The sequence below is a fragment of the Fundulus heteroclitus genome, chromosome 16 (genome assembly GCF_011125445.2).
Source record: "Fundulus heteroclitus isolate FHET01 chromosome 16, MU-UCD_Fhet_4.1, whole genome shotgun sequence".
NCBI lineage: Eukaryota > Metazoa > Chordata > Actinopteri > Cyprinodontiformes > Fundulidae > Fundulus > Fundulus heteroclitus.
The window spans coordinates 22,539,069-22,611,157 of record NC_046376.1 but is presented as its reverse complement, the minus strand read 5'-3'; the positions used below and the strand labels follow the sequence as shown (position 1 = coordinate 22,611,157).

The following is a 72,089-nucleotide window of genomic DNA, read 5'->3' as shown; positions in this document are numbered from 1 at the left end:
TGCTATGCAAGAAGCACAGCAAACTGGTAAAAGAAAGGGCTTTGGTCAGATTGGTCCAAAGATTTGGTCAAATTCGGAGTTTGGGACTCTCAATGCCAAAAGCCAAGTGTGAAAAATAACACTACACATCACTCTGAACACAAAATTGAGACCAGGAAGCAAAGTGGTGGCACCAGACTGCTGCAGGGAGGCTTTCCATAAGCAGATACAGAGAAAAAATGGTCAGAGTTGAAGGAATGATGGATGGGGTTAAATACAGGGCAATACTCGAACAAAACCTGTTAGAAGCCTTAAAAGACTTGAGAGAGTGGCGGGTGCCTACTGCCCCTGAGGACAACCACCTTAAACATTAAGTTTTAGCTACGCCTTTGTGGCTTAGATTAAAGCAGGAGTCCCCAACATGGGCACCAAGTAGCCCTCGAGGACCACATGTGGTGCCCACGAACCTGTACAATCCACCAGTGAGCTGCATCTAAAACTTTATTTTATTCTGTTACTCTTACTGTTTGTTCACACTTGCATTTATGTAGAATTAAAAATGACAATATGTATATTGAAGCATGAAAAATGTGTTTATTTTACATAAACTTAAGGTGAACTCTGACTCTTTTAGTACAAAGGTTAGTACTGGTAGCCCTTTGTTTGACACAACACCAACGGAGTAGCTCTCAGTTTTAAAAAGGTTGGTGACCCCTGGATTAAAGCATATGCACATGTTAGAATAGCTCAGTCAAAGTAAAGACCTAAATAATTTTCTAAATCTCTGCCATGACTTGAAAATTTATTTTCACAGACACCCTCTATCCAGTTCAACAATTTGAGCTAATCTGCAGCTGTAATGTAATGTAGCTGTATATTGCAGCTACATAAGGTTCTACAGGTTTTCACAGCAGCTCTCAATGACTTAATGCAAGACTCTGACTCAGCACTACTGAGTCAGCACTTAGATTAAAGGGGGCAGAATTAAATGGCTCATCACACATTTCTGAAAAAATATATTTTCTCTTCTTACAAATATTCTCCAATGTGTGTTGCCCTGTTACATGAAAATTAAAAACAATAAAATATGTGGCTGAATTGGGACAAAACATGAAAAAAATCAAGGTGTGAGTAATACGTTTTCAAGACACTGACTTAGATGTTTTGGCCTTAATCAAGAGTCTTCCTTGTCATTAGGTGTTACCATAATTAGATTTTACATGAAATAGACACCTGTGTGCATCCTAACACAGGTTACACATAACACACAGACACAAGACATAATCTTTCCAAACCTTTATGTATCCGTTTCTCTTTTTTAATCAAGGTGTTAGAAGCTTAATGTATGAAATCAGCAACATTTAAAAAAAAAAAGACAAATTGTTCAAAAATGGGCTTTCTGATTTTGGGCTACAGATACAGCTACAGCCACAGATATAAATAGTCTTGTTCAAAACATCAGGAAACATTCTCTTTGATTTCTACTCTTTTTAGAAGGAGATTAAAGATCGATGACATCATAATACAGGAGAAACTGCGCAGCCAGCACTGAAATCCTCAAATAACTATTGACTGGTGCACAAGGTGACCCAACACTTATGAGACCATATATTTATCATTCATAAGTTCCTTCTTTCTTTAAAAAAAAATGTCTAAACTTACCCTGATTCATTCCAGGAGTAGAAAAAGGAAGCAGCTTTAAAGACTGACCTTTAAACGTGGAGCAAAGTTCCCTCACATCTGTAGATTAAGGGTAGAAATAGCTCAAAATAGCCCCAAACACAAGGTGAGGTTGAGTGAGTTTACCAACTTTCTGGTTATCGTGGCATAAACAAGTTTTACACTGACAGGCTGTAGCTTTATGATTAGCGACAGGCCTCACCCCAGCCATCAATAAGCAATTATTCTAATGCAATTAAACATGACTCTTCGTCTCTTCTTACAATCAATACCGGTCATTTCCTATAATCACAGGAAATGTGCCACTGAGGTCCAGCGGGGGTGTCTATCCTGTAATTAAGCGTCAGTGCACCTCATTGTGAAAACCATGGAGCAAAACGGGCCACTCACTCCCACTCCTTAACCTCATCCTTCCTTGGCAGAGACCGGTCCTATCTAATTATGGGCTTCCAGGATGAAAAGTCATGGCCAAGCACAACAAGGGACATGCCATCACACGCACACACTCGCTGGCCCTGTAATGCAAAAAGAAATGCCTGTCTGTCACATCTTTTTATGTCTGAATCTTAGTGCCAAAGTGAATGCCCTGCAATGACCTGTGTGTCAACAAGCGAGTGGGAGCAGAGCAGTAACAGGATGTGGCCCACGACGGATTACTGTAGTGTTACGCCAGACTCTTGAGCAACACACTGCCTGCTAAAGTCATGGGGAGGAGGCTAAAGTCTGTAGCTAGCCTGTTGTTCACAGACTGAACTGCAAATACACAAATCAGTGAGTAGAGTGCCACATCAGCACACAAGCTGTTCTTCTGGACGAACATCATCAAAATGTCAGTATAACCGTGCACTGCAGGTTGAACCTTCAACGAGGCATTTCATCACAATATGAGGCAGAGCAGACTGTCCTCACCTTTAAAATGTCAAAAATTACAGAGGTCATTCCTAGGTAGATTAGAAACTCAATGGTGAACACTTTAGCCCAATGCGATTAATACTCACCAGCAAACGTTTTTAGCAAAAGTTTATTTTAAAGTTTAATTAAGTTCTTCTCCTTGCATTAGTTACCATAGGGATTATGTATGCCCCATCTGCAAGGATTGGATTAGTTTCATGGGCTTGTTGTAAATGGACATTGTTGATTAACAGCCGTTGGGATCGATGTGGCCGTCCCGAGTGGGAAACATCAGGAAAAAAAGAATGGAAATACCAAGGGAGAAATACCAAGGGCTCAGGGAAGAACTAGAAAGAGCCTGGAAGATGAAGACAACAGTGGTGCCCGTGGTCATTGGAGCACTCGGAGCAGTAACCCCCACTCTGAAGAAGTGTCTCCAATAGATACCTGGAGAAATATCAAACATCTCAGTATATATATATATATATATATATATATATATATATATATATATATATATATATATATATATATATATATATATATATATACACATACATACATGCATATATATGCATGTATGTATGTAGTAAAGGCTGATCCACGTCCATGCTTGTGTTTTTCTTGCATACGTCACACTAGAATGCACATCACTAATTTTATTACTTTTTTTATGGCAGCATGTCTTTCTTCATCATCATTTTTTGGGGTATTTTAATGTTTAAATTTTTTCTGAGTGTTTTTACAAACCAGATGAATGAATAGCATGTAGTTGCTAGTTTTACGATACCAAACAGTCCAGGTCTCATTTTTAAGCAAATGTTCAGTGTGTTCCTTACCTCTCCCCTGCCTGGTGTCAACTCAGTTAGTGAGTTATTTTGTCACAGTCTGTTTATATCATTGTTAGGTTCTGTTTTCCTCCCTTTCTCCTGTCATCGCATTGCTCTCTTTCTCTGCACCTGTGCTAACTACATTTATTTGCCTTCCCCTCTCCTGTTTATACTGACGTTTTCCCCTCACTCCTCGTCAGATCCTCTGTTATGCTTGCCCTGTGTCCGGTTTGCCTCTTTTTTAAGTTCCTGGCCCTTGTCTTTGCCAACCCCGGCTATAAGTTTGTTATTCAATTACATAAAGTTTCAGCCCAGCATGCAACTCCTTAACCCTTGTCTGTGTTTCTACTACAACCTCAATAAGTCTGACAGTATCATGTTTCAGTCTTGACCAATAAAAGCCAACAGTTTCTGCACATTTCATTTTTCTCATGTATTTGGTTCCAGAGCTGAACCAATACTCTAAATAATTTTGACAAATATTTAGAAAAGTGAACTAGATCTTTCAATTAAACCAAAGGTTATGTGTTCTTCTAACATGTTCTAAGACATGGCCTGGTATAAAATTCTCACATTATGGTAACCTTCAATGAAACATAAATATAAAACTAAATGTATATTATTGAGCAGCAGTATTGTACTGTACCTTTGGATTGATGAACTCTTTATAGAATATTAAAGCTCAAAAGAATCTCATCGAGCCTGCAGTGGGTGGCTCTACACACATGCTGCCCATAGCTATATGCTTACTTTAATAAGAGTGATTGGTAACATTCCTTCAGTTTCCAGATTACCACTGTCTATTTTTTTGGTTACTGAAGATTTTCTCAAACTGTTGAAATTGCTCTCTTTCAGCCAGCTGACAGGCAGTGTCCAGCAGTGCTGCTTTAATCTACTCTCAACACTGTCAGAGAGAACACCGGTGACTCTGGTACTTTCTCCAGGACCTCATAAGATGGACTTTAAACCACCCATGTGATGTAACTAAATTGGGCTCTTGAAAGAGTAACTTTTAATAACTTTAGAATATATTGATAGCAGGAACTGGCCCAGGCCATGTGTGGATGCTGTGATCTCGCTGACCACAGAATTAAATAAGAGATATTCATCTATATACAGAATTTGAGGCGTGACAAAGTCACTCAAGGAAAACAAAAAAAATCCCATGCTTTTTATTCAGTTTCCACTGATCTTGACCTCAACTTGTTTGATACTGATTTTTAGAAGGTGAGAGGAAAAACATAGACAACAGAAATATATCATTTGGCCTTTGCTCGTGCTCTGAATTGGGACCTTGGGTAACAATAAGGTGTCAGCTATAGTGTCAGCTGAACAGTGGATGATGGACAGAAAGGGGTTCAGCGTCCGAGCCCTGTGATGAAGGACTGGTCAGCAGCGGTAGTAACTGTCAGGTCTCTGGGAACATGCACCCGGTCTTACAGATCACACACAGCAACACTCACCTTAAGGTCACGGCCTGCTGTCCCCTCGTTTCCTTTATCTTACTTTTCTTTGTGAGGGCTTGAAATACACAGATCAGCACCACAGCACCCATCTTGTTCTGTTTCTAGCCATGACTGGCAAATTATCTAAATAAAACAAAGGAAGAGCTCTTAAATTATATTCTTTAAAAGTAGAATGACCTACGCTACCAGTCAAAGGTTTGGACACACTTTCTCATTCGATAATTTTTCTATATTTTTGTTGCTACCTCCGGGAACTCCATCAAGACTGTTCAAAATACACTGCAGATGATTACCTCATGAATCTCATAGAGAGAATGCCAGGAGTGTCAGTCATGGTGCTGGAGTGTGTTTTGCTGGATGTGGTTGTGTTATCTCTCCATAAGTACCCAGGTGGTAGCCTTGGCTGACTGGCATCAACTAATCAAGCTCATGATACTTAAGGAGCTCTTTGACAACCCTTTGGTGCCCGATGGTGCCTCCCTGAGTCGAGACAAGTCAAACCAAGTTAAGTTTTCCTTCAGAATCCTTGTTTTCTACTCGTGTTTTTTGTTACTCTTCACTTTACAGATCAGGGCAAACGCTTGCCTGCCCAAACCTCCTCCAGTAATTGCCTTTCCAGCTTACACAGCTTCCGTCATCAGTTTCCCGGTTTGAGCCAGACTCTCACCCTTATTAAACTCCTCTGGAACATTCGGCTCTTTTACCCTCAAGTTGTCTGCCTGCCCGCTTTCCAACTCACCACCAGTACTTCCTGGAACCCTCATCCTCTGGAGCGTGGCAAGCACATCCTCTCCAGGCTGGACTGAAGCTTTAACTCCTCAGAGCAACCTTCGCCTCCAAAGACAAGACTTGGGAAGTCAAAAATGACTTCCCAAGATTATAACCAACCTTTCCAGTAGTGACCCATGTTATTCCTATTCCAGAAGCCATTAATTCGCAGGTGTGTCCAAACTTTTGACTGATTGTGTGTACATACTATAGAGTAATTTTGTCACATTAATACCACAAACCTCAATGTATTTTATTCTGATTTTATATGCTAGACCGCATAGTAAGTATAAAGTTAAAGGGAAGTTAAATGTGGAAATTGCATTTTCTATCAATTTGTATTGAGATTGTTTCAATCTGATACCCCTAAATAATAATAAGTGCAAGCAATTTCCTCTAAAGGGTGCTTAATTGTCAGTTGTGTGCAACTCTTTTAGAAATACAGCTGCTCTGTGAAGACCTCAGCACTATGTAATGAAACAAATATCTTGAGCACAAAGTTACACACCTGATGGATCAGTGATGAGACCAAATTGAAAAATGGTTGCCTATATGCGCTGTTCCCTCGAAGTTGCGCGCATGCACAATCGCGCACTTGCATCTGGATTCGGCGCTCACAGCAAATCTATGCTGCGCAGAAAATTAAATCCAAGCTGAACTGTGAACAAAATTAGAACAAACCAAGTTATTTTGCACCATTTTGCAATTCTAATGAGATGGTGTTCTACGGTGCCACTCTGTGCACCAGGTGCTGATCGGAGCGCACCACTGAGTGACGGGTGGGGCAGACGGCGTTAAATTTGGGCTGCATGCCAGCTGTTTGTGTGCCTGTGTTTTTGGGATCTGCTTATGTGAGATCATAAGTGCTGTTTTTCTACCAAACTGTGATTTGGTGCTTCATAAATTTGGTTGGTTTTGGAGCGCTAGACCTGCTGTTTGTTTCTGGAACGCTGTTGCTGCGCTGTCGTTACCAGCTGCAGTTGGTGTCCTTTGCAGTGCACGGCCTCTGCTTGTTTCTGACCAGCCTACTTGTTCTACCTCCGTTTTTAAAAAGCAACCCTGTTTATACGTTTCTATATTAGTGCATACCTGAGTACTACGGATGTCTTGTTCTGATACAGCGCTTTATGAAATCTGACAAACCCGACGCACTTTACACTGGTCAGTCGTTCACCCATTCACACACATATTCACACCGTGACAGTGGTGAGCTACATTGTAGCCCTGGAGCAGACTGACAGATGTGAGGCTCCACAGAACCACATTTTTGTGCTAAGTCTCATTGCACAAAATGTATATAATTCAATGGCATTTTTTTATTAAGTCATGTAACTTGTTATAATCTCAGGTTTTGGACAGGCATAATGTAGTCTGAGTGTGCACGTGCGATGTTGCTCACAGAGGTCCAGTGAATGCTCAGGGAGTTTGTGTGTATGCTCAGACACAAAAGATTAGGGGAAATCTTGCCTATATGCATACTGCAATTCCTAAAATGAATACTGCAGATCACAGAGCACATGCTTTCCCCATAGTGACACATGGTGGTGGTGGTAGCATCGTGCTTTATATGTTTAAATGTTTTTTTATCTCAGACAGGAAGGGGAAGTTGGTCGAAGTTGATATGAAGATGGACGGAGCTACATACAAGATGATTCTGGGTGAAAAAAAAGCTGTTTGAGGCTGCAAAAACTTAACACTGAGGCAGAGAATCACCTTCCACCAGCCCTAAACACACATCCAACTCTACAATAACATGGTTTCAATCAAAGGAAATGGATATGTTTGAATGGCCTAGTCAAGGTTTTAGACCTAAATTCCATCAACAAAATGTGTGGTTGGACATTAAAACTGATGCTCTTCATCGAGTCTGACTGAGCCCCGACTGAGCCATTTTGCAAAGCTGAATGAGTATCTGTAGATGTGAAAAGCTGTTGGGAGACATACCTCCAAAAGATTTGCAGACATATTTGCAGGGAAACATTGTTGTACAAAGTATCGACTCGGGGGTGGGTGGAAAACAAATGCATGCCTCACTCTTCAGATTTATATTTGTGAAAAGGTGGAAAATTGTGGGTTGTTATCCATCAACTTCACAATATGACTGTACTTTGTGTTGATCTTTTACATAAAATCCCTTATGAAAACGTTACAGTTTGTGATTGGAATGTGGAGAAATATGAAAGTATTAAACATATATGAAAGTTTCATGCCCTGTAAGACTGATTAATTATTCATTTTATATTTGATATCCTTGAGTTGAAACTTAAAGTTTGTGAACAAAGCTGAATTTATTGCAACAATTAAAGCTCCAATCCATAGAAATAAAAACCTGTTTTATCGACAAAACAGATTTTACAGAGTTAGAAGATAACTTTTTCTAGACTAAAACCGATACATTACTGTCAATGATGGCCTCCTTTTACACAATGTCCCTTGCAGGTCCCCAAAGAAGTCCATTTCCAGCTTGTTCTCAGTCAAGTGAATAAATGTGTCACTGCTCAGCACCAACCCTCACACTCATTTCCCATCTCTCCATTTCACTCTGCAGCTCAAAGTCCCTCAGCCACCCTTTCTTTTCTTTCATCAGCCTGTAATACCCAACAACGAGCCATTTCAGAACATTTTCATTGCTTTACGGCCTGAGATTAGTCCCCAATTATGCCTAGAAAATTTACACGCCCATTTATCTTTCATCTTGAAATGATCTGTTTACAAATCATCACACTCATATAACTGCCAGCCAGAGCTTGAACTGATGGAGTTTTTATCCTTTTATAGAAGACAGTCATAAAATGTCTTTTTTTCACCATTGCTCCCTTAGGAGATGTGTGTATGTCTGATTCCCTGGATCAGACCTGTGTTTTGCCTTCTTCTACAGACGGAGTCATTGGTTTACATTATTTTATAGCTTTGCTCTTGTATCTTCATCCCTAAAGTCTGGGAAATCAAGTTGAACTTTGAATAGCCTTGCTGCCTTCCTCAGAAACAGACAAGCCCTCAGGTCAAACTTTCAGCAACGGGGACAGACACAAACACATTTCTCTGTGAATTCCAATGGGCAAAATAAGACCTGCATCCAGAGTGTCTGCTGATTTTGTTTTGGTACTAGGTTTAAGTTTTCTCCTCCTTTTAAAATATAAAGCAGTTCAATCAAATTCTGATAAATTCTGTTTATTTGTAATGCACCAGTTCACAAAAAAAATTAATTTTGCAGCACCTTATGAAGACCCACAGATCGAATTGAAATACAAAAATATCAAAACAACCCAAGCAAAGACAGAGATAATGATAAAGTTAGTGGCAGTAATAAATGCAGAGTAGTAGGAGTAAATAGCAGAGTCAGGAAAAGTGCTGAGCATAACCTCCAGCAATGTATAGCAGCAGAACTACAGAGATAGCCCCAGATAACCTAAATCCCTCTAGCTAACAGCTTTATTACCACAAAGGAAAGTTTTAAGCCTTGTTTTGAAAAGTAGACCAGTCTGCCTCATAGTCATCTCCACAGGAGAGGATTCAGATAACTGAAACATCTGCCTCTGATTCTACTTTTAGAAACTCTAGGAGCCAGCAGTAAATCTGCAGTCTGAGAGCAAAGCAGCCTGTTACTGGAATATCCAAAACTCTTACAGTTATGTGAAGAAAATGGGACCATCCTTTCAATATTAATTTCTTACTAAATACATTTTTGCATTTCAAAGTAATATTTTAGACTTCTAAATGCTATCTTTGGGAAAAAAAAGTATTTTAATTAAACTCTAAGAAACATTAGGTTTTACTCGTTAAAGAAAGGATACTGTCGCTACAAAAATGTGTATTCTGAGTAAAAAATAATGACACCCCTAAAACCTTGCTTTCTTGTGCCAATCTACCAGTTTCTGACATCAGTCATTGAAAAGTTTGCTTAGTTCCTAATTATCATCTACTACTTTTTATAATTTATTTATTTATTGCATTCACTGCCCCTTTCAAATCATTCCACAACATCTCAATGATTGAAAGATTCACATAAGCACCACTTACGTAAAAGTCTATATGCCCTGTCTGGATAACACATCTTTTTCCCTTCAGATACAAGTCAAAGATGAGCAATCTATTCTGTCCAGTTGAAACACAAGCTGCATGAGCAAACATGTATTTTCTCAACAAGTCTTCCAGGAGAAAAATGCACATCTGTTTTTTAAGATGAATTTTGTTGAGATAAGAGGAAATTCAGTATGTACCTGCCCTACTGAAAGACACCAGAGAAGCAGACATGATATTAATCTGCTCTCTGCACACTGGCAACACATTCTGATATTGTGTGCCAAAAGCAACTGGTTTCCACTTGCATCTCCAAATGATACAAAACCCCTCATATGTTTCTCTTTCTTCTTTCATCAGTGGCTGCAAATTAATTTTGGCATTCACAGCATTCAGGCAAGTCTGTGCATATAATTTTAGATGGGGGGGGGGGGGGGGGTTGCGAGATATGCATCAGGAAGCCAAGGTGCAATAGGGAGAGCTTTTTATTGGCTTGTTAACTTTCAGATCCTGCTTTATTTGGGTGAACAAATCTAACTGTGGCTACACACTCCAGCTCAACACCTTTGGGAGGACAGGCAGAAGCCAAAAGAAACTCTTCCAGCTTGGCCCACACTGTGAGTCGTGCAAAGCGAGCACAAACAAGCCAAGGAAATATGCATAACTCGCTCAGATTTCTGCACTTTATGTGATTTGACTGAGCAAAAAAGCAAAATGGTTAAATAGACTTTTGCTATTTCTTTCTGGCAGGCAGAAGCTTGCATTTGGCAAACTGAAACGTCAAGGCTTTAAAGTGCTGGTCATTTAGTCCAAGTTAGACAGAAATCTAGCCCAGCCCAGTCCCAAGTGCCAAATACAGTAATTGCTTTCAATGTGTTGTTTTCCTCTAGTTCACATGAAAACAGTTTCCACTTTATCAGGAAATGGACAAATAACTTCTAGAGCCGCAGGTGGGTGTATTGTGACTGCAAAATGTCCAAAACAGTGGAATAATAATTTTGTGAGGAATGTAATTAACTGATTAGAAACCCTTTGATTAAAATTATATTCATTACATTAGTGCCTGACAGAGGTTTCTGTTTGATATAATTAAAATAAATGGTAGGGTGTGAGCCGAAAACACTCCAGCCTTTTTGGGTTTTCTATTTTCTTGATTGTGAAAATACTTTTGCTTTCAAAGGTGTTACAAACCCCAGATTCAGAACAAAGAGAAATGTTTTCTTACCGAAGATTTCAAAGTTGTATCTGATGTGGGCCTTGCACACACAGGTTTGATCAAACAGCTCAGGAATCCTAACAATCTGGGCCAAGCCGGGACATTAGCAGAAGTTTTACTACAGACGAAGCATTTCAGTCAAAAATATGTTCCTTGTCAGTCTAAGCAATGAAACTTTATTATGACATGTTCCACCCTTGTAGCTGAAGAACTTGCAGGCTTTCTGAGTCAGAGAAAACATTCCTAATATTACTGACAGAACAGCAAAGAACTTAGTTTTTAGGCAAAAATGCTATACAATATAAATATAGTAGTTTTGTGGAGAAAGACAGAAATAATGAAATAAAACTGTATCTCCACTTGTTCCTGAGATGCATCAGCTACAGCGATGGAGAGAACTAACTAACCCTTTTTTTGTTTTGGTATTTATGTTACATACCAATACAATACTAGCAATTTATGGAAATCCAACACAACAATCTCAGAGTCATCCCTTGTTGCTGATAAACCCAAGTTACTGCTTGCACTGCAGCACAGCTAGTTCCCGCAGGATACTAGAAAGGTAGCAGGTGCAACTCCAGGGAATCTTTGCTTAAAAAGGCATCGTATTTTTGAGAATGTTGTGAATCTGTTCAGTAATTTTCAACACCGACCTGGATAAGGATGTTGCCTTTTTAGACAGTTAATAGACACATGATAAAAGTTCCACATGCAATAAGTCCCATCCTGCCATAGTTGCAGGAGAGAAAGGATGAGTATAAACACAGACACTAATGTATGAAATAAATCGTGATCATATATTTTAGTTTGGAATGATGCTTTCGAGGTTACTGACACCTCTGGTAAAAATGTAGTTTCACTGCTGTTTCATAATCTTTTACTGAACTTAGAAAAATTCAACCTTTGAGTGGATTTACTTAATGGGGCACCCATACTTTTTTTTTCCATCATTGAAAAAACATTTATTTAACTAGTATTCTATGAATCACGTTCCCTAGAGTACGTTAATCAAGGCTTCATTATTACTTGATGAATTGGAAGAGTTTCTTTTGGCTTCTGTCTGCCAAAGGTTTAATCTTTATATATGCATATTTTAAAATATAAATGTTTATGTTTGAAATAAAAATGTTTTTGCGTGTTGCTTCTTCAATGAACCTCCTCTGTTTCATTGACATTCTTCCAGCCTTTTGTTCTCCTTGCAGGGAGACTAGTTTCATCTGGTCTGGAAAACAGACTGTACAGCACAGTCTGTTGTTATCCACAGAGCATGTGAGCCATCTGTGTCACCTTTAGTATTAGACGCTTCCTGTGGAGAAAGACTGCTAACACATAGTGTTTGAAATATTACAGCACTGAGCCTTATCCAGACACCTTCTTGCCATCTTCTTGTTATCCTTTGTGCTAAAACATCATGACTATGATTAAAGAAGTGAAACCAAAACCAATTATGGACTGCTAATATTAACTCTATCCTCAATAAGTTTTGTATGTGTAACTTTGAATAAAAAAATAATCCTGATGTATTTATTAAATTTTCTATAATATTATTCTTAGGTTAATGCAACCAAAAAGATAGTATAAATTGAATATGAAAAATGTAAACAATATGCAACCAGAGCAGGCTTCACAGTGGCTAAAAAAAGAGCCCGGTACTTTCTCCTAGGCATTGTTGCTTTGCGGCAAGAAGGTCCTTGGTTCAATCCCCGGTTTTTGCCTGTGTGTTATTTGCACAGAGTTTGCATGTTCCACCTGTGCATGCATGGGTTCACTTTTGGGTACACCGGCATCCTCCCGCCGGCTTCCTGCCTTTACTTGCTGTTCAGGATCAATGAGTGTAACTGTTTGGTCAATGAACCAAGCCGTCGGCGGCCTTCGACTGGACAGCTTCTGTAGACTTCTCTAGAATGTTAAGTATGGTGGACGATCTGTGATTTGAGCCATTTTCATTTTCCAAGGCCCTGGGAATCTTGCTAGACTGCATGGCATCATGTACTTCTTAAAATGGCAGGATATTCTAAATAAGGACCTAGTGGTCTCTTCTGGTAAATAAAAAGGGGTAATTATTTGGAATTTTACAGCAGAATTACCTAAAAAAATACAACCAAATCAACACAGAAATGGTTGAAATGGTAAATCAATCCCCAAGCTTAAGTCCTTTAGAAAACGTGTAGGGAGAACTAGTGAAACTGTGTCAACAAATGTGTTATGGATTATTTTGCTAAAAACCATTCGGTTCTAATAAAAAAAACAACTTTATTAATGCCAACAGGAAAATACATATTGTTGTGACTCAAAATTATGCAGGTTTCGTCATAGACTTGTTTAAGATGCAAATGGAAATGGGCAAGAAGCATCTTCTGTAGCAGATCTGAAGAATACTATTCAGTCTGGTGAAGAGGATGCTCAGGATTTCTCATAACGTTCTTCATTTTATAAAGAATCCTCCTTTGCACAATCATCTCCAGCGGTTTTAGAGGAGTCCCTAAAACAAAGCCAGCCTTCTTCACCAGCTGCTACCCCAAAAGATGAAGGTAGAAGAGATTACGCTCTCCCTAACAGACTTGCAGAAGAAAAACACTGAAGGACCTCAGCTTCCTGCTAGTGTTCCCTGCCCCTTGTCGTAGACGCTTTCACTTGCATCTCCTGCCCAGTCTGTTGTGCAGATAAACACTGAGGTATTTACACTCTTTGACCGCCTCCGCTTCTTCTCCCATGATGGAGATAGTGTTTGACTTATTCCAGTTTCTCCTGAAATCTACAACCACCCCCTTTGTTTTATTCACATTCAAGATGAGATTGTTATTATTTCCACACCATGCCACAAAGCGGTCAACTTTCTTATTTGATGTTGGATTTTTTTTATTCTATTTTATTCTTTTTTATTTCCATTTTTCAGTTTGAGATTATGCTACTTTAATAAAAAAGGCAAAACTGTCTCAAAGCTTTATACATCTTTAATGTGCAAGCAATATAATAGAAATTATAGTACAGTAATTCATTATTTTATATTAAAAGCCCTTGAGCCATGCATATGTACCATTCAGGGTCCACAACCAGCAGGTTTTACCTGTAAGAGCGTCTATACAAGGTTTATGCATTTGGAGCTCCGGAAGTTTCGGGTTGCGCCAACGCCCTCTAGCCGCACACCAGAGAGTAGCAGCCTCTCAGCTCCCAGAGCGTTTCATCCCTAAAGCTCGCCTTTCATGCCACAGTGGTGCTGCTTGTATGTGCGGGGACGCAGCCAATCTCTCCTTCGTGACGCCACCGAGGCTGGGCTCAGATGTCTAAGACTGAACAGACCCACCCTGGACGAGCACTTGGAGGGGGGAGGACGAGGCGGTGCTGAGGGGACAAAATCACGACCTGGATCGCAGCACCTGCCAGGGCGACTCTCACTTCAGCGACGCTCGCAGTAAGGAAAATAAGTGGGGCAGCATCAGAGCATCTCGCCCGATAACCTGCTCTCTCTTTTTTTTTTCTTTCTTTTTTGCGGATTTTTTCCTCAATTCCTATGAATTAATATCAGACATCATTGGAAAGCTTTATTCCAGCGGACTTCAAAGCTACCTCTGTTGTGACTTCTATGTTTTTAAACAGAAAGCAGTTATGGCTCGTTTGATGTCTCTCTCCGCGCAGGGAAGCAGGTTAAAGGAAGAGCATCGATGCGTTTAACGGGACCCCGCTCCCCTTTGTTACATCCTCTGAAACATTTATTCACCCCGCCGTCCTCCTGACACCACATCCAGCTCAAGAAAGCGATCCACGAAGAGCACTTTCAAATCCCAAGTCCACCTGTCAGGACGTGAAGATTTTTGGACCATAAGAAATGATACAAGACTCCTAAATATGATGGGATTTTCTGCGCCTATTCCAAGTAAAATTGTTATAGAAGACCAACGTAGTTGTATGGCTTCTTTCTCATAGCCGGATCCAAAAGCTTGCTCTATTTAAAGGAAAGACATTGACCGTAAATAACCATGATATTGTTTCGTAAATTCAGAGTGTTGATCCTCATGGTGTTTCTAGTTGCGTGCACTCTGCACATCATGATAGACTTGCTGCCAAAGCTGGAGAAGAGAGCTGCGGGAGCGGACGGCGAGGAGGGCGGCTGCCAGTGCGCGCAGCACCCGGGCAGGGAGGCGCAGGGCTGGGGGAAGCAGCGCGCCAGGTCGGCCGCCGAGGCGGGCTGGCCTAACAAGCACACGCTGAGGATCTTGCAGGATTTCAGCAACGAGCCCAGCTCCAACCTCACGTCCCACTCGCTGGAAAAGAGCACGGCCGGCGGGGACAGAGCCGGGGACCCCCGCGGGCGGACGGGACCGTCGGCGAAGGAGCGCAAGGCGCTGATCGGGGACGCGAGCGGGGCTCGCACCGCCTCTGCCCAGGCACTCTCCCGGTTGTCGGCTTTGTTTGAGCATCCCTTATACAAGGTTGACCTTCCTCCTCTCACGGATGATGATACTTTGTTTAACGTCAACAATGACATCAGGTTTTACCCAAGAGCCACAGGCAACCAGGGATGGTAAGCTGATTATGTTTGGGTTAACAGTGGGGAAGTGATCACTTTATATATGTCTGTTTTACTCTTAATGTTGTGAATGTGGTGGTAAGGGACAAAAATACTATCTTATTTTTTTAAAGTATCTATCTATCTATCTATCTATCTATCTATCTATCTATCTATCTATCTAATGTAATTCTGGCACAAAACCTTTAAATCTTCATCTAAATTTATGTAAAAAAAAATGTTTTACCTCTATAAGTTCCAGGATAGTCTTAAGATTTAGCTCTACACATCAATACATCAATAAACCTATAGCACAACAAACTCTAGTTATATCTTACACTATACTTTTCCCACCTTTGAACCTTGTTTTTTATCCCCCAGGCATAACGAGGAGGGAGCCGAGGACGAGGATGAGTTTTCTCCAACGGCTGAGGCAACAGCAGAGTCCTACCCCAACTGGCTGCGTTTCCACATCGGGATCAACCGATATGAGCTGTACCCCAGGCACAGCCCCGTGCTGGACTCCCTGCTGAAGGACCTGGTCACTCAGAGGATCACCAGTGTGGGTGAGTCAGTGCCATGGGGGACGGTGACACACAGTCAAGTTAGGCTGAGGCGGTGAACTTAAATAGATCTTTTTTATATAACGGTATATTTGCGGAGTTCCTATACGCCGTGTGGAAATTTATGGAATTTGTTAAATCTTGTCCACCTCCAGACAGTATGGAGAGAAAAAAACAGTGTGTAGAAAATTTTTTGTTTTTTCCAGACTTTATATATTTACTGTCATATTTTACTTGAAGGATTGCCATGTCTAGTTTTATTCCAATCAACTCCGACCAGTTTTTTCCACATCCTGATGCTGCCACCACCATGTTTTGACATGGGGCGGTGCATTTAGGATGATGTGCATGCGGTGTCGGTTGTCTAGCCATCCAGCCATGCGGTTCTGTGGTTTTTGGATGTTAGTCATTTAAAACCTGATCGCTGAAGAAATATTTCAAATAAATTTGTTTTGAACTTTCCTATTTATTAGTTTAAAATGGGCAAACAAATGAATTAAGGACTCTGGGCAAGCTCTGTGTTTAGTAACTGATAAGCAGTAGTAGGCAGCAGATCAAAGTAAAGCAATTTAGTGAAAATATGATCACTTATATGGAAAGGAACGGCATAGGAGCAGTTTAATCCCCAAGAAACTCCAATATTTTCTTTCAAGCTGTTTTTATCTAGCTTTTCACTGTCCTTCTAAATTAAGGTAATAAAAATTCTAATTGGGGACTTTTCGTGCAATCTCTGCATAAAATCTTCTCCACAGAAGGACAACAATAGTACAATGATTTTCTTTTCCTTTGGTATATTTTTGGTTTGTTATTGTTTGTCCGTAAACTACATTTTCTTCTCCCCAAACTTAATTTGCTATGATATATTGGAAGGCTCATGTAAGGTTTGTTGCTGTACGCAATTTATATTTAGTTGGAATCCAGGCACAGTGACTCCTCTGTAAGGATATTGTAAAGGTTTTGTAGCAGAAATGTTCTACCTTAATGGCGATGAGTTCTTGCCCTTGATGAGGCACCGACTGAACAAAAAGTCAAAATTCATACAGAGGTTTGATTTTTGCAGTTAAAATTCTTGTACATGGACAAAAAGAAGTCATATACATTCACATTCAGTATTAAAACTATTGTTCGGCAACAAATCTGTGCCAAATGCACACTACGACTGTTTTTTTTTTTTTAAGTTTACAATAACGCAGCACTCTTTTAGATTATTATCTAGCTAATTGGTTAGTTAAAAAAAAAACTATATATATATATATATATATATATATATATATATATATATATATATATATATATATATATATATACAAGCCTTTTAAGCTATGTCCCTGTAGTTGTGACTCCATCTCTTTTGTCTGCAGAACCCCATGCAATCTATGTCTTCAGAAGCACATTCAGCAGTGACCCATTATTACACACACCCTTCATACTCATGTCGGCTTGGCTGGAGTTACAAAACACATATGAGCTATATGGCTTTAGAAAGGCCCCCTTGTCAGCAGTTTTTTCTCCAAATTGTGCTTGTTTCTTGTCCCTCCTTTGTATCAGTCTCTGCAGGGAAGCGTTAGTGGCCTTTTGTTCAGGATTCAGCTTAACTCATAAATCATACTCGTGGAAGTACAAGGAAGCACAGGTGAAGGCACGATGGATTTATCATCCCGGCATGAACAGTGGGGGTTGGGGGGCTGTTTTGAATGCTTCCTGGGGAGGCTTGCAGAACAAAAATTTTCTGTTTAATGTGATCGCACGTCAGCGAAGATCAAATCTAAAGAGGACAATCACTTAAGCTGTGCTTAGTGCAAGGACGATTTCATTTCCAATTTAAATCATGGCAACATTTGTAAGCTTGCCATATGAGACTAAGGTCATAGCTTTCAATTTCTCAAATGCTCCAGGATTAAACATTTAATGATTACTCTGGGAAACTATCCACCTTGCTTTCAGTTCATTTGTTACATACAGAGATGGATCAGGGTCGTATGGCTGATTTCCAATCTCCATTTTTTTATTTTTGTAAATTCTAATTTCTCTCTAAGATCTGTAATACGGCACCATATAACAACAGAAGCAAAAAATATTTTCAGTTTTCCTTTCGTAAGGGTTTGGTGATTATGTTAGGTAGAGCGCTGATGTAATGCAGAGCTGTTTCTATAAAGCAGGGCGTTCCAACATTTTTCTTATAACGCAAAGACAAAATTATTAAGATGTTGATATTTACAGCTGGCTTAAGCATCTGATGTTAATTATAAAACCAAAGCAGTTAAATTATAAATCCAGAAATTTTTGCTTTTCAATTCGAGAGAATGTAGATCTTTACTTCAATTCTAAGATTTCCCAAATTCAGCCAACCTGTACATTTCTAACACGTTTCATGACCGACACAGGTCAAAAGCTTAAAAAGCTGAAACACAGCAACTTTGTTGTACTCCATTCCCACTTCCTGTCAGCTGCTTAAAATACTGCTCTCTCACATTCTTTCGCTGCCTGAATGAACATCAGACACGTCTCGACATCTATTATAATATACTGCTCCCATTTAAATAGCTTTCTCTGATTGTTTTAGATGAAAATACATCTAAGCAAAAGTTTAAATGGTGCGTAGACATCCATGCTACACATTAGTATGTATTTACTTTAAAAGGGAAAGTTTTCTTTTATGTCTTATATCATTTTTGACATTAATTACAAGACCAAACATAGACTTCTTTTAGCCGCGAATACTAACAAGGATTCAAAAAAGTGAAAGGAGAAGGACTTGAAATCAAGACCTCCCATTATCTAAAACATAATTTTACTAAATGAGCTATATAATAATGATAAAAACACGTATTATTATTATTATTATTATTATTATTATTATTATTATTATTATTATTATTATTATTATTATAAGTCTAAGCTTACATCATAGCATAGGTGAAATACATATGTTTAAACTAGGACTGTGAACATGGCACAAGAAAATCCAGTCTATTGTGTAATGGGCAGACTTATTTTTAAAATGCTACTAAAAATATCTCAAATTGACTTTTCTTCTCTCCGTGACAGTGTCAACCCCAAATAGTGTTCTGACTGTGACCTGCTGGCACTTTTTATATTGCATTTACTGGTCTCCTTTTTTTTCATTTGGATCGGGCAGTCCCCAGACAGGGCCAAGCAAACAAAAAATATGCCGATTTTGATCCTCAGGATGCTTCTTTGATTTGTTTTAACACTCTTTATGTTCTCTGGCTTTAATCCCAAACCGTTTTCTGAAGAAGTAAAGAGGTGATGCACCTGAGGTTGTGTACTGCTGCGTGCAACAGCGTATAAAAAAAATCCAGAAGCCTTTGAAAATGAGTCACCGTCAAAGGAAAAAGCTTGCCGGCGCTGAGTAGGATGGATTGAGACAGACAGAGCATAACAGAGAGGATGTGAATACAAGGAAGACATATACAAACAAAACAAAAAAACAGAAGTGAGAAGAACATAGAGAAACAAAATGTGAGAGCTCTTGAGACAACTGCGCTAAGAGAGTCGGCAAACAGAATACAACTATATGCTCATCCAACAATCTGGTGCACAACAGGCGGCTTACACCGATATTGGGGCTGGGCAGCAGCGCAGTGTTTTGTAATCTGCTCAAGTTAATATGCTGTAATAAATGAGCAAATCCCCTCAAAAAGCTAGTCCATTGTGACAGCAACACAAGGCGTTATGGACTAGCTTGGCCTGGCGGTCCTTTTGTTTGAGTCAGAGGAAAGCAGGAAGCTCGCTGTCAGGATCCATCACCCTGTGGGAGACGCCGCGGATATGACTGATCATCAGAGACATAAGCTTCCAGCGTGCAGGAGGTCAGCGTCTCTGAGTGACAAAGGAAGTGGCTAATGTGCACAAGATGTCATGAGTGATCTGCGCAATCAATGGAGGTTTGCAGAGAAACGTTGAGTCATTGATTCTAAAAGAAAGAGGACACGTTGAACAGACCTCTCTGTTCAATTTAGACGTTTATTCGCAGGTTGTTGTTTTTGCATTCAGTTCCACCTAGCTCCGATCCCTCATCATTTCACTTTCATTACACGGTGTTTGGAAAATTGTTTAACAGATATGCAGATGTATCATGAATTCACGCTAAGCTACACAATGGGCAAATACACAAACACCTGTGTAGATGTGATGGTGTTCCACTCTAGTGTGTGTTTGTACGCTTTGCCTTTGTTTCACGCTTTCACCAGTGTGGCTTGCAACCTAACATCTTGCTTGTTTTCCTCCCAGCCATGAAATCTGGAGGCACCCAACTGAAGTTGATCATGACTTTCCAGAACTATGGACAAGCGCTGTTCAAGCCCATGAAGTAAGTGGCACAGGGATGAGTTATGTGATTTGATGGTTATACTACAGCTGTGGATTTTCATAAACATTTGTACAATCTGAAATATGTTTCACACATGCTACGAGGCCTTGCAAAGGGTTTCATACCCCTTAAATGTGTTTTTTTAATATCTATTTTTAAAAATAAAAATCTGAAAAGTGTGGCGTGCGGTTGTTGTCAGCCATGTTGGGAACTGAGCAAAGCTGCAGAACACTGCCCAGGTTACATGACACTGAAATACATTAAAAAAAATTGTGGCACATCAAAACACTAGGTGCTTGCAGAAAATATGACAGTGCACACTGGTTGCCAGCATCATGCTGTGGGAAACAGTTTTGTCAGCAGGGATGGGAGAGCTGGTAAGAGGTGTTTGGACGATGCTCAGAGCTAAACACAATGCAGCCCTGAAAGAAAATCCTGATAGAGGATAAAAAAAAGCCCTCAGGTTTTTTAAAAATTAAGCGTTACAGTTTAAAATCATGCACTTCTTTGTGCTGGTCTATCACGTATAATCCCATGGAATTACATTTGCAGTGATGTAACATGACAAAATAGGGAAAAGTTCTTGGGGTATGAAAACCTGTGCAAGTGCTCCAGTTGTAGAAGGGCTGAACAAGGTAATAAGTGCTGTGTACTAACCCGGTCTCTGTTCATATACACATCTCCCCCCTCTCTGTGAGTTTTTGTTCTGATGGGGGAATGGTCTGCCTCCTTTTTAATTAACATCAACAGGCTTATGTGTTAATTAAAACGAGCATTGAGCCATCCTATAGCCGTCTTTGGGGAGACCCAACATGCCAGCAGAGACACATTGCTCATGCAAAAGAAAATACCTTTTAACTCTCAGTTGTCTTGAATTATTCCCCATGAATTCCCATGTCGACACGGATAAACAGAGTCCAGGCCAACTGTGCGGTGATCAGAAGTAATTGCTCACAAGCCCGGTTTGATTGCTATGAAATGCAAAAAGGTTTTCTGCATGAGAACCCCTGTGGAGCACATTAGATATTGGGAGTGAGAGGGAAAAGAAAAGAGGTAAAACAGTGAAGACATCCACGAGTATATATGTGTGTGCTTGTGTGTGTATACTCTCTGCATGAAGGATTATGATGAGTGAAGCTCTGGGAGGTTCAAAATAACCTAACCTGACAACTTGGACTTTGGATCCAGTTCAGTGTTCTTTATCAATTCATCCAGAGAAGAAGAATGTAAATGAACCAGCCAGTGCTGGCCCCAGGCACCAGCAAACTAAGCCACAACTTTGGGCCCCCAGTCCAACGGGGGATACTTTACAAAGTAACATATGTATATATAAATAAATTAAATAATAATAATAATAAAAAAAAAAAAAAATATATATATATATATATATATATATATATATATATATATATATATATATATATATATATATATATATATATATATATATATATATATAAGCTAGAAATGGAAAGTGTGATCTATCCTCTGTCTGCAGGTCTGTCTCTGTTTGATTTAGAAGATTTAGAAGAATTGATAATACCAACTGCTGATAGGTATTGCCTTGTTTATTGCATCAGGGTAGGACCGAGTGTTATAATTTCAAAACCACCTTAATCTTCCAACCAACTTTTCGTAGGATTAAAAGTCTCTGTGTCCATGCCAGAGTAGTTGTCAGTGTGACCTCTTCTCCACCTATTGCTGTACTCTTCCAATCAGATGGGTGAATGAAAGCAACTACTTTTTTCCCTTGCTTGAAAGAGAGTTGAAGATAGAAAAATGTGTACTCGTTTGAATTTGACAGTCTTGGTGTACTTGCAGCTACAGGAGTATAACCCCTCACTCAATTTCAGGTAAAACTATTTGAAAGCGATTGACAAGTGAAAAGTGCCTGTCCGTTAAGCAGCTGGGTTCAGCATGGCTGTCTGAGCAGGTAGTGTGACTAATTTACCAGCGAATATCAGCTTAATATGTTTTTTTCCTTTATCTAAAAAGGCCAAAATGGCATAAAGGTGTAATATTCTCTACACAAACTGCTTAAAAACTATTAGTCTTTTGGGGTTTGTGCTGCCTAAAATGGGTATTTATTAACTGTTATCAAAACTCTTATAGCCCTAAATAAGCTTTTTTACATTATCATGGATTAACATGCGTTGAGAATCTCATACCAGTCCATGTATGTCTCTAAATAAATCTCAACAAGTAATGTACAACTTTATGTGCTTGTTAGCTCAACCAATTAGACTTAACCTTTCATTCCCAACTTTACTGAGTCTGAGCACATGAGTAAGTCAGAATGAACCCAGACTACACTACACACAATTTATTTACAGCTTCCACTTCTCAAAACACTTTATCCCAAGTGCCTGCCCCGAAACTAGCCAAAGTGACATTGCATCAGAGAAAAGTGGCCTGAAGGAGTCAGAAACAGTGTGTCAGCTTAACGCCATTTCGAAAACAAATACTTGAATGCAGGGAAATGTTGGTGTTTACTCTGAATGGTGGTTACAGAGTAGCCACAACTCAGGCATTTGTGAAACAGTGGCCCCAGAATACCGTTCAGACTGTGACGACGAACGTTACAACAGTGGATGCGTTACTGTAATGTCCATAAATGCAAATCTTTTTGTCAAAAACAACACCACCCAGCAGGCATCATCAGCATAGTCACATCTGACAAGAACGGAGATCACCCTAGGTTTGTACATGTCTCTGTTGGTGATTCACGGACAATACACAATACATGTATGAGTTGCATATGAGTGTAACTTTGATGGTAGGCTGGGTGAAAGAAAAAAAATTGAATAGCAGGGCATGGTGAAGTCCTGCGGTGGTGCTCAGTGCAGAGGTTGGTATTAAACACGTCAAGAGACAGTCATACATTATTAACGGTCATGCGATGTCCTCTTATAGATGCATCTGTTCAGTTTTGTCTTACAGAAAGCAACTGAATCTCTTTGGCGTGTGCAGCATCATTTAGATAAAATCTACCAACGTACATTTGCAACACTGAAGTCTAATCCGTTTGCAAGAAAAAAGCCACAACTTCAAAAAGAATTAGATTTAGAGGTTAAATGATGGAAGGCAATAAAAGCTGTCGTAAAACTCAAATTATGGTAGAACTGAAAGAGAGATTATACATTTAAATTGGAAATGAAAAACACTGGCTTCTTACTTCCGACCTGACCGAAGCTGTCTTTCTCAGATTCAGCTGGAAACCGTTGTGACAGTAATTACATGTCAGTTTCTGAACCACGAGCTCCAGATTCCTGCAGCTCTTTGTTTGGCCTGTCATATTTTATTCAGGCTTCTTGCTTTGACTGTCACAGTCATCTGTCTGCTGTGTGTACAGATATTATACAAAACTCCTTAGAGCAGAATTACTGAAATAAAGACCCTTATGAGAAACAAAACTAAACAAAAAAAATAATATTGCTTTTGTTTTTTGTCAAAGAGCACTGAGCTTTTGTTGCTATATGGATCAGTTATATACTGGTCAATGCTTGCATGATTTTAAGTGCTTCAGAGCTACCTTGCATTGCAGTGTTTGTGTTGACCCGTCCTGCCGTACAGCATCAAATGTTGCTTCAGAGAGAGTTTGATGTTGCAGGCCTCCTTTGAGGTGGATGCAAATCTCTACAAAGCCATAACCCTGGAGTCTACTCAAGTTGACAACTTGCCAGCCAACTCCACAAGATGTCTTCCCCGTGGAGCCCTCTGAAAGTATTTGAAACTTTGTTTTATCTGTCCAACTAATCTTTAGACTGAAACTTTGAGCCCACTTTGAAGGACGATCATTTAGATTTAAATCTGGATCCTCACCCATGAAAAACTGTCTCTCCATTTGAAATAATTTTATGCCCCAGGATTAAGATAGAATCGTCTCTGCACAAAACTTCAGCCTCAAGGCTGAGTGAGGAAAGAGAACAGAGTACAGTTCATGCTATGCCGTTGACATAATGAGCAGAATCTACCAGATCATCGAGGTGACAGCGGGTGTTGTTTGTGAGCATAAAGTTTATAATTAATCACTGCTCGCTTCCTCTGCATGCTTACCAATTACGATTAGCTACCACAGCACCTCGTGTTGTTTTCAGTGTTTAGGGCCAAATGAATGACAAATTGTTTAGTGGTTTCTCTATTGATATCAGGCCGTGCAGCATTTTGTAAAACTGTAGATGTCTTGCAGTTTGAGTAAAAGTAGTTAAACCATGACGCGGGTAACATCGACTGATGTATGTGGAAAAGTGAGACTTTTCACCCGCTCCAATTCACAAAGTACTTTAGTGAGACGGATGTTTGGAGGAGTGGGAGTATCAGCATAATCCTGTCTGAATGTGAGAATTACAAGTAGATTGGGCTTGGCCCAAGTGTGCTTTTAAATCCCTAGGTAGGATGCCGGTTTCCTAGATCGCTAAGCTACAGCTTCTCAGACAACATGTCACCTGAGTCCCTTCCTCTCACTGAACAAATGACCACATAAATCACGGGTGTCAAACTCCAGTCCTCAAGGGATGGTGTCCTGCAACTTTTTGATGTGTCCCAAGACCAACAGACGTGAATTCAAGGACTGACTTACCTTACCTCATGAACTGGGGCCCTACAGAGTGTTGCCAATGGCCTAATTATGTGATCCAGGTTTGCTGACAGAGGGACACGTCTCTCTGCAGTGAAAATCATCATCTTTTAAGCTTGCGTTTGTGCTGGAAGGTTTGCTACAAGACCAAACAGAATAGCTGTAGAAATTATGATAAATACCCATTTTTAATTGAAATCTAATTTGCACATATGGTTAATGATGCAGCGGAGTTTTCAAATTAAAACTTCATGTGTCTTGACAGAAGCTGAGAATATAAGATGGCTGTATCTTGAGATAATCAGAGGCTGTCAAAGACTGAGGAAGAAGTGGCATCTGAACAGAGAAGAAACAGATTCAGGAAGACATTTGAGAAGTGGTTATACCCCAGAGGGCTGTAGCACTGCCAACCTGTCAGTGAACAGGGTCTTCCAGCTGGAGCCAGGTCACAGACCAACCAGAGCCCTTCCCCTTGCCAGATCTTTGTGTCTGTCTGGCTCATGTTTCTTTTGTCTCTCTTTCTCTGCCAAAATCTTGGTTTTGGTGTGTATGCAGGACCTTAATGTTCATGTTCCCTCTAAATGGATTTGTCAGATGGCAGGTGGAGAGTTTGAGGGAAGGAGTCTAAGCCTCTGGTATGGAAATAACACGCTTGTTTCCCCTCCTCCTTTGATTTTATTTAGTATTAATATAATTCAAAATAGTTTACGTAGTGCAAGGATCCACGGAAGGGAACAGATTGCTGGACTTATACTCCCTTTCTGCTGTGAGCTGTTAAATGAATGCATATAACAGACTTTATTGTGTGTAAACATATGTGACATACTGTACCGTTATATAGGGCACACATGGCAAACCTTCAGCACCGCAGGGAATCTAAATATGTCATCTAGTGGAACTGAATCAGTTTTGACATGCTTGAGCTCTTTGTCTCTGTGAATGCATCTGTGTTGGCTCTGAAATATAATAGCTGCAACAAAGAGGCAGGTTACTTTATCACCTTTAGTTTGTGAGCAGGAAAACTCACTGTAGCCCATTGTTATGTGGGGCTTTGTGGCCCCACTAGTTCAGTTAAAGCGTCATTTGTGGAGTATTAAGTTATTAAATCAGGAGAATTTAACGCTTCCTTTCCAGAAATAACGAAAGGTTAGTGCTTTTATCATGAAATTTCATGCCACGTTGTGAAAGCTAGCGAAGTTGTTTATTGAGAGGACAGTGAATATTTTCATGAGATAAAAACTTTGGTCGCACAGATATATGAAGGCCCTATAAAGTGGGTCAAATGAGAAACAAGGCTGGGCCAAATGCCATAAACAACTGGGCTGTAGATAAATAAATAAATAAATAAAAAAAAAAAAAAAAATAAATAAATAAATATATATATATATATATATATATATATATATATATACTGTAAGGGGTTACTTTTGTATAAATTACCGTTTCAACACAGGCCCTACGGCCCTGATGAGGATTTAAGGTAGTCGAGGTTTCTTTGATAGTGCCCTTAGGCAAATCTGGATTGTATCTGATGTCTCTCATCTTCCTCTGTAGATTCTGTTTGGCGTCTAGGTCAGGTGAGTCCGCTGGACAATGAAGCACAGTGATACGATGGCCATTATTGCATGTATTGGTACCTTTGGCTGTGTAGCCTGACGCAGTGCAGAGGGAGAGAAGAAGTGCTCAAAGATAGATGACTTTGGGTGAAACTCAGTGGACCAGCCGCAGCAGATAACATGACTCATCAAATCATCCACTGAATGCTGTAAATTCACACTGGGCCTCAAGTAACTTGGATTCTGTTCCTCTCCTCTCTACATTCAGACTCTGGGGCCTTGATTTCCAAATAAAATGCAAAGTTCCATACATCTTAAAAGAGGACTTTGTAGCCCTGAGTTGTATCTAGTTCAGGTTCAAGGAATGCAGCAGTTGTAGCCATGATCTGAATACGTCTACTAGTGGTGACTCTTGAAGCTCTGACTCCAGCTACAGTCTCCGTTCTGTGTATCTCTTGAAGGGGCTTTCTCTCAAGACAGCACATATTCCTTTTTTGGGCACTTTTTTCCATCACAGTTTTTCCTTCCACTCAACTTACCATCAATAAGCTTAAATAGCCAGGTGCTTTAGCAATGACTGTATGCTTCTTACTGTCCCTAAGCGGGGGGGTCAATGACTTTCTGCTAGACAGCTACCTTCCCTATAATTGTGTGGCCTGTAGCGTAACATGTCTCTACATGTAATTAATTTTTTTAACAATATTATAATGCATTGAGATGGACCTGAATATTTGATGCACGTGAGAGGAAAAATCCCCCTGACATCACACCTTTTCAAGTTTTTTTTTTTTTTTTTTTGCCCAGTTTTTCCCCTTCTTTAAGATTCTGCACAAGGGCCATTGCAGTGCTGCTGGCTATCATAAGTTAGACACGCTTTTAGGAGCTGCTGTCTGAACTCATCTTTAAATGCATCCACGATCACAGACGAGTCACATTACTATAGACAGCTGTTTGCACAGCTGCTGTGCACACACATGTACGGATCCACACAAAAGCTGCAGAGAAAAATGCTCTGCGAGGGTTACGGAGTTTGTGCACCCTCCATCACCCACAACTGGTGCCGGAAAATGCGCGAACAGGGAGCCAAGTTGCAGCTGTAGCCGCTCACTCACAGTACTCGGTGTGGTTAAAAGGTGACTGACTGCAAGCCCACACTCGGGATACAGCCAGAGACGAAAAAAGCAGCTTGTTTGCTCCAAACCACACACAAAATTTAGGCCTGATTTTTTTTTTTTTCCTGTGACAAGTCAAAAATCCCTGAAGAGCTTAAAATCATTTTACATTAACAACCTAATCCAAGACAGGTCTCCCCCTGCACTTTTTTGCAAAAAGCCCCAGCGGAAATGTCAAATCCATCTGTCCCCTTTCTTGCTACTTATGTAAACCTTTACTCCTAGTTTTTTTTTTTTTTTGTAGCTCAATCAGCCTCTCAATCTGGAAGGTGCTTGGCAGGGAGAGAAACTGCGGCTTGTCTGAAGCCTCTGTCTCTGCTGCCTTGGCTGCGAGGGGGACAGAGCAGCACCTCAGGATGCCAGGCAATTTCTCTGACCTGGCCGTTCCAATCAATGGCAATCTGCAGAGAGCAGGTGTGGCTCGTTCATGAGTGGGAAGAGATGAAGGAGGCAATAAATTTCAAGTGAAAGGTGTTTGTTTGTGTGCGTGTAGCATGTTAGTTTTACCGCCTCAGATGGGAGACATCCACCTTCCTGTTTGTGCGACTGCAAATAATTTTATGACCAGATTATTCTCTGAAAGTGATGTGTTGATTCAGGAAAACTAAGGCCGCACAAAGGATAATATAGAATGTGTTCAAATTGTGTCGTTAAGAACCAATCTGACTTAGTAGTTGAACGGAGCCTCGCGGTGCCGTAAAACATTCCTTAATGAATACATTGGACATTTTGATGGCGCTGTTAATGTACTTGTTTACAATTAGTGATTCAGGAGTTGAAATAGCCATTGGAATATTAAAACTATATTTAAGTAGCAAAGATAATGAGGTAGGGGAACTGATAATAAACTGTTTGTTTATTATCAGACACGGTAAACCTGACCTGGCTCTTGTACACAGGAAGGTAGACCAGGGTAAGGTTGAGTAATGTGTGAACAAAATGTTACAGCACATTTCATACAGGATATTGCTCATATCTTGCCTTATCTGTTGCTTTGACCAGACTTTCATAACGTTCGCCCTCATCTCTATATTAACTAATGACTCTGTGGTTTAAAGACATGGAAAACACAGGAAATGCTAGATATAGATTGGTATTTCACTTTACTGCATGTTTTAGGTAATTCCTGTCCACCATAAACCTGACTTAAATAAATCGGGCGATTAAAAAGGCTCCTGCTGCATTTGATGATATGGGGACGAGGTAATTGAATCATCTGAAGCAGGCGTGCTGGAGCAGATACACACCTGAAATATGAAGGACTGTGGACCATGAGGATCAGAGTTTAGAAATGCTGACAGAGATGATAGTTGTTGTTGTTTTTTATCAAAGTAGCTAATCATGTTGGCTTTCAAAATGTTAGCTCTACATTGAAGGTTTTGTTTCTTTTTGTCATTGCCTTTTCCTAGTAGGTATGTGCTTTGAGAATCAAGCAGAAATAGTCAGCCTAAGGCAATGCAAACTAAGCAGCTGCTTAGATCATCCACATCTGTGGAGGCGGCACAGAAGTCTTAGGTTTATCACAGAAGACAGGTTAAAAAATTTACAATTAACAGTTCAGTGTCAATGATACAGCACATGCATTTTGATTAGGGATGCACCGATATGAAAACTTGGACCGACATGCATATCCAATATTGCTGTTATGGCCAATAACCAATGTTTCTATCCACAACCAACCACACACTATCCTGTGCTGCATTACTGTCACTGTCACATGGCAAAACAAATACCACCTGGCCAACTCCCTCCTCTTCCCTTCCCCAAAAGCAGACACAAACTGCAAAAAAAAATGGGAATAAACATACGTTATTATTATTGGCCCAGTTTTACCTACCATACTGATGCCGATGTGTTAAAAAGATTATCCACATTGTGCATCTGTCAAGCATCTTTAATTTTGTTTGATAAATTTTACCCTCTCATTTTCAAATGTAAAAAAAGATATTCCAAGTGCTATCAGCATAAACATCAAATGAAGTAAGTCATGAGATTCAAGCAACTCAGATATGGTTCTGCGGTCGATCAATTTCCTACACTGATTTTAGGTTTGCGGGCCCCTTTCTGAACCTCTGAAAAATGTTAAGATGATTCCGATTTTGCTCAAAAACCAAACAAAAGAGTTAGGAAAATAATTTAAGATATAAAACATGAGCCCATTGTTACATCTGCCATTGTAGCACTGGGTTTTATTCTTGTTTTAGAACAAATAAGAAAACATAATAATTAAGGAGCTGTACTTTTAAACTGGCTTTAACATCTCATTTTAGCAATTAGAGCAGATAGCACTATTAGCACCATCAACAGCCGTTTCCATGTGTGTTATATTGAGCCGGGGTCTAAAACTTCAGTCCTTGAGGAATGGTGTACTGTAGCTTTTAGATCTGCATCTGTTTCATCACTATGAATAACTTAACTGCATGCTGAGGAGGTAATGCATCCATTTGGACCAGGTATGTTGGACCAGGGACAACAGCTACTCGAGTTTGATGCCCCTGCTCTACAGGATGTTGATCCTTACATTTATTCTGAGACTTTCAAAAGGCTGCCAACATTTCAAAATCCAGCTCATTCCATGACGGACAGAGCTTCAAAGCTCAAAAGGCTACAACAGAGCAACTTTGCTGTACTGTGTTAAGCTTTCCTGTCTGCTTAGAGTCTTGCTCTCTCATGCATCCTTAATGAATCACAGGCATGTATTTTAAATAGCTGTCATAATGATAGATGTGTAATGTCTAAACACAGATGAGAGTAAGGTGATATTTGTTGAGCTTCAGTGGGAGACAGTATTTGTAGGTTCACTAATTTCAATTCGGTTGAGGGTCCCAAGTAAGCATCGAAATGCTGTGCAAGTGGAAAGAAACTCAGGAGGCAGGTATAGCATCTGCTATCAAACAATATTTCAGTTCTTTTATCCTCCGTCTTGTACTTCTTATGGTCTTTCTCTCGCTCACATACCCAGGCACACATATTGTATTCTAGTCTCAGGCATTCTCAACATCTGCTTCTCCTGCAGCTTTGTACTTGGATTCAGGCTGCCAGAGAGCGCCAGCCCCTGTAGCTCCTCTTCAGGCTCAGAGCGCTGCTGACTCCCTCCTCAGGTCTTTAAGATTAATTTGGGTTTTAAGCCGCTCTAATGTGGATGATGCTTGCTCATCTCTCAGCGCCTCCTTCTCCCCCACCCTCTCTCCTCTCTCCTCTTCCATCCCTTCGTCTCCCCGCTCTCTTTTATTTGTTCCATCAAAGACTTTTGTGTAGTGCCGCCTGAGGCTCATACCGCTGTAAAGTCTGCATTCTCAACACGGCTTTCTGCCATAAAGTTGGTTTCCAGTATTTCTCCCTTTACCTCCCCTTGTTCTTTGCTGTGTTTTTTTTCTCTATTTTTATGTAGACAAAGTCTTTTAATGAAATTCTCATTCTTGCAGCTACATTTTATGATGTGTGTGTGTGTTTCGCTGTGTGCACGTGTGTGTCTGTTCGGTGCAATCCAAGTGTGTGGGCGCTCTGACCTCTTGTGGGCTCTTGTGAGATGAGCCAGTTAATTAGTGCTCAGTTAACAGTCATGAAACCAGCTGCATTCCGCGGTTTGTCTTATCTGCATGTTCATCATCACACACACACACACACACACACACACACACACACACACACACACACACACAGCTTGAGCTGATAATTTGAGGCATCACAGGGCAGAACTTCATCACGAGATGTTTTAATTGAACTGTCAGTCATTTCCCTGTGTTCTGCGTGTCCTCCCATTATGTCGAACCGTCAAAGTGTGTGTTTGGGGAGTTGCAAAATTTCTGAGTCTGCAATAATTAGTCATTTTGTATCAGTCACAGGAGTTGTGATTATGCCCGCCGTTTTGTTTCACCGTCCCATTCCTCTTCTCTTTGTCTTTCTCCTTTTAGCTTCTATTCCTGGCCTGGGTCGACAGCAGTATCTGGAGCTGAATGTACCTGTTTGTCATCTAAAATCTCAAATAACTCTTGTTTTTTGTTTTTTGACAGCTGCACTCAGACACAGACACGCTGAGGGCTGTCTTATTTTAGACTCTCCTCTCATCCTCCTGGCTCACACACGTCTCTCATGAATGTTTTACTAGGTCAACTCCTGAGGATGAGTTGGTTTTTTTATCGCCATTCCCACCTTCTTCTCTACCTTTGGCGTCCTTGGTCCTTTCTGTCTCCACCTCCCATCCAGGCTTCCTTTCGGGTGCTTTTGTATGATTCGCCGAGGCGGCGCTAATCCCAGCTTGTCACTCTCTGCCTCTCAGCTCTGTATTTTTAGATCCTCGCTGTTTTCTCTCTTGATTTAACAAAGTGTTTATGCACTCACAGCGTAATATGACAGAGTTGGGAGCAGCATTAGCGTAAAGTGATTAAATGGCAGTCAAAGATACCATGAGTGCTGGCAATGATTGCTCATGACGCAGCAATATGATCACGATGATTGCAGCGCTTTCATTATTACCATCCTCAAGAGTCCAATTATAGGCCATACATTTTATGCACAACTCATTGTTACTAACACAAACAGACGTCCATGTGACTTTAAAAAGAGAACATATGGTTTCAACCTTTTTTGTGTCAGGACATATTCCAAATGACATGGTGTTCAACAGGTTTTAAAATGATTTAAACTTGAATTTGAAGTGTACAAAAATGTGCAGTTTGCTGATCTGAAGCCTCCAGCTGTGTGGTAACACATGAAGAGACAACAGCAGTGATCTTTGGGAAAGAATTGTTGCTGCTCGTTAACCTTGGAGTATTAAGCCATTTTTAAAGAAATCCAAGTCTATTTCTCTACAGTGAGATCAACAAATTAATTTTAAGTAAGCATTAAAAATGGTTGCCTGTCTTCTCAGGAAAGGACATTCCAGTAAATTCACTGCAAGGTCCAGCTATGGAATGTTAGGAGTTTCATCTAAGACTCACGTAATCTCAGTGATCATGGTAAATGTTAAAGCTCCTGACGGGATTAAAACAGCCCGAACCTGGTTGTGTAACAAGACAGTAATCCCAGCAACAGGAGCTAATCTACAACAGAACATCTGGAAAAAAGAATCAAGGTGTTACAATGGTTCTGGTAAAAGTTTTGACTGCTAGTATCTTCAGTTTTAGCCTGTTGTTGCTCCACCCGCTTTGTAAAACTGTCTCATACGCCTGCTTTATTCTTAAGGGCATTTTTTTTTTTTTTTTTTGCTTTGGTCCAAGAGCGTCTTGCTGTAGTCTGCAAGGAAAATATCCACTGAAAGACCAAGTTCCTAAAACTCAGGAGGATTAAATGTCATTGGCTAGTTTTCCCACTCCTCTCGCCTGACTAAAATGTGACCTGACTGGGTTTCCTTTCAACCTTTAAAACTGACCATCATTAGCGACCTTTCCTAAGTAAATCTGTCACAAACCCCTGCTGAATGTTTTAGTCTCAATTTTGTTCATTGTTGAACGTGACAAATCATTTTAATCGTAATTCTTGGTTCTCTAGAAAATCTTTAGGTTTTTATTTGATTTTCATGTGCAAAGAACAGTCATTGACTAAAGATTTTTCTATAGTTTTGGTCCACAAAATTAACACCAGTTGCTACTAAATATTAGGTTATTGAATCATTTTTGTACTTTAGTTTTTTTTTGCACAGAGCTTTCCATTTTTTAAATAAATGGTGAAATACTGGAATATGTTTAGATTCAAATGTTTTTTACAAACTGGAAAGGCTTTGGTTTTTTTTTTTTTAATGTCTAGATATCCAAAACTCCAGAACTGACTGAGCAGAGTATGTTGTATGTTTTTACTGTGCAAGTAGATGTCAATACTATATAGAATGAGTTCAAAGATTTAAAGCATTTTCCCTTATGAAATGTGAAAACATGATTCCACTACATTTGGACTTGAGTAAGCTGATGGTAAGATCAGAAACTTCAGTTGATTAAAAAAAAACATGTATTAGCAAAATATTACAACAAATTATCACAGAACCTTTTAAAATATTCTGTTTTATCTGCATCCTTTGTCTTTCTCTCTTCCAGCAGTCTACCTTTGGACTGCTTGACTGTTATTCATTCCCCGTCTGACCTTCTACACACTCTATTGTTTTTAAATTCACGCTTGTTCTTAAGAAGTATTTACCTTCGTTTGACTATTTTTAGTCTGGCATACACCTCCAGCGAAGGTCTAAGTTTTAAAAAAGAATTTATTCTGGTTGAGAAAAAATATTACTGTTTAACACAGTAGCTCTGAAAAACATTACATTGAATAATGCTCCCTTTTTAGATGAATTACCATTGAAGTGGATATAAAATTGTTCATAAAACACAAAATACATTTCCTGAATTAAAATAAGTTTTATATCATAGCTATGCTGGTCATTCATGCATTTTTATTTTTATTTTTTTTTTATTATTTGTATCTTGACAATTATATATTAGCTTTATGATTTTGTGTCTGTGGATTGGACCTTTATATATGCGCCCCCACATGCTTCCAGTCAAAATCTGTCATATTTTAACAAGGGATTTTTGACATTGTGCATGCTTTTTTTTTTTTTGGCTATTTAAACTGATCTTGCCATTTCTTTGTGTTGTTATGGCTATCTTCTGTATCATGTAATTATGGTTTAAACTCCTAAATAGTAATTCCTAAATAGTAATCCCAGATTTTAAAGGGATTTAAAATCTGTTAAAATATGACAGATTTTAAATCCCTTGTTAAAATCTGTCATATTTTAACAAGGGATTTTGACATTGTGCATGCTTTTTTTTTTGACTATTTACACTGATCTTGTCATTTCTTTGTGTTGTTATGGCTATCTTCTGTATCATTTAATTATGGTTTAAACTCCTAAATAGTAATTACCGAACATCCCTCTCCAAGTTCGGCATTTGCATGGAATAATGAAAATTCACTGTAGACATGTTAAATGAGTATTTATCTTTTAAAAACCACTAAAAGCAGGCCAGGTTGAGGATAAAAAATATTTTAATTTGGGAAAGTAATTAAGCATGCAGAATTAGATTAGATTAGATTATTCCATATCTATGATTAAAAAGTTGCATTTTAGCAACTTGCCTTAGAAAGTAGAACATCTTAGGATGGGGCCCAAAATATTGCTGCTGAGTCTTTCTGAAAGGCAAATGTCTAAGATAAATTAAACTGTGACAAAATTGGGACGATTATCTGGTCAATGCAGCTGTCTAGAAATGACTGTGCACACCTGCTTCGTTCTTCCATTGCCACCAAGTCTCAACAACAGGACCACACGCAATGTGTCACCCTTAAAACTGAGCACTGTCATTAGCAAACAACCTTTCCCAGGTAGATCTGTCACAGCCCCGCTGAATGTCTGTCCAAGCTGCATGAATGAAACAACAGTTCTTCCACAGAGAGAAGCCTTGTAGCTTTGTAACTCTGGCTCTTTATAATAGCCATGCGGTGGTTAATACATCCATTGTGGGCCAGGCCTGTGCCAGTCGAAGGCTGTCCCATGCAAGGTGGCAATTAGGATGTGTGTGACTCCTCTGTCTCCCCTGACAAAGGCCAGCAGAAGGAAAGGAAAATGCAACCATTGTTTATCAATTAAACCAGAGGAGAGGAGGGAGGCTTGCTTTGGCTTTGCCCATTGTTAGGGCAGGACGTGGGAGGGCCTGTATTGGCCAGGTCTGGTATCACCAGGATGTGGAAGCAGGAACCTGATCCAGGGGTTTCCCTGGGTCGCCCCTCCTTTTCCTGCCCTTCTTTTGGTAGCTGTAGGCAGCAAGTGATGCAAACAGAGGATTCTCTGTCCTAATGCAGTGGCTCTCAGTTTTTCCACAGATATATAGATTATTCATAAAGGAGGAGAGAAGAGCTGAAGAAAATGAGCTGAAATCTTGGATATGTAAAAATGTCATTCTGATATGTGAAATATATGTGATCATCATGGTAAGGTTGTTGTCAAATGGTGCCTTTAGAGCCACATCAGATCCAAAACCTCAATCCATTTGCCCTGTGATGTGCATTAGACAAAGGCATTGTTCAGTATTTCATCCAAATATGATCAGGTTTTGGTTTAATAAGAAAACCTACCAAAACATGGCTGTCCTCCTTAAAATAAAAGGCAGCCTGAAGACCCTTGGTAGGGGAGCTGCAGCAATACACAGCTCAGGTGGAAGAGTCCTTTATCAGGATAACTTAGCTGTGTGTTTCACAAATTTGCGTACATGTACATCCATGTGAACAGCTGCCACTCAGGGTTTAGCCCCTCCCCAACCTAAAATGCTACCATCAGAGTCGTGGAGCGTTGGAACATGGCGGATGAAAATCTGCAAACAGCATTTATGAAGTTATTATTTACCTCCCTTGAAATGTTCCTCTGGAAGGCGTGTTTTGTTTTGCTGTGTTTTTATCCATTACAAATATGTGCGTAGGAGGAGACACGTGAGAAGGGAAAGCAGGGGCCAGGTGGCAGCTTGAGTGAAGGTATAAAGAAGCTGCTTGTCACACATCTTGTTTTGTTCTACAGACAGTGCTCAAGCAACACCTAGTGGTGAAATATCGCTTATTGCTCCTTTAAGCTATTATGCAAAGAAGAACTAGCAAAATAAATGAGTCTCTATATTAAATTTAATTCAATTCAGTTTTATTTATACGAAAGCAATTCAGAACACGTCATCTCAAGGCTCTTTGCAAAGTCAAATTCAAACCAATCATTCAGACAGATTGGTCTAAAAGTTTCCTATCTGAGGAAATCCAGCAGATTGCATGATATTAATGGCAGATGATCTGCCCCCCTGGATGGTGTCACAGCTAACATATCGCCAGACCAGGTGTACCTACTATGAAGAGAAAAAAGACAGAGAGAACATGAAGTTAAAAGTTAAAATAACAACAAATAATGCAAAATTGGAGAACAGTAGGAGAACTCAGCAGAGTGAGAGAAATGGACCCTGATGTCCTCCATCAGCCTAAGCCTATAGCAGCATAACTACAGAAATAGCTCAGGATAAACCAAGCCATTCTAAATAATTAAGAAAGCTGCAAAGCTGTTAGAGACATACCAATAAAAGACTCGCAAATGCAATTAAAGTTAAACGTCGACATGGGGGCTGAATATAAATACCCACAAAACCTTCCCAAGCCATGCATTCTTTTTTTTGTCCTACTATGTGTTCATCTGTCAAATTATATTTCAATAAAATAAAGGCTGCTGTTGTTTTGTCATATCCCTCTATGGGGATATTAATACTTTTGCAACCAAGGCTTGTTTGAGTGTCACCTTCAAACTTACCGCCGAGCTACGTATCACAAAAAGATTTGGATCGAAACCTTATTATTCATGTGATGATAAGGCATTACTTTGAAATACCATATTTCATGTATGTGTTGCACTCATATTTTTGAGCATATTACTAGCAGTATATATCTAATATAAATGTGTTATAAAATAAAAACAGAGGCTTATTTATTCATTGACATGGAAAAATTAATTACTCTGACTAACAGCACTTATCCACCTGTGCGGTTTAACTTAACTAAATGCTAATCCTAGGGTGATGCTACTTCTGCATGCTGTCATAGTTCAGCTGGTTGTTAAGTTGCTTGTGTCTTTTTTAAACTAAAGAAAAACAGATAAATGAAGACATAGCAAACACAGCCTCCCTTGACGTGAGCCCGCTTTGAAGGCTTGAGAATAAAAGATAAAAATACACTAAAAAGTTATATTTAAAAAAATCTTGTTAGTCAGTTATTTTATTTTTCTCTATAGCTCCCTTGTTTGAATACTTGAATATTTGGTTTCAATCTGAGTTTATACTTATCCAACTTAATTTAACATATCCTGTTATTATATCTGGGAGGCACAATCTTAACCTCACAGTTTTGGAGCCAGAACTAACAGCGTGAGGGACCCACATGGATAGACTTATAAAACCGATATTAGCAAAACCAGCTGGGCAACAATTGTAGGTCTAAGCTAGGTTTCATGTAGATTTTTAAGCCACTTTATAACAACGATAATCCACTTTGGGGCTCAGTATTCACAACATTTCCATTTGGGTGCCATGTATAAATGTTGCACGGGTGGTGTAGTTGTAAAAAAAAATGTCAATGTTTTGGTTGTATTTTATTGTTTTTTTTTGTTGTTGTTGTTGTTTTTTTGGCACACTGTATTTAGTCGTAGTGGAAGAGGGAAATGCTTATAGTATTTTCTTTTTATAGAATATACACACAAGGATGAAACAACTGAATTCCACAAAGATTTATGATGCGCTCTCACCAATGTTTGGTGCAGAAACCAGACCCTTGATACTGTCAAGCGATGAGGATTAAAGTGCATTTTTAAATCCAATGGCAGTTCTTAGTCATAGCTCATGCAATTGTATCAATGTTCACAGGCTAAGGAAGAGGTACTGGAAAACTCCTCCGTGGAAATTGCAGCCTTTTTACAATTTGACCCAAGTTTTTATTAGCTTTCTATTTAGAGCATCTCTGTTGTGCAAGAATCTTTGAGTCGTTGAACATCTTGAGATTTGTCAGAAATTATTTGTGGTTTTGGTGGGAAGTCTTCTCCTCAATCTTTGCACGTACTCATTAACTCTATTTATCCTCAAGTGCACTGGACGTGTCCCATCCCACTTTGCTCTTACACAAGCATAAATGCAACCCTTGAAACTGTTTTTCCAGACCTTTCACCACTTCGCCCTTTGCCACCGTCACCCACTCATGACCACAATGACATCTCTCAGCCACCACTTAGCCTCTGATAGATGGTTTCTATTTAGGAATGGCATCCGACCTCGAACCACAGAGCACAACAAGCCTGTTGACAGATCTAAATAGAAGTTCGGCTGTGGAGGAAACAAAGCTTATTTTAGGGGCCTTGCACACAAAATGGCTTTCCAGTGGGGCTCTGTTCGATTGCTTTCTCGGTAAAAGTATCAAAGCTTTGAGTTTTATGTTGTTGGATTTCATGTTGTTTTGTTCAATCCATCTTGGAGACAAAAATGCAGTCCCAAAAATAACTGACAGCCTGGTAAACCTGAGCCGTTCACTCTCTGAGCTGTTGCCCGCCGAAATGTGTGAATTTTAGCAATGAAGAGCACAGGTTGCAACAAAAAAAAGGGGGTTTCAGAAAATGACCACATACTTAATTCAATTGCAATAGGCTCATTGTGTCTCAAACACGATGTTAAAACAAGTTAGGAGAATAAAACATTTCTGCTCTCTTAGAATAAAGCCTCAAGCAATGGTGGAGTTGCTTTTGCATGCATGTTTGTTTTTGGTTGTGAAGCCAATCATGTATGTGCCCACTGGTCACTGTGGGGAGTTTGAAAAGGAAATCAGGAGGAGGATGAATGGAAAGTAAGGAGGGAAAGGGAATGAGAGCAAAAGGATAGGTTGGTATTGTGGATATGAGACTGACGAGTTTATATTCAGAAGCGCTTGAGGGATAATTCTTGTTCATTTAGCCAAATGTTTCAAGTGTAAAGCTACCACATATTATAGCATTTTAGGAGAAATACTTTGACCTGGAAAGAGGTTGATGTGAATTAAACTTAAACTTCACAATGGAGTGCGGCTTCCCTCTGTTACACTAAAGCTGCCATCAGATTTAAACAAAAAAATATATCAATCACCTCCTAAATCACTGTCAGACACAGGTGGCGCTGGACATTCTCTCTGTCAAAATGACTGAAGGTCTTGCAGAAAGAGTAAATTTCATGTTATTATTTCAAGCAGTTAATACTGAGTAAAGCACACTGTTCAGACAGGGATGCTAATCAGTTTCAGCTGTTTTGTTGTTAATAGAATTAATAGCAGGTGCACTAATTGGTTAACAATCAGATGACCCCCAAAAACAGAAATGGTTCTGTAGATGACATTTTCTCCCTCCTCATTTTGTTTTGACAGCTTTTCAGTAGTTTTGCATTTGACCAGGGTCAGAGTCACTACTGGCTGCATGAGGCGGTACCTGTACCCTACAAAGGTTGCACAGGCGGTCCAACTCCCTCGGGATGGCACATCAGTATGTGCCATTACCAAAAGGATTGCTGTGACTCCCAGCACAGTCTCAAGAGAATCGTTGGGATTCCAGGAGACAGGCAGTTACTCTAGGAGAGCTGTACAGGGCTGTAGGAGGTCGTTAACTCATCAGCAAGGCTGATGTCTGCTCCTTTGCGCAAGGAGGAACAGGGTGAGTACTGCCAGAGCCTTACAAAGTGACCTCCAGCAAGCCACTAGGGTGAACGTCTCTGACCAAACCATTAGAAACAGATTTTATGAGGTTGGCCTGAGGGCCCGACTTCCTCTAATAGGCCCTGTGCTCACTGCCCGGCACCGTGGGTCTACTTTGTTGCTCCGGGACTTGCATGTCTTGCCATAATTGGAACCATGAATTTTGCTTTCTACCTGAAAATCTGGAAAAGGGAATATTAGACCATCAGTCTGTGAAATGAAGCTAAAAGGTTCTCGGGTTATGCGGTCAGACAAAGATCCAAGTCCTCCTCGAAATGGCTCAAAAGACAACAAATGAAGGTTTTGTAGTCACCTTTTTCAAAGTTTGGACTTAAATCAGATTGAAATGCTATGGCATGAATTTAAACAAGTGGACCATGCTCAAAAACCACACACTCTTGCTGAGTTGAGGCTTTTTTTGCATTAAAGAGTAGGTCAAACTGAACAGTTATCACAAACGCTCGATGGCAGTCAAAAGTTAAAAAGCTGGCAAGGTGTTTTCTCTGATCTCCTGCACATTGTGCTTTCTATCTGCTTTTTTTATAGCAGATATAAGGTGCAAGGTCTGTTTTTAACTTTCGAACATTTGGTATATAAGTAAACCTCTGTAGAAGCAGCAGGTAAGATAAAAATGGGGGAAGGAAAAAATTGAATGTGTCTGTGTTGTGCATTCTTTATCTTTGTGTTGGGATAATAGGATTGTTTTCAACAAGACATCTTGAGATACTCACCACACCGATGGGCAAAGATAAGGGAGGTCCAAATTGCTTTCACAATCCGATTAACTCTTCTGGGCCCAAGCCACACACACACACACACACACACACACACACACACACACACCATGAATTGGCTGAGTGTAGTGTTTTTGTATGCAATAATGCACATGTTGTAACGGGGTTAAAATTGAATGCTTCCAGATATCGAGCATCATTTAAATTAAAAACGGTTTACTGCTCAGACTGCTTTCAAGGAAGGACTCGCTTGCCGAGTTTCTTAGACGGAACTCTCCAAAACACAGCAGGTAGTTTGTCTTTGAAAAAAAGAAATACCTCAAAGCATCCTAACTATCCTCCCCTGCCAGAGCATAAAGAATAGACTACTTAATGCTAACCCGGCAAATTCTCAACCTTACAGACGCACTCGAGCTGGGGTTTTTCTTCCTCTCCCATCGGCTGCAGCTTACAAGTCGAGCTAAATACCACGGTTTCGTGCTCAGCCACTGTGACATAAAGACCGGTGCTAATGCTCAGTTTGGATTCCAGTTATAAACAAAACCTTTTCACACACACATGAAAGAAAGAAGGCTCATAGATCCCTGCAGGCTGAGAGACTTTCAGTTTGTTTTCCATTATAGAAGTAAAGTTGGCTTTCACAGAGAAGGCTGATCTTTTGTTTGCGCTGTAAGGGCCCAAATGTGTCAAGGTGGAGCTGTCTTATACTGTTTCCCACATTGTTAGGTGAAAATCTGAGATTTTGGTTCTTTGAAACTTTATTCCTCCTCTTGTTCTCAGCCCACTCCTCCCATCAATAATCCTGGAGCTGTGAAAGATCGACGCAACTGTTTGAGAGAGTCTGTGGGGAATGTAGTCTGCAGAGTAATAAACCCTGTGTGGGTTCTTTTTTTCCTAGCAAGAACTCTTTGTTTTAAAAATGTGTTTGGGTATGATTTGTAATAAATCAAATATTGTAGCTAAACCTTTTTTCTATTACCCCATAACTGTTTATGTTGGTTAACCACATAAGTTAATTTAGGGGTTATATAGATACATTTCGATGAATTTGTTTTCCATGCTGCAAAAGAAAACTTCAGAGTTCTAAAAACAAAACTGATTGTTAATAGGGTTGTGGTCGGGGCCATGTCAGAGGCATATTTATTCTGGTTTATCTATTCCAACGCCGATTTTGATGTGCATTTGGGATCGTTATTTGGTTCGAACACCCAGTTTACAACCCTCAGATGAAATAAAATGGAACCATCAAGGTCCAGGCCTATTTTGTAAAATGGAAAGTGCTGGAACACCAACATGAACTGAGAGGGTGGTGACCAAGAAAGAATCCCCTGCTCCAACAACACTTTCATGCTCAACCAAACTTTGCAGCTACCCACATGGATAAGACACAACTCTTATATATGTTTGGAGGAGTTAAAAGATGTTTACAAACCTTAGAAATCTGCACCAACGTTCAAGCATGGTGAGGGCAGAATGATGCTGAGGGTTTGTTTCACCGCTGCTCTGCGTACCTCCCACTTCATCAACTTCATTTTAAACCAACAGCTGGTTGAAACTTGGAACACACCTGGGTCAGCCAATGATCTCAAGCACACACAAAAAGGATTGGTTAGAATGAATAATACAGGCAAACATCAACTTCAGCAAGGATCCCAAACTCAGCTACCTTGAAGATTCAAAGAGCATTCTTAAAATCCTGCCATTTGGTTTCTCTGCCACCTAAGGGGGTTTTAAATGATCAATGGTTGGATTTCATGTATTAATTTGCCATCTGTGGGTGATTTTGATCTTGTGTTGATTAGAGAAAATTCACAATAAATTTCAAGTGGGGCATCAAACGCTTCAAATGATTGAACTGGTATATTGCATTATCAGTACACCCCCACAGAAGAACATTTCCAAAGCATCTTTAAAAGGCCAGAATTAAGATGACAATCATGCCGATGACGATTAAATGTACTGTATATTGTATGGTGGGTGCCCTGAAACAGATTTAATGCAGAGTTTTGCTATGTATAAATCCACGATAACAAGAAAATCTTCATACGGTCCGACCTCCATGTCACATTGCACGGCTTATTGTTATAAATATTCTCATGCTTGTGCTTTCTGACATCAAATCACTGTTGACCCAAGAATACCCTTGCTGTTTTGTGCGCTCTGCATAATTCAGAGTTCAGATTCAGTTCTAAGCCTGCCATGGATCTCACACTCTGTGAAGGATTGGCTCAGACTATTGAAAACAGTTAATCCACTGCATGCGGATATGTAAATATGACAAAGTGTGGCTCTGCATTGCTGGAACACTTCCGATTGTTGGGAATAAAACCGTTGTGCATTTGTTGTGGGCGATGTTGTGGGAGAGAAAGACAAAAGAAGTAGCTGCAAACATTAAGACTTGCCTCTTTCTTTGAATAAATAATCCCTTCCAGTCAATTCACTCAACATATATTTACTGCATACATTATTCCAATATATGAACCTACAGTAAGCACATTACTGTCATGCAGCATCATCAAATCCTACGCTTTTAAACCATGCCATGCTTATATTGGAGCTCTGCGGAAATGAGTCCCCTACCATCTATTTTGGGGGCTATGAATGTTAAATAGCTAAAAGTATTCCTGGTGTGTGTGTGTGTGTGTGTGTGCGTGCGTGCGTGCGTGCGTGCGTGTGTCAAAAGTGCTGCAAATAGTAAAATAACTACATAACTTTGCAATGTTTTATATACTAAATGCCCACTTAAGCGTTGAAGATGAGCCTTAATATTTAGTGTTGGACTATTGCATCACAAAACCTGAACCAAAGTGTCTGGTGAATATTCTGAATGAACAAAATGCAGGCAGTGTAGTCATCAAACCTTTTATTTTTATTCATAAAAGAAAGCTCCTATTTGAAAGCACAGCTAAAAGCAAGCTACTACTAAATAGCTCTTCAGTAACAATCACAACACACTTTTTTCATTTATTTCAACATGGGGATGAATTACCAAAATTTTAATATAGCACAGCGAGACTAATATGATTGCTTGTTTTCCCATACATATTCGCGATTGTGACTCATTGAGTTCAAAAATGTATTTGGGGAGAAGCCAACACTTAGCTGAAGAAAGGGGCATTTAACAAGATCCCATGCTGTGTTAAGCCATGTTTTAAACCACAGTTAAAAGGTATTAGTTTTGACGAATGTATGTTTTTGAAATAAAAAACATTCATGAATACCCACTCATTGTCTGTATCCGCAACTGCTTATTCATACAGTTTTGCGGGGGGGTCTGGTCCCTGTTCCGCGGCGGTCATTGGATGAGACACAGGGTACACCCTGGACAGGTCGCCAGTCAGTCATTGGACAACATAGGGACCATGCACACACACTCTTAAAATAATTTAGAGACCCTAGTTAATCTAACAGTCATGTTTTTGGACTGTGGGAGGAAGCCAGAGTACCTGGAGAGAACCAACCTATGCACAGAGAGAACATGCAAACTCCATGCAGATATACCTTCTTGCTGCAAGGACACAGTGCTGCCAACTGTGCAGACCAGTACAGAAATAGTCTTTTCATAATATTTGGATATTATCTAATTAATGCAGCAGCGTGTACATTTTTACCCAAGTATTAGCTTAATTTAAGATATATTAAATAATTTTTCAGGTCAATATACAGCACTTGGCCCGTATTGATGCTCTAATGGGCTGTCCTCAAAAACTATGTAACTTGAGAGGGTGAGGTCCGTCACTGAATGGGTCATGTGACCCATTCACACGTTACGGCTGTCCAACCTCAGACTGCCACAACTACATGACAAAACAGATGACCTGATCAGACATATTTTTGGTTTTCTGGTGTAGAATTTAATCCAGAGGGGTGAATGTTGCCTTGTCTTTACAAGTGACTCAATGACTTCTCAATCTACTGGTTCAAAGCGGTCAGATATCAGATTCCAAAACATGGAGGGAGACTGCTTAATTGTGCGACAGTGCAGTGTTGCCAGTGGCCTTCAGGGGCTTTAAACCTTGAAGTTACAGGTCTAGTCTTCCTAGTGGCTAAAAGTTACTGACTTCTGCTTTTATTGATTCTCGCATAACTTAATTTAGGTTCACATTAGCAATGTCGTTTTCCTTTTCCAATCATATTTTGACGCCTTATCTTCTGTTAGCAATGTAGTGGTGTGCAAACGTTTAACACCACATCTCGGGTTTTCAAGGAGCTGGTGACCTTGCGTTATAAAGTGGTCTTGAATAATAGTCCTTCAGTCTTTCTGAAGGTCTTCAAACTTTGGCTGAATTCTGTTTGCAGCACAGAGCATGCCTCCAGTGTCGATAAAGTAGATATTCAATGAAGGGAAGGTGTGAAAATGTATACATGTATAAAACATGTTCCTGGTGTACTGTGCTGTTATGGTGCTTTTATTCCCTTTGTTGCATTATCCAAGTCCGCCACAGGGTAAAGACAGTTTCTTTTTCATCACTTACAGTCAAATTTTGTAAAGAGCATCTATTTTGATACATTTCCAAATTAAAATATATTTATTGATCCCTGGGCTTTTAGTGGTAATACAGCGATTTGTTGGTTTTATTTTTAGTCTCACATCTAGTCTCACTGCATTGTTGAAAAGAAAGCATAGAGGTTAGTTAGAGAGCAGCAGGGATTTGCCGCCCTATAAGCCACAGTCTGATCCCTGACACATACAGACAGAGATTTGCAGCCATCTGGCCAGATGAGAGGGTTGTATTGGCACATCCTCTTTGACTGTCAGATGGGACTTCACCTCAGGCGAGAGTAAAACACAGACAGACAGAGAAAAACAATTGCCAGTGGTTCTGAGGGGCATCTGCCATTTACCTGAAGGGTTGCCAGGGAGTTCTGGTGGTTACAGATAGTGACCTAGCCCACAGCACTGCTGCTGTGCTCAGAGATGTCTGTTTAGATTCCAAACTCAAGCTCATAGATGTTGCTTGCAGCTTTTATTGTGGACCGAGGGTCAAATACACTTAAAGTTGTTTACCGTGTACAACCAAAAGTGTCACAATTTAAGCATCAAGATTTCTAATTTGTTTGGAAAATATATGCTTGGTTTTAGGTGCTCAATAACACTATTCTGTAAATTTATTGCATGTATATTTTTAACCCAGTTCCTCATATATGCAATAGAAATATGGACATCCAGTAAGTCCATCCAGACAAAAACACTGAGATTTCAAGAATGCCAAACTGAATCTGCCACGTCATTTTTAATTAAGAGTAAAAATGTGTATTGTGATGTCAAATGACTGAAAAAATTACTGTAGAGCCACTCCTTAGTCTTTTTCTGGTTCAAACATTTACCAAATGATGTGATCTGACACCCTCTAAACCTTTAACAGTAACCCTGATCTAAACCCTCTAGGGTCCCTTAAGTTGGTGCTCAGCATGTGCTCCTCATATTATGTATCGATATATATTTTTAGTTTCTTTTCATTAATACCTTTGCTAACATGATACATACATTTATTCATGGATTTTCTGGCATTATAATCCTTTAGTTATGAAAGTTTTGCTTAAATGTACGGAGGCTCAAAGATGCCACTGGCTTTAACATTAAAATCAAACAGCTTAATTAAATTTACCAAAAATTTTGGATTCATGATTATTTTATTAGACAATTATGAATGTTCTTCATGTGTCTAGTAGAATGCATTTTTATCATTCATTTAACTTGTAATTTGTATTGAAACACATTAGTGCATAGCTGTACTAGTATGATTAATTAACTTTATGGTAATTTTCCTAGATTGTCAGTGTCACAGTGAACAGATTCAAGGTAAAATATATATTTTATTTACTCCCACATTTGTTGATGATCCCAGGGTTTTGAGCTTGCCAGTTAAAGTGGAATTATGAAAGAATTACATTTTGGGGAACGAAATGTCCCATTGCAACCCAAGGCCTAGGCATAAAGGCATTTATTCCTAGTTTTTCAGTAATACCTATGGGGGTTATGGCCTGGCCTGCTTAGTTGAAAAGCTGCTCTGATCTCCAACTAAACACCATCAGAGTTTTTCAATCTTGCCCTTACTGTCTACATTAGCAAATGGTCAATATGGGTAAACACTTCAACTTTAGTCTCATCAGACCACAGGACAACTCCAAAAATTAAGTAGTTTGTCCCTGAATGTGTTTTTTGATTGGCTGTTTCTTCCTTACTGAGTGGCAGTTCAGCCCTTTCTGGAGCAGGACTTATAAGCAAGTTATTTTAATTATTTAACTCAAATGATGTGAATTAATCTATTAGTAGCTTGCAAAGCAATGATGCCATCACCTTGCCTTGTTTAGGGGCAAATTGCAATTGGCAAACATCTTTATTCTAAAGAAATTCATTTTAGAATTAGCTAAAAGAAAGACAAGAATCCCTTATTTCTCCCACTCTAACACTTAGGAAACAGAAATTGCTTTAGTAAATCCAACTCACCTAAAATAAGAAAAGCTTTGTCAGACTCAAGTCAGAGAGGAAAAAATGGTAATGTGTGCTTTTTTCCAGTATATGTATAAATACAGTATCTGCTTCCAAATGTAATCACCAAAACATGGAGTTTCTTTTGTCACAGACAACAAGCATAGTGTGCGGTCAGAAGGGATTCTTCGGGCGTTTCCCACCATCGGTACTTTGTGACTGAGCAATCGACCTGAAGTAACTGCATTGTTTGTTTCACTCAGCAGCACTAACTCGAGGATGCATTGGGGGGGCCACGAGAGCAGAGGTTCCAATATCCTTTAAAAGACATTACATTTACTACCTAATGTGTAGTAAATGTTGCTAATTTTTTTTTTTCAAATGGAGTGCTGTAATTTTAATTTGTTATATATAGTTTTAATTGCAAATCATTAATAAAGAAACAAAAATGCCCAGTTCGCTCTTTTATTAAAACTCAATCAAAATACGTTTCCACCTCCAAACTAGTATTCGGTGCAGCCGAAAGATAATCGCTGATGGATTTTTTATGCTCTTGCTAATTCCACTCTATCTTCCCTCCATAGGAGCGTCTAATAACTTTGAAATTGCAGCACTGACTTCAGCCTTCATCCATCTCCTTCGTGTCAAGCCTTTTCCCTTTTGCATTCCTGTGATGATATCACCCGCACTGCATCCCACACATGCAGATGACTTGCCTTTCCCTCACGGCGCCGTCTCACCCCATGTCTTCAAAATAGCTGAGGCTAGAACACAACTTGTGCAACGCTGATTTGAAATTCAATCTCGACAGCTACCTTGGGGCCGTGGGCAGACTCTTAGATGTTTCTCTAGTGCCGGCGTTGGAGGGAAGAATAAAGGGAAATGATATGACACAGAGTGAGGAAGGCGCCACAAAAAAATGCATATCACTCTCTCAATAAGATGCTGTTGGCAGATGTAAACACACGTATGGAGATGCAGAGCCTTGACAGTTACGTCTTTGATAGTCCCGTGCTGGATACTGCCTGTAGAGCAGCACCCTCTGACACAAATCACCTCACTGAAAAGCTTTTTTTATTTCTGTCCTCCATTCCTCCACCTGTCTGCCTCCTAAAGGTGATGTGAGCCCTTAACAAGATGTCATTTACCAAGAGGTGCTCCATATAAATCACACTAATCACTTGTATTTCTCCTCGGAAGACCTTGTGAGCCATGCTACATTTTAGTGCTTTAAAAGTAATGCAATGAATTGCAAAAGTCCTTTTTCAATGTTTTTTATGTTACAACCACAGACATCAATGTATTTTGGCTTCAATTTCATGTGCTAGACCAAGGGGCAGTAATGTGAAGTGGACAGAAAAAAGGTACATGGTTTTAAAATTAATTACAAATAGAATAGTGCAGCCAGTTGCATTGAGAAGTCACCTAATTAGCAAATAGAGTCCAACTAGTGCACAATATCAGGAAAACATCTGATATGTAATAATATTAGTGAATGCTGTGATAATAAAACGAGTTACGATAAATAACATTGTTAATGTCATTCTACTTTGTAGTTATAGCAAACACCCAAATATCAAGTTTTCGCTTAATACATAATGACTTTACCATTATTTTACCTCCTAAAACATTTTTTATGTTCCACTAAACAACAAGCTTCATGAAGTACATCTCCATCTATGCATGCATGCATATACAGTATATATATATATATATATATATATATATATATATATATATATATATATATATATATATATATATATATATACAGCCATATTAATTCTGCTTAGACACAGAAATGTTCATGAAACAACATAAAAGCATTAGTTGTAAAACATATATATATATATATATATATATATATATATATATATATATATATATATATATATATATATATATATATATATATATATATATATATAAAATGGAGCTTAAACAAACGCTATGTAAGGACATCTCAGATATTGCATTTATAAGCCCTTTAGGCAGCACAGCCGTTTTAAAAGGATCAATATCAGTACATCTCTGTCAGCCTGGTGGGAATATATCAAAATGAAGAGTTCTTCATTTCTCGCATGCAGACCAGAATCCATTTGGAACAACCCAGACATCATGCGAAGTAAAAGGGCTCTTAACTTTTCAACACAGAAGACCAAAGTAATGCATCATTTAGAGAATGTATTTCATAAAAGTTCATGAAATTTATTTATTTTTCTTTTAGAATATTTGTCTGGCATGCTTAAACTTTAATTATTTGAATATAAACAACTAAAACCTATTATCCAATTCAAGTTTAAGAACTTGAACTGTTCTATGTTTAAAAACATAGAACTTGATCTTGTAACAACTAGCCTTCTTAAACTTCATCCTGCAAAGTTACTCTCAGAAACTTACATAAAACTTAGTAGCCCCTAGATTCAACAGTCTCTCTCCCTATCAGTAAATGGGATGTTGATTTATTTACCAGTACAGATCTTAACCATTTGAGTGAAATTGACACAAACACTTTTGGAAAGACCAAAAATCCCAATCTTTAGTGCATACAATACGAAGTCCTTCTCAGAACACTTCTCACTTAATAACATGTCCAAGCTGCATGTGAGAGTTACCTGATGACTATCTGCACACTCTCTGGCACATCTGTCTGCATGTCTGTGGCGTTTAGCTAAGTGAAGACCCATCAACATGTCTAGATAACAATCCCAATCTGGCACTCACTTCTCCTTCCTGGTAACATAAGAAAGTGGATTTGGAAACACGTAGCTGTCACAGACTTCTTGCACTTCTAAGAACTGCAAAAATAAGATAATTAAGAGCTGAAAGAATGAAAGGTTTAAATATGATTTATCTTAAAAAAAATTGCTGTCAGATTTTATGTCTATAGAATGTCTGCTTGTAAGAAAAAAAGACAACAGAATTCAAATTGGTTTGGTTTCCAATAAATAAATACTTCAATTACCCGCATAGGGGGTGTGGCGTTGCCGCCTTAGCATTGGGTCCAAGGGGTACACGAATGCTTGCTTTGGGGCGCTGTTGTCCCTAGGCGGACAGGACTTTTGGGTACTACCCTGGAGTAATGGTGGGTTCAGCATGAAGGGCTGATCTGTGTCCCTTTTTCTGCCTTTTTTCCACTTCTGGCTGTGGTGGGCGGGTTCAGTGCTTGATCCCAGGGTGGCTTGGGGCCTGCTCTTGCTCCCGATGGGATGGTTGCCTTTGCCGTGGCACGGTGGGTACAGCAGAAGCCATGGTGGCTACTGCAGTACCCAAGATTTTGTGATATATAGTGCATCTCTAAGGTGGTAAGAGTTGATTAGTAGATATATTGACCCAAATGAAAACCATCTGAAAGTTCTGAAATGTTTATGACTAAGGTGGATGTTCACCTTCCAGCTGGACAATGATCCTAAACATACAACTAGGGGTGGAATTTGTCATTTTGGGCTATTGGTCTCTCTGTAGGTCTTATTGTCAAATTCCAATTGTTTGCTGAAATTCAATTGTTTTCTTCTTTTATTATATAGTTATTCACATAAGTTGCATGGTGACACAGTTTTTACCACTGTTGGTGTGCACAAGAAAGTCCTGGTTTCTAATCCTGGCTTAGGGTCTTTTTGCATACAGTTAGCAAGCTCTCCCCATGCATGCATGAGTTTTCTTTAGGTATTCCAGCGTCCTTGCTTCTTTCTGAGGGCTTATGTTATTTTTTTCTCTAACATTGCTTTAAAAGTAGGCTTGTGTATGTTTGTTTCGTCCTATGCTGAACAGCTAACCTGTGACAGCAGGTTAGCTGTTCAGCATTGGTTAGCACACACTGTCAGATAAGAATCACATATGGACAAAACAGTCAGATTTGGAGCATTTTTCCCTGCAGTGTGAACATAGCCTTCAAGTGGCCCTAAATAAATCCATCAGAAAATCCGAGGCACAACTTTGAAAATTGTTGTTCATAGAGGCTCTCCCTACAATTTGACTGAGCTTAAGCAATTTTGCAAAGAATTGGCAGAAAAAGTAGTCTCAAGATGTCCAAAATTGCTCACATACTCAAAATCCCAGTACTACATGTGAGATTAATACATAACCCACTTCTCACTTATCGGCTTCTATTTTGTAAAAAAAAAAAAAAAAAAAAACTCTTTAAATCCATGACTCATTTTCCTTGGCGCCATAATGATTTACTACATTGTGCTAGTCTACTACATAAAATCCCAATGAAATGCATTGAACTTTATGGTTGTAATGTGACAAAATGTAAAAAGGTTCCACAGGTATAAAAACATCTCCAGATGCTGTACGTTTCCATAGCGTCATCCTGTTGTTTAGGCTGAAATAAGGAGGGAAAAGGTTGCAACAGAGGGAGAGAAACCAAATCTGGCTTGGGCAGATCAGATGCATCTCTAAAAACAGGCACTGAAAAAAGGATAAAGGAGCGAACACTCAAGTTTTGAGAAGAGAAGCCGATGGATACTTGATAATTGGTGTTAAGGAGGGTCAACCCTCTTGAGAGGGTTGGATATGACCACATTGTAACTGAACTATTAAATTGGTGCAGGTTAAAGGACATTAAACAGGCTTCATTCTCCTTAATAAATCAATTTCTCTGCACTCTCTTTCTTCTGAGTATGAAAATAGAAGATTAAAGCCACTTAAGCTACAAGAAGTGAGTTTTTATACTCTTCAGTCATATTGCCTTTTGTAGGAAAAGCATCAGCAGGAGTTTTTCAAGTCTAATACTCAGAGTTTCATTCAAAAGCTTGCCAGCCTGCGTGTGTGTATTTATATCTCTTTGTTCCCAATTACATTAGCAGCGCCCTGCCCACGTCCTCACAGCCTTTTAGCCCCAAACAATGTGTGATCCAGGGCCAGACAGCAGCACAGCTGCCCACCAGTAGGGAGCTCAGATCTTCTGTGGATTACCAATAGAAACAGATTTCTCATCTACCCCCCTGCTGTCTCTTTGTTGGATATGTATTAAAGTGTCTTTACAAGCCTAAATCTGATTAATTTATAGATTAAAGGAGTTAATCATTCATCCCCTTTAACTTTTCCAAATCTTCAGGAAAAAAGGTTGACAAACTCTCATTAGCATGATAATGTTATAGGAAGTTTCAAGGTAATTTATTCAGTTTTTATTCTGTCTAGTAAATCTTCACCTTTTAAGAAGTTTTGGTTACATCTACAGTGAAGGGATTACTTGATAATACCTTGAAAACTATTTAGACAATTAGGGAGATTTTTGCATTATTTTAATTGGAATTCTGGGGAGTAGTTAAGGGTAGACAGCACATTACCTGCAGTAGATATTGTTTTAGAGGACTCACTGCCACCACCAAGTTGGACAATCAATGTGATGTTCTTTTTCTGAAATGCTGGGTTAGCTTCACATGAGATACAACTGGACACAAACACTTTTAGAAAGGTCCACTATTTGTCTCATTGATCCAAAGAATATATAAATATATTTCCAAAATGTCTTGTGGCTCATTGAGATGTGTTTTAGCAAATGTCAGATAGGTCTCTATGTCAGACGTTTTTTTTTTTCGTTGTTAATTTTTACATGATGTTACACTAAGGAGTAACCAAAAAGCGAAAACTGAAGAAATGTAAGGGAGCATATACAATTCCACTATATGTATTCCGGGAAACTTCAGATAAAAGCCCCAGGCTTTGCCCCTTTTGCAAAGCCTGGGGCTTTCAAAACCCACCATACATTTTTTTCAGTTAGCATTTCAGTTTCTTGGTGCTTTACTTTCACAGGAAAAAGGTCCTGGTATGTGAGTAGGACTTTTCAACAAGCCTGGGGCTTTGCTTAATAGGTGGGGTTGTGTGCAGCAAAGCAAAACAGTCTGCCACTTGGAGGAGTAAGGAGCAATCATGAGATAAGTTTCCAAACACAGTGATGGGACATCTGAAGCCAGGCTTCGAGGCGTGTACCGAGTAAAAAGGGGGCATGTCAGACGAAGCTCCGCTTCGGAGCTTGTGTCATATTGAGGAAAATCACGTGATCAAACGAGGCCTCGCATTACATCTGCCACGTCATTGCTTCATTTTGCGTATAATTTTTTAAAATAAAAGCGCAATGAACCCTATTGCTTCGTGGGTGAGGTCATCTGCCGGCGAAGAAACCGTTGAAAATCTGAAACAGTGAAAAAAAGTCCTGTTCCTAAATAAAAACAATTAAACCTACAATCCAGAAATTTCAAAATTTTCTTTTGTTTGATTAGGAGATACATCAGAATCACACATCAAAAGCAGACTAAAAGCCATTGGAAGAGGCAAACTCTATGTGTAACTTAATATTAAGAATCAGAACTAGAACTCCCAGGAAGAGATGATTTTAAACAAATTCTGTTTTTCAGGAAGCAAGTTTCAAGCTCAAAGCATACAGACTCTGCCCCAACAATCACTCAATTCCCAATACACTAAAGTAACACATATCTTCATTGTCTAAGTAGTCCATGACATAAAAAACCCCAATACAACCACTGATGGTAAAAGAATTAGATTAGCTACAAATCAATTTAATAATTAAAATATGACAATTAAATATGATTTAATTGATTCTCCTCTTACTAAACATGAGTTTGATGAAAACCTTGTGACTATTTTGCATTTACTAATTTTTGGAAGTATGATCCAACTAAGTGACAAGTCTGTTACAGTTTCACCAGCAGATGTCACTAGTGAGTGATGAATGAAGCATTGAGTAAAGAACCTTTTTCCAAACCAAAGTGTTGAAAAGCTTCATTGCTTCATGTGGCTTCATTTGCCCATCACTAGTATTTACTAAAGCAGACGGAATAGGGTAGGGTTGGTGTAAACAGGCTAAGGAGGTGTAATGCCATCAGTAAAACCAGTTGTGCATTCTCCATCCTTTTTCTTTGGAGTCCGGACAACTGGCAGGATACAGATACAGATTTAAAATCTGCCTTTGTCTGTTTGGCCTAAAGTGTCTTTTTGCTGCCACCCGCTGGACCGAAGTTGTACTGCAGTTTTCATCACAACTTCTACATACACCATTAGGGTGTTTTACATTAATGGCCTCTTGCAAATGGAAATGTCTCAAACTTAAAACCAAAGCTGTAAATCCTGGAACTTGCAATGGAAAGGGGCTAATTTAGCATTTGTAAAGAAACTTTGACTTAAACCACTCTGAATTATGAAGGTTTGAGTGGTGTTAAGTGAGGTCTTTGTCTGAATAGCCATTAGCTGGACTCCTCTATAAGAATATCCTTCTGATTCCACAAACTGAAACAGTTTGGATTGTTCTTCACTTGAAACCACTTGACTGGTCCCAACTTCAGTAAATCCAAAGTAGATCTTTAATAGACACTCAAAGTGTGTCTAAAACTGACCTTTTATTTTATCGTTAGGCAAGTGAGTGCACTTGTTAATAAATCTAAATAATTATTATAACTTGCATAGTCTACATTCAGCTGTGTGTTATTCAGTTTCTACGTGTAGTTCTTTTTTTTTCCAATTAACTCATAAATTAAAGCTCTAAATAACAACTGATTTCTGAAATCCACATTAAGAAACATCTACAGTACATCACTAGATAAGCATATATATATATATATATATATATATATATATATATATATATATATATATATATATATATGGTTTACCTTTATCTCCAAGCCCATTTCAAAAGTGTTATTGCTTATTTCTTCTCATCAGTTTGATCCAAAGGACAAGATGGAGGAGGCACAATGACTTTCTTTCACTGGTTGTGTGTGTCTACTGCCCTCTCTCTGTCACCAACACGTATCTTAAGCCTGGCAATCTGTGAGAGAGAGAAAACAGTGAGAGGAGTGTGTGAATGTGGATTCCAAGTGACACATGTTCAGTTAAAACACCCCCCCCCCTCCACCACCACTGAAAATGTTGTAATATCACCCTCCACTGTGCAAGTTTAAACTCATGACAAAACATAAAAACTGCAGAGTCAGCACAAACATGGTCCATGTAGGTAAGTAGCTCAGCTTCTTCACACACACACACACACACACACATACTATGATTCTGCTGAACTACATACAGAATCTCTGCAGCAGCCTCAGCGCACTTTGCTTCAGATAAAGGCCCCTTTTTATTATCAAGGACACTCACACATGGAGGGTGAGTGGGTGCATTACTGCAAGGAAAAAAAAAACATCTTTGTGACTGTGCATATTGTTTTTAGATCCGTTCTTGTAATAGGTTTTCACATCACATTCATGCTTTTCCCACGGGACCATGGAAACCAGATCTGCAGAGAACTTCAGATGGTGTCACGTGACAAATCATAGGGAAAAAAATGCATGCTCATAAGCTTAGAATGAACTGTATTATTTATGAAATAATGTTTTAGAGGTAATGAGGTGTATTGTTATTGCACAAGGTTAGGATTGGAGGAATGGGCTTGTGTTGCTTTAGATAATAATTATTTTTCACTTTTGACATGTACCCCATGAAGCCTCTGGTTTTGTGTTTCACAAGGTTTTGGGTTTGTACCTTTTCTGTTCACTCTCCTGTTATTAATTTTCCATTAGAAATATTACTTGAACACATGAAATACAGTTTACTGTTGCACTAATGATAGCCCACTCTATTTATTTATACGCCCTGGAGATACAAATACACATCAAATGCAACCTTGCCTTGTAGACATTAATACTACACGTTATAGAACCTTTTACATTCTAACCCAGGTAAAACAAAGATAGCTATTTCATTGGCATTGCATACCAAAAAGAGCACGAGGCAGAAAAACTTACAATACTTCCATCCATCCATCCATTTTCTGTCACGCTTATCCCTGTTGGGGTCACGAGGGTTGCTGGTGCCTATCTCCAGCATTCAATGGGCGAGAGGCGGGGTACACCCTGGACAGGTCACCAGTCTATCGCAGGGCGCACAATACTTGTTTAACTATTTGACATTAAGTCACCATAAACCAGAATCTGCTACGTGTTTTATTGGTATGTTATGGACCAACACAAAGTGATCAATGATTGAAAGTTGGCAGAAAAATGGGATACTTGATTAAGTTTAGGTGAATATTGCAAAAACATCAGCCATGCCCATTGTTTGATTGGAAACTGTTGTGCAGCAGTTAATAACTGTATTTTTAGAACTATAAGGTGCACTTAAAATCTTTCAATTTTCTCAAAAATTGATGGTGCGCCTTATAATCTGGTACGCCTTATATATGATAAGCATACTTGTGCTTACTGACCGATTTTATGTGGTAGAGTGTGCTAAAAAAATCCGTTAAAATGTGTAAGTATGACTTTGGTTAGTAATGAAGCTGCTCTGTTCAATGGATATTCGGAGCATTACGGTAAACTGTGTCACTACCTGATTGGACCCCTGAGCTGTCTACAATGCTGCCTGACTGTAATGTTGAAGCTAGAAGTGCATTCATGTAAAGGCCCCCAAATACTCGGGTGTACTTCACTCCACTGAGGTCCGCGTGTACTTGAGACGTACTCAAGGCGGACTGAGGTACATGCAGAGCTCAATTTTTATGACCGCATATGAGGTGTCACACTCTATACTGCTCAGCGGCAGGAAAGTTTTACATCAAACAGTTTTATATGTGACAGCGAGCTTGATACATTGAGCTGCTTCAAGCAGGCGGTCGCAAGGACGCACAGCACCCCAGTCCCTCTCTGTTCTCACTGACAGGCGGGAGCCTGCACGAAAAGAAACAGCTCTAGGTGCTCAGCTAGCTAATCACACATTTTACCATCTGTTCCGCCACTTCATCCCACTTACAGAAAGAGTGGGAATTGTTGGAGTTTGCCACAACAAATGTAGGCATGGAGTCCACCAAGCTCACAGTATGCGCACAGTACACCCAAGTATGTCGGGCAGCCCGCGCCCGCAGTACACGCTAGCAACAATAAACCAAGTGAGTTAATTCAATATAAAAGTTATGGTTTTTTTGCCTTATGTTAGAAACAGGGCAGTATGGTACAACTACTCTGTCCTCGAGATAGAGACTGGTAGCTCTCCCTCTAAGGAGAGAGCTGTGTACGTGAAGAGGAGTGATATTACACAATTGGGAAGAATATTTAGTGCTCCTTATAATCAGGGGCGCTTATGGTCTGAAAAATACGGTATTAATAGGTGGCAAAGAGAATCTTTAATAAATAAGCATGTAGGTATACAATCCTTGAAATTAATCCAACTTAATCTTAAAATCTGCCTCACTGTTTAATCTCTTATGCATGTATTGATTGTTTTTGTCTTAAAAAGCACTTTGAAATATCTGATAACTTTAAATGTGCTATATAAATAAAGCTCAACTGATAAGCTCACTTCTTAAAACTTGATTGTTTGCTGCTGATTATTTGGCTTCCTTTCCTTCCACGCAGCATCTACCCTGAGCACATCATTAATCCCGCAGTTGCTCTGGGTGGCAATGAAAGGATCTCAAAGGCAGGAGGTGATTTATGGGTAAATGGGTGCTTCTATGACAAGTAAAGTAATGAGAAGACAGGTCTGTTTTTTCCGCTAGCTGTGTTTTGCCTTTGCAGTGCAACATGAACATAAGGAGTGAAGAAGGCGACTTCACTTAACCATCTAGTTTTCACTTTAATACAGAGGAGAACTGGTACAAAGATAAGGGATTTGCGTGTACATCCTTCGGCTGCTTTGTGCAAGTGTGAGCTTTTCCAAAGCAGGTTTATGGCAGGTGTGTCTACATACAGTATGTACAGCCGAGATAAAGAAAAATCAGGTGAGAGAGACGAGTCTGCTGTCAGGATGGTGGGGTGAGCGGACAGGCAAAAAGGAAAGACAAGAGAGTCAAACACAAAGAGGCTTCTAGCATTTACCGACTCAGATCCATGGCTTGGTTGGCAGAGCTCCATATCTCCTGAATGAGAGCGTGACGGGGTTTGTGTCTGTGTCTGTGTTAGCTGAGAGGAGGCTGCAGGATGTGAACAAGAATCCCGGCCAGCTTCCCTTCAGCGGACTTGTTCACACAGGCTTTGGTCTCACACGTCAGCTTCTGTCCTAAAAATGGGTGCAGCTGCTGAGATGAGTTTCACCCTGCAGGAAAGTAACAAAAAATGAATAAAAATCTGAAGGAGGGTGAGAAGGTTTGCAAATAAAAAAAAGTAAGATTAACACAATATCAAAAGCACACATTGTTTAGAATCTATTTTGTGTTTAGATGATTGTAAGCTATACTGCAATTTAATTGACTCAATAAAAGAAAAATCCCTAATTGTTTTCCAGGCAAACCAGGGAGCAGGAGACGCCTCCAGATTTCTTCTACTTCTCCGACTTTGAGAGACATAATGCTGAGATTGCTGCTTTTCACCTGGACAGGTTAGTCCTATTATGTTTTCCCTCCTTCAAAACTCATGTTTAAAACATAATAATTCGATCCACTCAAAAAATCTGAAAGCGGTGGTTTAGTCTTGCAACAAATTCCATAGGATTAAGTACGAGGGATTAGATAACACGGTTGGAGAAGGGATTATCCCGTCTGTTTGCCGTTAAATATATTGATTTCAGTGTGATCCTTTGACTCCGAGGACTTCAGGGGACACAAACAAAGCACTAAGAAGAGCCAAATATGATCGAGAGGAGGATGATGCTGAGAGCAAGATAACTATTTTCAATGCTTACCAAGTGAAAGTCTCACTCTCAGTATTCTCCCCCATTGGCTTTTTATCAATTTTGTTAGATTCTAAACTGTGATTTAATTTTACTTGCTCTTATTATTTTATGTGATGGATCTGCACAAAATAGTCTAAGTTTTATGCAGAAATCCCAGAGGCAAGATGTGGTGAGCTCTTAGAGACCGATCCAACGAAAGTTGCAGCTATATTTGCTGCAAAAGTACCCTTTTCATCCTATTTGTTGTTTCATTCAAAAATAAAAAATAAACGTATTCAAACTTGGAGGAGTGTTCTGCAAATTGAATGTTGCAAACTCTCAAACAATAAAAAAATTTTCCAGGTTGTGAGGCAACAAAACACAAAATGTATGTTTTGTTGCCTCACATGTTTTTGCAGGTTTTGCAGGCCACTGTAAAATGTGGTCACCCTTTTCCATGGGTTTTCATGGGCAGGACGAGCCAGACAAGAATATCCCAGGCATGTCATTACCTTCAGAGCAAGGATCTATTTCTGCAGAGAGGTGCCTGAGGAACCTCTAAAGAGCAATCTTTCTGCACCATGCAGGGTTGCCTTTGAATTTAAACTTCTTACGCAACCATTAAAGCTCAGTTTTACCAGTCGTAGCCGATGCTATCTTGTTGATTCAAACTGGTTCATGACCAGAAGAGATGATAGGAAGATCACTGCCCTCTGCTCATTTGTTATACCTCTGTTCTGTTGAGAACTAATGCGTAGGGTGTTTTCAGTGCAAGCACACAAACACAATGCTGTGAAAAAGCATTTGTCCTCTTTATAAATGTCTTCTGGTTTTGCATTTCTGTCACACTTAAAAGTTTCACCTCATCATATATATTCTAACATCAGTCAAAGATATCCTGAGTAAATAAAAAATACAGTTTTCGGAATGATGACTTCATTAATTAACGGTAAAAGCTATCCCAACTGACCTGGCCCTATGAGGAAAAGTAGGTGCCCTTCTTCTTAAAACAGGATTTAACTTGAAAATTGAAATTGAACTCCCATGAAATTGTTTGACAACTTAAAGTAGGCTAAAAGGTCTCAAAAACAAACAACCATCTCAAGAATTTCAAGAACAGATGCAGAACTTAGTCACTGACAACTGCCAGTCTATAACAGGTTGTAATTTGTGATGCTTTGGGAGTCTAGAGAAGCACAGTCAGTATTATTACCTACAAATGGAGAAAACACCTTCCCAAAAAATAGAAATAAAGTAACATCTTGATGATCCTGGCAATATTCTTTTGACCGCAGATACAAAACAGGGAATGTTTTGGAAGGATAGGCATAAGTCATGTGGCACCTGTGAATCAGTCAAATAAACAAAATAAAGGTTTTTGAGTGACTTTGTGAAAGTGTAGACCTAAATGCTGACTGATATGCTGCAGCATGACCTTAAAAGGCCATCTCATGTGGCTAGATTTAAAAAAAAAAAAAAAACAGAGCCAGCAAATTCCTTTACAGGGATGTTAAAAACAACAAGTCATATTGCAAACATCTGATGGCAGCTGCTGCAGCCAAAGGTGGCAAAATCAATTGTTAGGTATAGGACGCAGTTACCTTTTCACACAGGGTAGGATAGGTTTATTCTACCAATAAATAAGGGTGGAAATAGTTTTCACTGCATTGCACTGTATGTGCTTTTTTTCCCCCAGAAAACACATTTAGGAGCTAAAAGTTCTTAGCAGGACAGAGGAGAAAAGAAATGTTTTTCTTTTTTCATATTTTACTCCACTGGTCATTAAGATATAAATAATATTTATCATCACAGTAACACAATCACACAATTAAAAGTTTTTGAAAAATCTGAGCTTAATTTTGTGTACCTTTATTCAGTAAGGAAAAGTGTTTATAAGTTAGTAAATAATTCTCATAAAAAACATGGCCTATTGATTTACAATAAAGATAAAAGAAGCATGATTTTATACTTCACTTTTTAAAAAAAAAAAATAACCAGTGTTTGTTTGTTGAAGAGTGGAAAAGCATCTCATGCCCACTGCTAAGAAGGCTGGGGGAATGTGTTTCTCTTCTAAAGGACCTGCAAACCTCCTGAGACTGCAAGGCCTCTGGAATTCTAAACATAAATCTTGTGGACTCTACCAGAGAACTGAGAATGGGCAGCCATTGTGTCTTTCAACAGGACAATGATACAAAACATTTTCCCAAATCAACAGAGAAACGGTTCACTAGACACAAAAAAAAACTACTCCTCCATGGCCATCTCAGTCCCCAGACCTAAATCCAACAGAAAACCCATCAGGTGAGCTGAGGAAAAGTGAGCATAAGACATCTCTGGGAGATCTAGAGGGATTATGTAAAGGCAAAGGGTCAGGAAGCCTTCTCTCTGTATACTCCAGCCAAGTGAAACATTATAGAAGAAGACTAATTTATAAAATATACAGAAAAGGGGATGTACAACATATTGGCACCAGGAGTACCAATAATTGTGATAGAGCTGATTTTCTGATAAACAATTATTTCTTTACTGAATTTGTTTTCACCACTAAACAAATGGAGTTATTTTAAAGTTTTTTTTGCTTTTTTGTTCAATACATCTTCGTGCGAGAATAGGCTGCTGCTGCAGTAAAAGATGAAATTATCTTTAGGCTTTTTCACATCTTTACCAGGGGTGCCAGAAAATGTTGCCAACAGACACTCATGCATGCATGCATACGCACAGGTGCCCCTTTGTCGCTTGGACCCAACGTGACGGTGCAGTTTGCAGGCCCTGAATGCTGCGTTCTGTAGGGTAAAGTTTCACACACTCAGCCGGGGCCGTTTGTGTGTCCACCCAATCCCAGGAGGCTCACTTTTGGTCTCGAATGGTTTCAGGGTCGTCGGGGCAGCAAACATACAGTGAGGCAGGCTAAACAGGAGCTGAATAGGTATAGTGTTCGGATATAAAAGCATAAAAGAATAAAATGAGTTAGAACAAGAACGAAGGACCGGACTTGACGTGTGTAAACTGAACCTGACACAAATAAAGAGGATGAAATAAAAAATGTCTGGTTTGGGAGATATTGCTTATGGTGTTGTTGATTTGTGGGACATTAACAGTAGGCAATAACATGCTCCATGTCTTTCTGAGTTGAGCGCGTTGTTTAGCACGTGGTGAGTGGACTCTACCAGAGAACTGAGAATGGGCAGCCAATGTGTCTTTCAACAGGATAATGAAAAAAACATTTTCCCAAATCAACGCAGAAATGGTTCAGTAGACACAAAATCAACTGCTTCTCCATGGCCATCAAAGTCCCCAGACCTAAATCCTACAGAAAACCCATCAGGTGAGCTGAGGAAAAGTGAGCATAAGACGTCTCTGGGAGATCTAGAGAGATTACGTAAAGGGGAAGGGTCAGAAAGCTTTCTCTCTGTATACTCCAGCCAAGTGAAACGTTAAAGAAGAAGACTAATTTATAAAATATACAGAAAAGGGGATGTACAAGATATTGACAGCAGGAGTACCAATAATTGTGAAAGGGCTTATTTGCTTAAAAACAATTTCCTTACTGGATTTGTTTTTACCACTTGATAAATTGACTTCATTTAAAGATTTTTTGTTTGATTGTTCAACAGAAACACAGTAAAATTGATCAATTATCAATAATTCTGGTGAGATAAAATAAAACTGCTGTTTGTCCCAGTTTCCTCCTGTTACTCTTGGCTATTATTTAACAGACCCAGTGGTGTTGGTACATCCTGTGAAGCTAGGTTTGCGTTTTGGTGAATGTGTGTCAGAGCAGATGATGAGATGATGGAAAGCAGCTCATAAAAAGCTGATCAGGTGCTCTGTGTTGACAGAAATGTACTTCAAAGCTGCATCTGAAAGTTGGAAACTGTGCAGATCTATTAAACTTGGATGTCATTACACTCAGACACTCCCTGTTAAATCTTAGATCTTCATCAAACTCTAAATGATCTCTAAATGCTTGTTTCTCCATCTTCATGTCATTTTAGGGTCCTTGACTTTCGCAGAGTGCCTCCTGTGGCGGGGCGACTTGTCAACATGACAAGCGAGATCAGAGATGTGACGCGTGACAAGAAGCTGTGGAGGACCTTCTTCATCTCGCCAGGTAGGGACTGTAGCTGCAACTTGGCAGAAAGACTTACTGAGATGAAACAAAAAAAAAGAGGAGCCGTATTTAACTCTTTTCCTCCTGCTGCAAGCAGACTGAGCAGCGACAAAGCCCTGAGTGTACTATACATGATCTAGCACAGCAGGGCAAAACCTCTCCACATGGTGGCACTGTAACTCAGCAGATTTCAAGTAAAGTGCCTGAGAAGGAAATATGACAATACTGTCTACTAAAACAGTTTGTAACTGACTGTTGATCAAATGTATTTATTATTTACTAAAATTAATTTCCAAAAGAAGTTTTTTTTTTTTTTACAGTATTGATATTAAGCAGATTTTTTTTATTATTCTTAAAAGTCAAATGAAATTCGAAAAAAAGTAAATGTGTTTAACCTTATTTAAAATTATTTTAAAAATGGTTTGTCTTTTTTCATAATATATGTATATATATTTTTGCATTTGCTTTTCCCTTCCCCACTCTCCCTCTAACCCAATCCACATCTTCTTCTCTCACACCGACTACCTTCATGTCCTCCTTCGCTCCACCCATGAATCTCCTCTTTGGTCTTCCTCTAGGCCTCCCGCCTGGCATCTCCAACCTCAGCATCTTTTTACTGATGTACTCACTATCTCTCCTTTGTACATGTCCAAACCATCTCAGTCTGGCCTCTTTGGCTTTATCTCAAAAACATCTAACATGAGCTGTCCCTCTGATGTCCTCATTCTTGGTACTATCCATCCTCATCACATCCAAAAGAGAACGTCAACCTCTTCCTCTCTAATGCCTCCAGCTCTGCCTCCTGTCTCTTCCTTGAGTCCCACTGTCTCTAAGCTATGCAACGTTGCTGGACTCATCACTGTCTTGTACACCTTTCCTTTCATTCTCGCTGATACTCTTTTATCACACAACACACCCGACACTTTTCTCTGCCCATTCCAACCTGTTCTGATACGTTTATTCACCTCTTTTCCTCACTTGCTGTTGTATTTTATTCAGTTCCAGTTATTTATTGCACCAATCCACAAAAAAAGTCATCTAAAGGCACTTTTCTAAAACAGATTTGGTGGATTATATAGTATATTAAGTTTAATCATAAACAGGTCCAAAGTTAATTGCAATCATTTTAATTCGATCCTAGATATGAATCAATGCAGCTATATATATTTAGCTATTTATTGTGTAAATTAGTAAAATTATGCGCAATTGGGTTTAACTCAGACCAATAAATGGGGTAAATTGCTTCCAAATTGCTTGGTATGCATAAAATATGCAGTGACGGGCATTGATGGGATACATAAGCCACCTTGGTTGTGTGGCGGTTTGGGTGATAGTAGTCTACAAGAGGTTAACCAGGGCCATGGTAATCATATATGGGTTTCCTTAAATATATAAGCCAGACTTGCACTAAAGTGTGGCATTTTTTATAATGCTTTCTTCTTCCAATCATGTTCTACATTATTGTTTAAAATTCTCAAATGACATTACATATAGAATAGGGTGACCAAACGTCCGTATTTCCCGGGACATGTCCGTATTTCACGTCCTGTCCCGGGCGTCCCGGGTTTTTTTTAGAAAGTGAGGAAATGTCCTGTTTTTTAAATTACCTTCATTGGACCATTAAATTGACAGGCACTAGGGCACTGCGCACACACTGCGTGTGACGTAATCCCTGAGCCGCGTCAGTGCGGGCAGCCCTGTTCTTAATCAGAAGATAGATAGCGTGGCTGTCAGTACGCCAACAATCACTGAGCTATATAATACACTGCAGTGCTGATTTTGCCGAAAAACTGAAGTCACTGGCCGCCATCTTGCTCCTCCCTACTCTCACAGAATCCCATAGGATTTGGTTGCAACAACAAGCAGTTTTCTGGCTGAGTGAAAACATTTCACAGGTAATTCTACAGTCAGTGGATGTACTAACACTATCAACTACTAGAAAATTAGGTGCTGAAATATTTTTCATGTTATTCATATTAAATATATATGTATATATATATAAGTATGTGTATATGTATTTATGTATATATATGTATACATATATGTAAATATATGTTTTTGTATATTGTTATTTATATATTTATAAATGTTAAAATTTATTTATAAATGTATAAATTTAAGCCCCCCCCCTCCCCTGAACATGAAAAAATCCTTGTTATTCGATGCTGTAGCGCACATATTCCCTAGTTACTGGGGGAAAATAGGGAGTACCAATATGGCGGCTGGTGGCTTCAAAGTGACTCGTTCTAACAGCCGGCGATTAGCACTCCAGTGTGTAATATAGCTCAGTGCCAACAACATACCAAAGCTCAAGTGTATGTTTACCGACGATTTACAAAAGAGTTTCCCTGCTTTCAGACCGGGTCGAGACAAATGGGAGGCCTTTATTGTGCTATTCATTCATTACAGGCATTTTTTAATAAATGCATTTTGAATAAAATTATCATTTGTTATTGGAGTTATTGCTGTTGACTTTTACTGAAAAGCATTTTTAATAAACCAACTGTAAATATCATGTTAATGTAGGATTACGTAGGCCTATGTTAAGTGAGTGCATGCTACAGACATCTCTATGCATGGGAACAGGAATTCCCCCCCCCCCACCACACCCGCTCCAAGGTGTCCTGGTTTTCCCAAATGAAAATATGGTCACCCTAATATAGAAGCCTGTTGAGAAGAGCTCTCTGTAAGAATTTCATCATTAACGGAGCAATAAGTAAGAAATTACCTCAAAAGTAACAAAAATCATTCTAATTTGTCACCCAGGATGGAAGCCACATTGCCAGTAAACAACCAGTCCTCTCCATCAACAATGTCTTACTCAAGTTTTTCTCCTTTCAAACCTAGAGGTACGGTCCAGAACCTCTAGGTTTGTGGCCCGTGTTTACTTCCTGGTTCCTGAGACGATCATATGACAGTTCCCAGGGTTCCCAAAAAAGAGTGCAGCATTTGATATTTTATCTTGGCAAAAGAGCAGCAGCCTGCTAGCATAGAATAGAACCTGTCCTGTGGAAGGAAAAATTCAGTTACACACTGTTCAGTAACAACATATTAGATTGTTGTAAACGGCAGGCTGTTATACTGATTTGAGCCACTGGGTGTCGTTGTTGCATATTTCTCCTTTAAACAGTAAAAATCAATACATTCACTGGTGTGGTAAATTCACCTATTTTTTAGTTTTGATGTTTAGTCCTAATTCACTGCAAATTTATTCCAGTCTGCAGATAGAACACAAATTGATAGTATTTATTTGTCATTAAAGGGAAGACTGTACTTCTTTTTAATTTGATTTGGTCAAAAATATGTTCTTTTTTTTTAGTTTTGAATCTTTTCATGTGCAAATTGCTTTTAATTGGGGTGAAGCTTAACTTCACAGTTTGAAGGTTTCTGTGCATAGAAATTAGCAAATTGCCTCAACTTCTAAGTAGGAATTCTGTGTCCCCTTGTTTGCATCTGATGTGTGACTTTAAATCTTGATTTTTACACATAGACTTATCAAGCTATTCTTGGTTATGTTTTTAAATTTAACAACGCATTTTTATTCCCACCTCACAAAAGCCCCTTAAACACTCTTCATGTACTGTTATTTTTCTTTTTGCATCCATAAATGTAATAAAACAGCATAGAGCAATAAATAAAAACATAATCATTGCATTGTAAGTATATAATCTAGTAGGTGGAACACTCATAAGGAGTTAATTTTCTAAATATACAGTGTTGTAGGAGAAAACGTGAAAATAATTTCAAACTGACATTTATTTATTGTGATACTGATATTTCCTTGAAATAGATTTGTCTTATTTATAAAATTAGAAATTTATAAACCGTTGCCAGGTTCTCTTTAAATGAGCTGGGATCAACGTTGTTTTACACTGTCCACATTTCCATCCTCATTCAAATTATGTACACACAGATATAAATTTACCATTACGAAAACACTTATCCTACCTTTCTCTCTGATGGCATTTTTAAATTCATCTCCTATTTTCTATCCATAGCCAACAACGTCTGCTTCTACGGTGAATGCTCCTACTACTGCTCCACTGAGCATGCTCTGTGTGGTAAACCAGACCAGATCGAAGGCTCGCTAGCAGCCTTCCTACCAGACCTGAATCTGGCCAAACGCAAGACCTGGAGAAACCCCTGGAGACGCTCATATCACAAGCGCAAGAAAGCAGAGTGAGCAAGTTTTATCATGGCCAAACACATTATCAGGCTTTAATTATAGAATTTTTTTTATTGTGTTTGGAATTTACCAACAACCCCCCCCCCCCCCCCCCTCATTTACATGTTTTCAGGTGGGAAGTGGATCCAGATTATTGTGATGAGGTGAAGCAGACACCCCCATATGATCGTGGAACCAGATTGCTGGACGTCATGGACATGACCATCTTTGATTTCTTAATGGGTAAGGCCGACAAATTGTTTGTGTTAAACCCATAAAGAAATTAAAAGCATTTAGCTCACTAATTATTTGATATTATAAGAGATAAGGACAGTTTTATCTTTACTTTCCTACTATACAGGCAACATGGATCGGCATCATTATGAAACTTTTGAGAAGTTTGGAAATGACACGTTTATCATTCACCTTGACAATGGAAGGGGGTAAATACATTCAGCTATTGTAATTATTCTGTTTTGGCTGGGATTGTGTGCTGGGTCTGTGTCTCAATATAAGGCTGCTGTTATTATAGATATTATAGATATTATTATGCAAAGGTGTTCATACCCCTTGAACTTTATAGCATCTTTTTGTTTCAGCCACAAATTTCAGTCGATTAATATTGAATTTTATGTGATAAGCCAACATTAAAGAGCGCATTAAATGAAAGTAAAAGGAGGTAAGGTTCATATGTATTTACAAATAATCTAAAATGTGTAGCATGCATTTCTGTTTAGCCCTCTTTGCTTAGATACACCGAAATTAAATCAATTGCAACGAGCCATTTGCCTTCAGAAATATCTGAATTAATAAAGTCTTAATCTCAGTATGAATGCAGCTGTTCTGTAAAGACCTCAGAGGTTTGTTGGAGAACATTAGTGGACAAACTGAATCACAACCAAGGAACACAGAAGTTAAAATTGTGGAGAGGTCTAAAGCAGGTATGGGTAAATAATGACAATCAGCGTTCTGTGAACATCTCACAGATGCACTATTAAGTTGTCCAAAATTGGCAGAAGAATGGCAAAACTGCTAAATGTCTATCACCTAAACCACCATGCCAAATTTGGAGAGCTATAATCAGTCAAGCAGCCTAGAGGCCCTTGATGACGCTGCAGGAGCTCAAGTGGGAGAATCTGTTGACAGGTCAATTATCAATCATACACTCCACCGATCTGAACTGGAGTGGCAAGAAGAAGAAAAATCCAAAAGAAGTTCTGTTTGCAGCTTATCACGAGCCATAAACAGAGAAGAGTAAATATGTGGAAAATGTGCCCTTTTCAGATGAGACCAAAATTTAACTGTTTGGCTTGACCCTTTAACGCACTATTCCCTCTGATGAAACATGGTGGTGGAAATATGTTGTGAGAAGGATTTTCTCCAGTAGAAGCAAGAAAGCTGTTTAGAGTCAATGGAAGGTACGATGACGTTAAATGTAGGGCAACCCTGGCAGATTTGTTTTCTTATATCCTTTTCCTTCTCCTTCACAAATGTCCATTACTTTGGTCTATCACATGAAATCCCAATAAAATACATTAAAGTTTGTTGTAACATGACAAAATGTGAAAAAGTTTTAGGGGGTGAGTACTTTTCAAGGCACTTTACTTTGTTAATATGTCACAAACAATAAAGAGCTTGCTAAATGTGTTTGAGATGAATAATACTTTTATATTTTTTCCTTGTAGATTTGGAAAACACTCACATGATGAGCTGTCCATTCTTGTGCCTCTCAGCCAGTGTTGCAGGTCAGATTTCATTCATTTCGTCAATTTTTTTTTGGGGGGGGGGTGTAAATCTTATTTTTTAGGCACAATCTAAATATGAATAACACAGTTTAGATCTTTTAAAGAGTTTAGAAGGGATGTTGTAAAATGTAAATTATTCTGCAATCTACAATCTCATCTTTATTCTAGTCTTTTAAAGTGCTCATCTGCATACTATAGTAAAACTTGAACAGCTTCCTGACCCTGGTTTTCTTACAGGGATCTTAGTTTAACTGTGATTAAAGTAAGACTATTTTAACATCTGGGTTGTTCCTGTTTATCCAAATTATTTTTTCCTAAATAATGTTTAACATGTTCCTGTTGCGAAATGTTGATTATTCCAGTAAAAGATGCCAAAAAGAAACTGTCTATGTATGCACCAAGATGCCGCAGTAAATCATGATCCCATAGAAGGCTTAGGAGGTCTTGACCAGTTTTACAGTGACTTTTAAACTTTCAGCTAGTTTTTAATTTTGAGCTAGAGATCTAATTAAAATTAATGGAGTGATAATTGGAAGAAAATACATCCTCCTGATACATCCATCTTTTAAAAATGTTAAGATCATGTTTGTAATTTCGTTGCTTTTAGGGTCAGGAAGTCCACTTACCTGCGTCTCCAGCTCCTGGCCAAGGAAGAGTACCAGCTGAGCTCATTGATGGAGGAGTCTCTGCTGCGAGACCGTCTGTCCCCTGTCCTCATCCAGCCTCACCTGCTCGCTATGGACCGGAGGCTCCGGCTGGTTCTGCAGGTCGTGGCGGACTGCATAGAGAAAGAGGGTTATGTTAATGTTGTGGAGGAGGACCTCTCTGGGGACACAGCCAATCACAGGGGCCCTGGCCACAGGTAGTGAGGGCGAAAGTCTTCCAGGGTGACAACACTGACAAGTAGCCCTAATGGACCACATGCAGCGTTGGCTGTTTACCTATTGGGATTGGACCAAAAATCCCACCTCTGAAATCAAGCTGAATTCAGTGAATTCCAAGACTGCCATCATTGCCTCTATAGAAACTGCTCTTAGGTGTGTTTATATCAAAAATGTAAAAGAAACATGCTCACGTGGAGGCTTTATAACTGACATATACAGCCATATTTCTTTTGTTTAACTGTTTCAGACATAGAATAACTTCTGCTGTGTTTTGATTTATGACATGGTATGTTTTGTGTGTTTTTATAAATACATAACCAAATGCAAAACACTGACTAACTGAAGGGCATATAGTCAGACAATATAAGCTTTATCATTTATCATGACGTATCAGAAGACTTTGTTAGAAAAAAAGCTAGATTCATTGTTTTCAGTGAATGTTCCAAAAACTATGACATGCCTGGAAACTAACATCTTATAACCTGGAGAATATGGGTATGTCCACACAGTGTGTTTCTAAGCTTTATTTCCCTTGGCACAGACTTGCAGTAAAACAAGCTTAATTTTACTACCTACTTCTGAAAAGTATAAATCTCAAACCCAATTTTTATTTTACAGTTGTACAATAAGAACTTTGACTTCGCCTTAGTTTTTTTTTTTTAAATGTCTCCTTATTTTGTTTATCTTGCACTACATGCATTAAAGCAAACAACATAAAAAATAAATAGATAAACTTAGCAAACCAAAAAAGCTCAATAATTCTGGAATACCACCTATGTCCTTTAATTTATAAAAAAAGAGACCTGACATTTGTTTGTGTAATCAGCCTAGATGTAATCTCAACTTTTCTGGAGTACAAAGTAAGTTTTCCTCTATATACTTTCATTTGATAAGATTTGATGGTCAATTTGTATTTATTTGGTGCACAAAAAAGGTAATACCCGTCTGTCCTGAGTTATATATTCTACTTTTGATTCAGATACTGCAAAATACAGTATTCATCATAAATACTTTAGGTAGAACTACATAATAATAGATAAAGCTTTCCCAGAACTTAGAGGTTATTTTCCTGGAACTTCCCAAATCTTTTAGGAAATGTTCCTGTTAATTACAAACAGGTACTCTCATTGATCGTTCATGGACCTTACCAGATACTTTAAGGAACTTTCATTAAACTTTCAAGAAACTGATCATGTACTTTCAGGAACATACAAGGCACTGTCTGGAACTTTCATGAAATGTACTGTTGTTGTTTTTTTTGTGCAACTTACTGTGTACTTTTAGGAACCAGTAATTATGGTGGGATGACTTGTAACAAAAACTTTAATTGGGTAAAACAAGGCAAGTTCATTTGTATAGCACATTTCAGTAACAAGACAAATCAAAGTGCTGGGGTATACATTCAATTGTCCCAGAACCTCCAAGGTGCTTTCAGAACTTTTATGGGAATTTCCAGGTATTTTCTTGCACTTTGCAGGTTCCATGTAGATCCAGCAATGTACCAAGTTACAAGTCAACTCATAATGCAGCCTGCCTCCTGAAAGTACCAAGGATTTTCCAGTAAAGCGGCAAAAAGGTTTCAGGAAAGTTGCTGATAAGTTCTGGGAGAGTTCACATCGAAGTGCTGGAAAGTACCTGGTAAGTTCCAGAAAAGTTCTGGAAAGTATAGGCTTGTATAACTATGTATTGCTAACATATTTTGTAATTGTTTACCACTGAGACTGACATTCCATTGGATCACACATTTCTGTTTAAATGAAACCAAACAAAAACCTGTTTAATTTTAGAGATTAATTTGTGCAAGTGTTGCCAGTGCAATTGTATTTGTATTTGTTTTTCTCCTAAGAGTCCTGTGTATTGGCTAACCCGGTACTTGTGCAATGCCAGAACTACAGTACTTGAATGTGTTTGGGTTGGCAGTATTAACGGGATTCCCAGAGCTACAAACAGTGTGAAGATGACTTAAAAGAAGAGCGTCTGGGTGAGAACAGAAAACTATTCGCCTCATCCAGATACAGGGATAACCATTGGACACTGTTTCATGTTTTTGATATTTTCTGTGTAAATACCTATAAATATTTTGAAGAGCTATCGAGCTGCACTGCACAGTAGTTTGCTTCTGTTTTCTGCTCTTGCATTGTTACTGTGAAGTTTACAACATGATTAAAGTGTGCAATAAAACAAAAAGGGACCACAGTTGTCTTTATCTGTGGATGTGTAAGGTTTTTTTTTTTTTCTTGTGCCTGAGAGGTATCAAATAGCTGTTAGTGGCTGAGGCAAGAAATATGATGCTGTCCTTGGTGCTGAAGAAACGCAGCAACAACTTGAATGCTCTGTCCATGGTGCTGATGGACCACCATAGCATTGTCGTCAGCAATGTTCAGTAACAGTAAACACCACCCCACTGTCCTTTTGATGCAACCAAAACAGAACCATACAGAGCATCTTATATCATCTTTAATATATCTGACCCATCTGCAGTGCCAGTATAATAAGATTTGAATTACAAAAACGTGAGTTTTTGTTGTTGTTTTTTAGGTGAGTGTTCGTTATCTGTTTATTAGTTGATTCTATTTTTTGCATGTCAACATCTAACTTTTCAGAGAAAAAGCATTAAAACATATATTTAGGTATATTCACCATTCC

At 39.1% G+C, this 72,089-nt stretch overlaps 1 protein-coding gene across 1 annotated transcript; it reads left to right on the top strand.

Moving 5' to 3' along the window:
* The first annotated feature begins 14,026 nt into the window (after positions 1-14,026).
* fam20ca (FAM20C golgi associated secretory pathway kinase a) lies at positions 14,027-71,649 on the top strand. Its single transcript, XM_012872404.3, has 10 exons — positions 14,027-15,372; positions 15,739-15,923; positions 20,175-20,253; positions 58,173-58,265; positions 62,534-62,649; positions 66,648-66,828; positions 66,948-67,057; positions 67,176-67,257; positions 68,500-68,559; positions 69,167-71,649. Exons 1-10 carry the CDS (start codon positions 14,828-14,830, stop codon positions 69,423-69,425), a joined length of 1,710 nt encoding a protein of 569 aa, XP_012727858.3. The 5' UTR covers positions 14,027-14,827; the 3' UTR covers positions 69,426-71,649.
* Positions 71,650-72,089: the final 440 nt, after the last annotated feature.

What these genes read in the sequence shown, in the direction of transcription:
- fam20ca (XM_012872404.3), top strand. Translation starts at nt 14,828, where the DNA reads ATGATATTGTTTCGTAAATTCAGAGTGTTGATCCTCATGGTGTTTCTA. An exon ending in GCCACAGGCAACCAGGGATG is followed by an intron (nt 15,373 to 15,738) that starts GTAAGCTGATTA and finishes TTTATCCCCCAG; the next exon opens with GCATAACGAGGAGGGAGCCG. An exon ending in GCGCTGTTCAAGCCCATGAA is followed by an intron (nt 20,254 to 58,172) that starts GTAAGTGGCACA and finishes ATTGTTTTCCAG; the next exon opens with GCAAACCAGGGAGCAGGAGA.